General features: G+C 40.6%; 2 protein-coding genes across 2 annotated transcripts in view; one reads left to right on the top strand and one right to left on the bottom strand.

Moving 5' to 3' along the window:
• RNF11 (ring finger protein 11) overlaps nucleotides 1-27,125 on the top strand; it is a 31,911-nt gene extending 4,786 nt beyond the window's left edge. The window contains exons 2-3 of the mRNA XM_062581140.1: nucleotides 22,516-22,685; nucleotides 23,257-27,125. Coding sequence (XP_062437124.1) covers nucleotides 22,516-22,685; nucleotides 23,257-23,428 — 342 coding nt within the window. The 3' untranslated portion in view covers nucleotides 23,429-27,125. The remainder of the gene's footprint in view (nucleotides 1-22,515; nucleotides 22,686-23,256) is intronic.
• A 7,773-nt stretch (nucleotides 27,126-34,898) lies between these two features.
• On the bottom strand, nucleotides 34,899-71,313 carry TTC39A (tetratricopeptide repeat domain 39A). The gene is made up of 17 exons (XM_062581153.1): nucleotides 71,213-71,313; nucleotides 64,845-64,976; nucleotides 64,090-64,166; nucleotides 63,550-63,617; nucleotides 61,041-61,105; nucleotides 58,262-58,361; nucleotides 55,894-55,959; nucleotides 49,543-49,651; nucleotides 48,521-48,588; nucleotides 48,330-48,389; nucleotides 47,403-47,564; nucleotides 45,678-45,769; nucleotides 44,495-44,615; nucleotides 42,064-42,175; nucleotides 39,264-39,378; nucleotides 38,457-38,573; nucleotides 34,899-35,019 (listed from the first exon to the last, which is right to left on the bottom strand). Exons 1-17 carry the CDS (start codon nucleotides 71,293-71,295, stop codon nucleotides 34,899-34,901), a joined length of 1,668 nt encoding a protein of 555 aa, XP_062437137.1. The 5' UTR covers nucleotides 71,296-71,313.
• Between the last annotated feature and the right edge of the window lie 776 nt (nucleotides 71,314-72,089).

Raw genomic sequence — 72,089 nt, 5'->3', positions numbered from 1 at the left:
CATCACTGGTACGTGTTCTCTCACCCTCATCCCTCTGTCCTGTTGCGCTTGTTTCCATCTGTCCGCAGGTCAGGGAGTCGATGCAGGAGTCTGAGCCTGGCTGCACCCTCGTTGCCCTGGTGGGACATCTCGCTAGATCCTCTGAGTGCAGTGTAGTAGATTAGCCCTTGAGCATTGCTTCTCTGAGATGCTGAGAAACTCCTCGATTTAAACTGTCAGAATTTTTTTTCTGTTTGAAACTTGTCATCATGGATGTATATATTGGATTTATTTTGCTCAACATCAAAGCAGTTGTTATACACTCCTCATTACTTATGTTATGACTGAAGTAATACTGGTATTCTCATCTTGTCCTCTAGAAGGTGTGGTAATTAACATTATTAAAAATTGCATACCAAAGTAATGCTAATATAGAAGTTATGCTCATTTTTAGAAATAGGCATAGAGAAATCTATTGGGCTGTGAATGAGATGATTTGTCACTGGTGACTGCGTGCGTTGATAAAGAATGAATGCTGCAGTCCTGCGAGGTGTCGGAGGTGGCACTGAGTGGCTGTGCAAAGCCAAAGCTGTTAGTAGGTATTGGAACAGCCTAAGAGGAGGAAAGATGTGATGGAAAAACATTACATACAGACAACTAGCCATCATTTTGTTTTTAAAATGTCAAACCAACTAATAGTGTTAGGTAAGAGAAAGAAGTATATTAAAAATTGCATGTGCAAGCCTTTTCTCTCCTGGTCCTCCAGGCCTTGCTGATGGTCATGAACTGCAGTTCCATTTATGGACCTGAACTGGAATACTGTTTCAGTGCCCCGTTCCTTATCCAAGTGGAAACTTTGAAGGGGCGCAAAGGAGAGCATCTCTCTGGACGTCGCTACCTAGTGCGGTCGGGCAATATTGGCACAGGTGGAGATTAGCATCGATGAGAAGAGAAGGTGACAGAGGAGCTGGAGGTTAGCACTTGTGGCATAGATGAGAAACGGTAGAGTAAGACAGTGTTGTTTTGGTGTTTACTTCTCAAGAATCTGATTGCTTAAGCTACTTTACGTAACTTGTTTTCAAAAATGAACAGTGCTATAATAAGGTCCCCTAATATATCTCTAAGTGTGAAAGACCAAGTGCTATGTGCTAAAGTCACTCCTCGTAAATTGTTAGGATACGATCTGAACAGCTGTATTTAGAAAATGTGTAAGTCCTCGGTGTCTGTGTACGTATAGGCATGCATATGTATGTACATAAATGGTGCTGTTACAGTAAATTCTGTGTGTGTGCAGAGCATTATTAAACTGACATTTTTGTGATTTAATACCTATATAGGGATATAGATTTTATTTATCCCAACCGTAGTAAAACATACGTATTATGAATTCATTGTAAGAGCACTCAAGGATATTTGGCTAGTGAACAGTATGCCCTGCCCTGACGTTTCTTATTCCTGCCGTGTCCAAAGAACTTGGAGAGCTGTCGAGAGAACTTGGTTGCTGCTAATCAATGCTAAACAGAAGGTTTCCTGAGGGTGCTGAGTATGACTTCCTTTCCAGATAACAGTGATTAAAAGTTGTGCACCTGTATTTCTGGTCTTAATACATACTGGTTTTAGCATAGGTTGTCAGGCTGACTGGTGCCTGCTTCCATTTTGCTAATGAAACGTCTGATTGAGAAGGAAGGGAATAGACGAAGCAAAGTGTATTGGGAAACTTGCAAATAAAGAATACCATATGGTATCACAAAGTTAGGTAACTTTTTTGACATAGTAATATTGGGAAATACCCCTTCATAAACTGGCTTTAAAGAAATTTTTGAATATTGGCTGAATATTGTAATTGGTGTTTGCTATTTTAAAAGTAGATTTTAGCCTTACTTTCAATTGCTTTAATTAGGCTTAATCCATCTTTATAACCAAATGTGGTATGTTTGCTAAGGTTTGAGTTCTCTGTGTTATATTCTTTCTATTATGAACATTAGAGCTGGTTTCTAGACTCTCAGTTGTTGAGTCAGCAATCAGTAAAGATCTGTCCGTGTCCATGCTGGATGGAAGGTTTTGCAACAGGAATTTTGAAACGGAATAGGAATGTTTATAGTATTATTTGACAGAATGCTACTCCCTGTTTTGCATGCAATTCTGCAAGAAGTGTCCAAGTTGGATCAAGATACTACACAAGGTCCATTCCTGTGTGCCTGTGTCACTCTTCACCACCTTAATAAAAGGAAGAAGCAAGGTTTAGTGAACGCTTCTGTAGGGCCTGTTAATGTTGCCAGTCCAACTGATTGTAGAATGTAAGGTCGAGAAACTAAAAGTAGTGGTACTGACTTATAACAGACAGGTATCTTGTGATTTTTATGCATATCCTTACTATTTTCTCCTTGTAGACACAAACAGAAATATATTTTGAACAGTTAATGGTACCAGGGTAAGGCAAATCAGCTGTTGCTTTTCAATGAACTAATGAAAGAGGTCCTAAGAGACTGAAGAATTTTTAGGAAAAAAAAAAAAAAAAAAAAAGAAAAAGCAGGTTTTTAGGTGTGTCATGGATGAATTAGAATAAAACCTCTTTGGGGGAGAAAGCTGGAGAGTCACCACTCTGTGGCTCTGCAAAAAGCAAAGCAGGCTTCAGTCTAGTTCTAGACTGCAAGAAAAACTTGCCCTGATGTTGTCAAAGTCTCGGATGTGGAAGACGTCTCCCGCTTCCTGAAGGTAGGATGCAGCTTCGTGGAGGATCCTGTATTTCTTACCGTTGTGCCAGCCCTTGGGGAGCGGCTGCAGCCGGCTGTCGTAGGCAGAACGTGGCAGCTACCTGGCCCAGCGCAGCTAGCGGCAGCGCGTAACTGCTTGCTGGGTATAACTGCGCTGTGGGCTTCAAAAAGGTTGCTGGATTAGCCCTAGTGGAAGCTATGGTAGTTTTTAGTTCGGTCTTTGGTATAGTTTATAACTTTTGGCAAATCACTTAACTGTGCTTTGGTTTCCTCATTTGCAAAATGAGGAGCAATAAAGCTTATCTTTACTGCAGACATGCTTAGTAATTTAATTTGTGTTTGTAAAGTGTTCTGTGACAATTTGATTTTTAATAAAATAATATTCTTCTGCTATAAAATGAATCTCTGGAGGAATTTATGACAAATCTGCTGCCATAGACAAGGAGCTTTATCGTAAGAATCTGTTCAGGACAATAGATAAGTCTCCTAAAATCTATCTGGAATCAGATAATTTGTTTTTTTTTTTTTTTTTTTTTGGCAGCCTGTGTTCAAGATGCTGGATTAGTAGGAGGAAAAAAAAAGAGGCTGTAGAGATGCAGTAAGAAATCCTTCCTAATCAGGATAATGAATCTTCATTATCATGGGAGATATTAGGAGTCTTTCAAGCAAGCCAGTCAAAACAAGCAGTCCTGCCAGCCTCAAAAATCTAGGGTCACCTGGTTTTCAGGAAGCCTTTATATTTTTCCTGTATTTACCACCCTCATTTATATGCTCGGCAGATGTTCCTGGCCCTTCTTCTGGGCTTAGGTTTCGGAAGCCATGGACAATAAGCGAGTTTTATATTTTGAAAAGATAATGGTCTGTGGAATGTGGAACAATTTCTAGGAGACCAAAGAGTTGCAAACTCTTGTTTCATTTACCGGTCCTCCATAAGAAGGTTTCTCAACAACGAAGAAGGTTGCAATGCCGGCAGCACGAAAGCCGCTCGGCCGCAAGCCCTGAGCCGTGACGTGGACAAACAGCAGATGCATGCAGCAACTGGAGGAGGAGATGAAAGAGCCTCCCTTTCAACCGCGGTTGTGTCAGCCAAATCACGGCCGGCTGGGTTACTATGCTGGACGTTTCTGCTGATCCGTCAAACGCTTACGCGTGCTCTCCGCTTCGCGCACGCGAAGTCATACCAGAGACGAGTCTGATTTTGAACGTTCTCATCCCGTCTCTGTTTTTAGTCACTGGTTTAGTCTAGGAATGATGTAGACCTGAAACGCCTGGGGGAGGAGTGAAACTGTGACTCAGGAAATTCAGTTTCTCCCTTTGCCGCAGCGTGCAGTGGTGAATTTGCAGACTACTACCCCTGCAACGGTGCAGCCCGTTTCCCTTGATGCTATTTTTTTGAACACTGAAGAGGCCTTTGTCTCCTCTCTTCTGTTTCCCCCCCCCTTTTTTTTTTCCACCCACTTGGAGCAATTTGAGTTTCTAGAGGCGTAGGTCAGGAACAGCCCTTGTGTTTAGTTCAGTGAACTCAAAGGCCAAATATTCACGCAGAGACAACCTCGTCCTCAGTCAAAAGATGAATCTCAGCTGGCCGACAGTGCCGAGTTTTCCAGACCTTGGGATTGTAGTTAACCCATATGCCATTAGAGCTTGGGCAGCTAATAAAAGTCTTGGAAGCATCAAGGAAATGCCTGTTTTATGACTAGTAAAGCTCAATAAAGCCACATGAGCATTCGGTGGTAAGAGGAAAAAGTACTCAGCGCTGTTTTGCGCAAGAGCAAGGAATTGGCTATCCTGTGGCCATGATTAAAACCACTGAATTTGCTTGATACTGTCAGGTTCCAATTTTTGTCATGGCAAAACTGACTGAAAAAGAACAGACTCGGGTATGACCCAGAAATAGCTATATATGAAATAGCCATATACTCCCGGAGAGCAGTTTTATAGATCCTCTAACATTTCACTGTAGTTTTCACCACTATAATTTTATATGTCTCTCCTGATGATTTATATGTGCAATCTAGCCAGAAGGAAATGGAGCAATATTTATCTGGCTTTATTTATTCACATAAGATGCATCTCGCGGGTTAAGGACACAGATCTCTCGCGAGTCGCTGTGCGAAGGCTGTGGAATTGGACGAGGCTGGGTGCTCTTGCCCTTTCTCTTTTAGAGCTGCAGGAGGCTTATCCGAGGGACCAAAGTGCATCCGATTCCATTATCCCAATATCCACGGGACAGCATAGCGCACGACTGCTCCGGGAGGATGCCTCCGCAGCTGACTTTCATTCATCGTTGTAATTAAACCCAGACACAGAGTTTGTTCTGTGCGCTGAATGTTAATCACTGCATTTTATTAACTCACTTGTTGAAGTCTGTATTTCAGGCATAGTAAAACTTTGCAGGATAGGTTAAGAGCAATATTTATTTTGCCTGAATTCATTTTCTTTAAAGTTCAGAAAGGGAAGTGATTGCTCTCCGTCTTTGAGCAAACAGGTGTAAAATTTGCTTGACTACGTAGGTCCAAAATTTTGAACTGTTTTGGCCTGTACTGTTACTTAACAGAAGACTGTCTACAGTTGAAACTTCATTTAAAAGGCTCAGATTGGCGGAGTAATGATCTAAATTCAGATTTAGTTAAGACACTGTAACTAAGATCTTAAATGTAAACTTTAGTTTGTGCTCTAAAATAGTACTTGCATAGTAATTGCCATTGCCAGTTCCTGATATTCTGCAGTTAAAAAAAAAAAAAAAAAAAAAAAAAGTAGTTACCGAGTTCGTGTTAGTCTAAGGTGCGTCTTGAGCAGCTGAGCAGCCACCAACTGCTGGATTTGGACTTTTGCCTGAACCCGTGCGAGATGCTCGGTTGCTTGGCCACCGAGCCTTTCTCTGGAAATGGTATTGGGGCAATTAATCCCCTGGAAGGGAGTCGTGCGATAGCTGGACTTCTGCTGCTTTTTACTTACGATGCTGCCTTTCGGCAAATCCGGCCGGCCATCTATAGGAACCAAAAATAAGACACACAGCATTTTTTTTGTTGTTTTTTAAATTTTATGTCTGAATTTAGACAAACCTGCTGGACTTTCTGAGATATTAAGCTGCACTTCTTTGTTTGACTATGCGGCTAAACTATTGAAAATAAGTCTAACAAAGAATGCCTGTTCTTTTGTGTGTGTATATAGAGAATAGTCAGCTCTGTAGAGAAAGTGCTACATGTGTAATTAGTTTTATTAAAAAAAAATCTCTTAAAAGAAAGAAAATACCCACTTGCACACAAAACAGCTTCATGCTCCAAGTCATCTCTGTTTTCCTTTTTTTATAGACTTGTGTTTTTTCCTTTCGTTCAGTGAGTAACCTGCCTTTTCGCACCTCCCAGAAGCAGCAAGATGGCCTAGATTTAGAGCTTCCTGGGGAAAAGTTCACTTCACCCTATATATAGCTTCTCTTGAAGCATCTTTGTGTTAAAATTGTCACCTAGTCTGAGCTGATAAACTAAGGAGGAAGGCGCTGTAGTTTTATGCTGGGATAGGGATGGAGGGTGGGGTTATCTTTTTTGGGCTGTTAGGAATTTCTTGTGCACGTGCCGTTATCCAGGTTCTGCTGTACTGGAGGAAAGAGTTTTGAACTCCCAGCTGTAATACAAAGAAATTACACCTATTTCTTCCAGCTTGGTATCTTCTTAGTGTGCTGCAGCTGAAAAATGACAAATTACCTCTTCATTAAAGAGAGAATTGGATGGAGCGCTCGTGCTGGCAGGAATTCCTGCAGTGGGCTGTGGCGGTGGCCTCGGTACCCTGCGGTCAATACGCACTTGAGTCAGATCGCTGAGGCCTTTCCTTTCTTTTTTGGAGGTTCCCCTAAGAACTGGTGCTGCTTTTTTAAAAAAATTACTATTATTTATTTTTATTTATTTTGTTTTTTTGATTGAAAAGCAAAAACTGGGAAAATGGTAGTAACAACTGTGTAACAGATGCTACCAAACAAGTTGCTGGTGTTGACAGGTCAGACAGACACCTTCATCTCGGAATAAACAGCCGCAGTGCTGTAGCGGGAGCGAAGTTTGTCCGTCCCTTTGTCAGCGTAAGGGTTTAGTTTGAATGTAGGGGCATTTGTCTGATTTGGTGCATCAGTAACTTGAGCTGTTTGGGTTTCTGCAGTGTTTCTAGGAAGAGAGGGATACTTTCCGTGTCGCTTAAGAAAGTGCTCCTGTCTAAGGAAACCAGATATGCCCATCTTGAGGCCCTTGCTGGGACTTTGCCAAGTAAAGACATCAGCGCCCCTGTGTTAGCACGTATACACCTCAAGCATGTAGGGAAATTATAGTTTGTATTTGTTTAAATTGATTTGATGCTGAATTCTGTTCTACCACTTAAAAAATAGAGCTCTGACAGACTATACTCAGGAGCGAATGCAGGGGAGGGCAAAGAAAAGACTCTAGAGCTGTCTCGGTATTCAGCGGGGCATGATTCTGCAGCCAGGCTGCACCACCGCACCTTGAGACCCCCCCTTCCAGCCTTCCTTACTTCTGACTCCAGGAGCTCTGACCCAAGTATTTGCTACTGCCAAAATGGATTGTTTCACCGCTTCTGTTTGCAGCCGTGTGCTCCACCATCGCTTCGTGCTGGCTTTTGTTCTCATCCGATCCCTCAGAGAGCCAGTTTGTACCATTAAGGTGTCTGAAATGGGCTCTCGCTCTGTCTTTCTCTCCTTTTCCTCCTGTCCACTTAGTGAACTGAACCAGCTTTGTGGCCAGGCAGAGCTGGCGTGGGCAGATGTCTGAGCACATTGCAGGAGCGCAGGAGAGGCAAGAGGGAAGAGCAAAGAGAGAAATACCTCTTTGGACAGCACTGAATCCTTAAGAGCTGATCGGATTTAGCTGCGCTCTTTGCCATGTGTATATTCTGTTTCAGCCAGAGGTCTCTAGAAAAGTCTAGTGATGCCAGACTCTAGACAGGCAGTGTTGTCACAAAGCATTACAGGATTTCTGACTTCTCTATGTTGTGGTCAAGAATATACTTGGACTTAAGTACACACCAGAGCATGCACAGAATTAATGGCTAATATTAGCTTGGATGATAAGTGCATTTGGGAATGGTCTGCATGAGAAATGCAATCTAAATTTGCTGTTTCTGGCTTCAGTGGGGCAGTGATTGCAATTTAAGGGATCAGGCCACTTCAAGACAAATGGCCAATATAGATTTTTTTTTTTTTTTTTTAATAGCGGAGAGAGAGAAAGAATAAAGGATCTCCCCAAAACATAATGAAAGAAAATAAATCTGTCTACTACAGCTGTCATTAAAGAAGCTTCAGTGTTTTTGCTCACTTTTTTTCCTAAGGAAATACACGAGCCTAACAGTTACCTAGCAGTCCGTACGCGTGTTCGGTAAGTGCAGGAGTCGGCGAAGGCTCGCCCAGCCTGCTCGTGCTGCGCGGCAGACCGCGCCGCCCCGCGGGACGTAGCTGACCGCAGAAACGCCGTTCGCCCGCGTCGCGGGCTGCTGCTGCGCCCCTGCCCGCGCACAGGCCTGCCCGTTACTGCTCTGGGGACCGTTCCCAAAGTCTGAACGTAGCTTGGCGAGCTTTGTCGGTCCCGTTAAGAGTTTGATTACCCTTGTCCGTACGTATGTGAGGGCCGCCAGTGTGCGTGGCTTGTGACAGAATAACCTCCTTGACGTCTACAACTTCCAGCCTTTGCTGTTGCTTAAGTTCCTAATTTTAAGCTAGTCAATTTAGTCACCTAGTTTTATATGTTATGGCTCTTCCTTCTAGTTTGGCGTTTCTCAGGAGAGTCCACTGGTTTCGTGGTGACGCCAGTCTTAGTTGATGCAAATTGAGGAATGAAATCCTGTTTCAGGAAACGAACTCGAGAAAGAAATCATGCTGCTTTCTCATGCCTGCGCTTGCGCAGTGCTACCGGCTCGTGGAAGTTTGGCAGTAATGCCGCTCTCTTACATAGATCAACACTCCTTCCTCCGTATCTTTCTGTTTAGTTTTTCTGAGTTCAAAATTAGTAACACTGAACACAGGCAGCAAATACCATCTTTATGGCTTTTTTGTATCTCATGAGCTAAGTCAGGGCAGGCTTAATTTTTGGCTTAGAGACCTGCAAAAAAAAAAAGCCCCCAAGCCGCAGGAGCAAATAGCTTGGCAACTTCTTGGGGCTGGGGAACCCTGCAACGCTACAGAAATTGTTTTCTAAATGAGCCTGTTCGCTGCCACAAAGATTTCCTTGCTTTATTTCACAAAACATGCTGGCCACATTGTAGTTTGAATATAGTAACACATTTCAGCTGGGTAGAATATAACTATTTTAATTAGACCAGAAGCTATTACGCTTTCTCCCTTAAAAAGACTTAAATAACACACCAAACTAAAATAAAAAAAAAATTGTTTTTAATTCTAGATGCAGAATGATTACCGTGTTCCAGCAGTACAGTGGCTGCACACCAGCGTAGGCTGTAATAATCCCCCGTGCACTTTTTCACCGAAGTCCGTACGTTTCGCTTGCCATAGGCCAAATCCTTGCCTGTGGTGCAGTTGCCTGATGCTACTCAAGCACCATAAACGCTTTACATAAATTGGACATTTCTGTATGTGGTAAAATTTCTAGCTAGCATGCAGGCAGCGGAATAAGCTTTATAACAAAGGTCTCTCCTCAGCTCTGCCTTCGCTCTTGGCTCTACTCACGAGGTGCCCTGCAGGGAAAGGGCGTTCGGCCAGAAGCCAGCGTGCTGCAGCCGTGGGCGTGTTGTACCTGCGGGCAGAGATCAGACCGGGTTACCTCTACGATCCCGCTGCCTTCTTGCCGCTGGGAGACGCGGAGGTGCAATGACTTCCGTGTCCTCTCAGGGTCCAGGCTTGTGCAATGCTGAGCACGAACGTTATCAAAAGCATAAAAAGCTTATCGAGCTTGTCATTTTGTGTGACAGCTGAAATATAATCCTTCAAAAATATCTTTGTGTTAACTTCTTGTGGCAGAAAAGTCATCAATGAGTTTCAATATGAAATATTAATTATAGAACCAGTAAAGGAGAATAACTAGAGTTGATGTAATGAGAAACTGTAAGAACTCAGTGATGAACAAAACATAGTGATAGTCGTAAAACGGACGACCCAAATGTGCGCTGGGAGTCTGTGCCTGAGACTAGATCATAAAGTCTCTTCCTCAGCAGTTGTCCTGATCTGTGAATCCGTATATTTCCAGAATCGTTAGTGCAAAAAGGTTTCATCCAGGAACTTTTTTCTTCTTTTAAATGTATGAACGTCGTCTGAACTGTTTCCTGGTGGATGTGCAGATGGTTAAATGTGTTCAGTGACACTATTTTCTGCAAATAGTATATAATTTTTACCAGAAGTTGATGAAGTTCTGCCCTTACTACTCATACTAGGGGTTTATTTAGGTCATCAGAGAACCTAGGCTCACTAAGCTTTCTTAAATTTCTAGATTATGGCCAGTTTACACCTGTTATTCTTGTACCAAACAGATCTTCAGTTATTTTTCCCATTCTGATGTTTACTCTCTTGATTTATTTAGAGATCAGTCCTACACCCCTTTCAGCCTTTGTTTTTCTAGGCTAATGCTTCTATTTTTATTTTGTTTGTTAGTGGAGATAATAGTCAAGAAACTTGATTTTCCTGAAAAATGAAGTCTTAGCCATAGTCAGTGAATCTTAAATTTAAAAAGCAAAATATATTTTAAGTGATTGAGGAATCATTTACTGACTGCTCAGCATCTTGCAGCATTAAGCCCTGGTGAATTTTGCCATGATGACTGATAATGGAAGTCACAAACAATATTTACTGTAAATCTGCAGCACATGCAGCAGAGCGGGGTCAGGAGGCAAACACCTTTCCGTAAGCTGGTTGTCATTATCCCCTCGTATTCGAGTAAACTGTGCAATAATATGCTGAAGACCTAATCAGGAGCACAGCGTTACATGAACTGATAGGGAGTAAATAAAGGCATGACCAGGTCTGTAAGTTATTTTAAGGCTATTTTCTATACAAAGTGTTGGCTGAGCAAAGAAATTTTCTTCAATCTGATATGCCGGTCTGAAATTGCTCCATGGGGTAACCCAGGCCAAAGCAATGCTTAGCCTTTTTCTGAAAGAATTCAGACTGATGTTATTTATAACCTTGCCTATTGGTTTAGGGGTTACTTGGCAAATCTTTTAATGCACCTTTGCTGCCTTCGCTTAACTGTACCATCCTGGTGCAGATGGAGGTGGATGCGAGTGCTGGCGTGGAGCTTCAAGGCTCGGAGGAGAGGCTCTCGGTGCAGAGCCCTTCCTAGCCTGCTCCCCGGCCTCCGAGTTGTTATTAAAAAAAAAAAAAACAAAAACAAAACCAAACACCAGCCACAGACTTCTCCCTCCGTAGTGTCAGAAACTGAATATGCCCAACACCAGTAGGAATGACTGATGTTTGGAAGGAAAGCTTTTAGGCTCAGCTTCAAATTAAAGCAAGCATTGGTTGCGCAAGGTCTGTGACAATGCTGAAAGGGATTTGGGGCTGGAAACGTTTCAGGAAAGCATTACTGACGGGATTCAGCCTGGCAAATGAGCTTGAAAAAAGCCGGAGAGAGAACTAGAATATTTCTGTAGTAATCAACCGATGGTATTTCTGCTGAAGAGCTTGTGTCCAAGCAAGAGATTCCCCATTCTTTCTTCCTCCTCCTTCAGCCTCGTTTACAAGGGAGAATTATCTCGCATTACTGTCACCTCTGTAGCTGTACCGTTATGACTCCCAATGTAAACAGATGTATTCTAGACTAAATGCCGTCAACTAAACCTTGAAAAAGAGGGTTTTCTTTAACTGTTTTGCTGAGGCTGTGTATATTTTTCTGACACCATAGCATACTGAATACCTCCGTATTTACTATCTCGGAGCTTTCCGTCTGTGGCTTGCTGTTGCTCCATTACAGTATTTCATCGTGACTGGGGTTTATTTGTGTTTGTATAAACCCGACAAATTTATTCTAGTGACAGCGTGGATTGTAGCAGGACATGGTTATTCTGTGCCAAACCTTAAGACTAGTATAAAATAATTTCATCACGTCTTCATGATGCCTTAAGGAATACCAGTAGCATAATGTCATAAGATTTGCCGCTTCTGTCTGAGCGGCACCAAAAGCAGTATATACCTGGCCTGCCTCGGAGCTGCCCTTCCACGCAGAACCCGAGCGGTTTCCTCGTACGCACTTGTGCAGATCACAGTATTTGATGGTCGCGGTCCCAAGTCTTGAGAAATCAGCGCTTTTGAACTTAAATTTCCCTTTTTATTTTGCTTTCCTTTAATTCTTAACTGCAACCATAAAGCTGCATCATACCTAGCAGCGTAGTGGGAGTCCTGGATTTCTGGCGCGCTGTCGCGTAACACGGAGTCCCGCGCTGCGCGCGTACGAGCTCGGGCAGCGTCGGGCATCCGCAGGTTTCGCAGCCGTCGGCGTACGGGTATTTCGGAGTAAAACAGTCCTTTGTGCTCAAACCATTCGGTCCGTAGTCGGAAAAACGACCTCTCTGTGTTCCTCTTCAGCAGTTTCCTATTCTTCTGAGGTTTTGTAGCAGTATAAGCCCCAATTCAGGCAAGCACTTAAGCGCTTGCTTCAGTCCCACTGAGGTCGATGGGCCTCCGGCACGTGCGCCGCTGGGGGCCGCGACGGGTTATTTTCGAGGCGTCCCTGTGCATTCAAAACTCCAAAATAAACAGGAACAATACGTTCGGGGAGTAGCCCGCTCGCGTAACCAAGTCCTGCGAGAGCTGTTTATGGTTTTCCTACCTGTCCTTGGCGCAGGGCTTTGGCGCGTTACAAGCGGTTTGACAGTCGGGTGAGATCACGCTTGGATTCGTGCCCTGGAAGCCGAAAATGCAGAGTCACCGCTCGTGAGGACGCGGCTCGGCTGGAGGAAAACACAAACGTTGCCCTTGTGTTCGCTGATAATACTGCACTGAAAAGTAGAAGTTTTTATATAATGCTTTAGGATGCCTTAACGTTTACGTAATCATTCCTTGCTTTTAGATGCAGCATTTTTTTTTCTTTTTTAACACATTTAGCAATAATCATGACCCCATAGGACATTCCTGTAAGATTAAGAAATGATGATCTGAGATGAGCTGAAGGCCTGAAACTCTGCCTGTGGCTGTTTGTGCCTGTTGCTTGTTAATTCGGAAAAAATAATTGAAATGATTGAAGTTATTCTTCAATGACACTAAACAAGTAGCCGAATCACCTTTCCGGGGCGTGTTAACGCTTACGGAGGCGCGACCTGGCCACCTCTCGCAGGCGCCCGTTCGCTTCCGTACGCTCGCGCGCGATGCTCTGGGCTGGGCACGGGTGTCGCGGATAAATGCAAACCAGCAGTCCGCGGGGCTGCCGGCGCTGCCCGGTTCGAGCCCAGCTAGCGGTGGAGTTCACGGAGAGCACCGGCGCCAAAGGAGAGCGCGGAGCAGATCGCGCTTGCGCCGTGGGTTGCCCGGTGCCGAGCCGAGCCCGGGCCGACGGCAGCGCGGTCACAGCAAAGCCGGCGCGGCGCCGCGCAGCCGCTCGCCGGGGCCTGGGCCGCGTTTCCGGGGCCTCGTGCGTGGCAGGCGTGTGGGGGCGGCTTCCCCTGGCTGCGGCTTTCCGACACGGCAACGCGGAAACGCGCTCGAAAAGGCTGCGGTCAGGCAGTCGCAAAACCCAGCGTTGAAAATATCCTTTTATCAGCCTCGGAAGGCTGCTGGCTGCCTCCGCGCGATCCCAGCCCCTGCCGCGTCGCCTGGGTCGAGCTTTAACTGGGTTGCCGCAGGGAAGCGTTTCATACCATTGCATCGGATAACCGCCCGCCGGCGTTATCAACAGATAATCGACCGCCGCTGGCGATCGGCCCGTTTTCGTTATCTGCGTTACTGATCTCAGACTAAGCTGACGCACCCCCGAAGGCCTTACGCAGCGGCGACGTTCTTCTAGATACACGTATGTTTTTTATTTTTATTTTTTTGTTTTCAGCCAGCTACTGGAAGAAGGACGGAGGTGGCGTCTAGGAAGGCCGGAGGGGCCGGCCGGCCCTGTGCCAGCCGCTCCGAAAGCAGAGCGGGAGCGGGCGGGATTCTGCCCGACAGCCCTCGGGCTCACTGAAGGCAGCAGCAATTTCCTTGCTGAAGTTGGAAGGAAGTAGGTTTATTTATCAGTAAAGCCGGGCACTTAGGCCAGTAGTTCAGACCGGCGTTCAAGATGAAATACTTGCCAAAGCAACAGCGCGCGCTGCTCGCAGAGACGGGGCCCGTGCGCGCGCTTTCCCCGATGCGTTGGTGCCCCGCTCGCTGTCCGCTCTGCCGGAAGCGCACCCCTGCCCCTGTAACGCGCGTCCGTAACGCGCCTTTTCTGCTATACGTTCCTATCGGCTCAGACCGGCGCTTTTGTACGCGCGCCCGCTGCGTAGTTACGCGTTTAAGGACAGCCTGTATTTATACGTTGCCAGGTCCATTACTTGGGCCTTTAGCTTATGCCCATCTTCACGTTTCTTCTCTGTTTTGGCCTTTTGTCCGCAACCTTGCCTCTCCTTTCCGAATTAGGGCCCGTTGCTATAATTTTGCTGCCTCGTTCCTGAAGTACCCAGAAAAGCTGAATTTCCTTCGAGCCGACCTGGTTTGAACCTGGTTCGAACTTATTTTTTTGCGAGCCTCTTCACTTGATGTCGCGGCGTGTTTTTTTTGCCAAGCCAGCAGCTGGCAACGCAGAAGGTTTTACTCAGTTGTAGCCTCGGCCCCTAGCAGAGGAGCCCATCTCACCGAGATGGATTTGTTTCTGGCTCCTCCCGCTGCTGACTAGGACCAAGTGCCTTTGTTTTATTTATTTCTTCTTCTTCTCAAAACTTCAGGCTTTTATTTGCTGTTAAGTCTGCTCTTCCTTTCTCTAACTGCCTTATGTGGTAGCTTGAACCCTGCGTGGTGTGTTTAATATAGCTACAGCGTTATAATAACTGCCTCCGCTTGCCAGGGCCACGGAGGGATTGCTGCGAAGATAACCGCGCGGTGCAGGCAGAGAGAAGACGCGCCAGCGGCGCAGATGTTGTGGTTTGCGTATGGGTCGGATGGTTTGTGTACGCGTGCGGCTGGGCTGCGCCGCCGCCACCAGCCTCGCGAATGAGCGCTCGCCCCCTCCGCTGCGTCTTCTCCTTGCCCAGCCGGCCGCTTGGCTGCTTCGCGGTCTTTGGGGTGGCCGAGTCCCGCGGGCCGCCCTTAATTTAACACCCGGGGAGGGCAACCGTTGCCTGTTGGCTTCGCTCACTGCAGCAGCTGGAGAGAAGAGCAGGAGTTTTTGTAAACTGTTTACAGATCCTTCCCCTCCCTGTATAAAAATAGCCCGTTGAGGTAAACACCGTGCGAGGCCGTGCGGCAGACGGGCCCTGTTATCCCACAGAAACCGGGGCCTGATGCGGGAAGTTGCCGTGTCCGCGGAGTCGGCTCCCTGCTGAGCAGCGCCGCCGTCCAGGGCTGGCTTTGGTGCCAGAGCTGTCCGTCGAGGTTTGCCTCTCTCCAGAAGAAGGGCTCATCCCGACGGGTGAGGAAGCAACAAGGAGAGCCAAAACTGCCACGCTGGTGAATGAAAATTCGTTCAGTTGAAATGTGCCCAAGGATAAGGTCCCGGAGCCAGAGAAACCTGCTGTGCCATCTGGAAATGCAGAAATTGCCCGGTTGCGTCAGGAAATTGTGCTTCTAGGGGTCAATTACTACTTCTTAATTACTACCGTCTCCCCCCAACTCCTCGGGGATCTTCCGCGCGCGTTTGCGCTGAGGGTTAGTCAGGTTTTGGACCCGCAGGTAGGTCACCCCTGCGGGTAAGGCCAGGCGCTTGCCCTGGCCAGAAGGGAAGGGGCAGAGTCGGCTCTTAGTCTTGGCAGCGCAAAGCCTCTTCGGTTTCGTGCGACAGCACCCGTAAGAAGCTGGGAACCGGAGTCTCTTCTTGAAGTAACTGCTGTCCCCGCTCGGGTCGACCCCGAACCTGCCCTGTCCGAGCCGCGTCTTGGGTAGCAGAGCTCTGCTCTGCAGACAGGTACCGTTTTGGGGTCGGCAGCCAGCGTTCCCTTTTCTTCTCGGGCCTTTCCCTTTGTAACGCGGGGGCGTTTCTCCACGGTCTCAGTGGATCAACTGTAAAAAGGACTATTTCACAGTTTTAGCTTAAATAAGGCTACTCCATCGGTGCAGAACCACTGTGGCTTTGACCAAAAAATAGCACCCCGTGAAACTGCAGGGCTCAGACCAGTTGTTGCTTCTTAATTGGTGCAGGCAGCTGGAGGGACATGCCGGTTCCTTTCCTCCATTGCAAACGGTTTCCTCGATCCGTTGTTATATTAATTACCTACCATATTTACGGGTCCAATTCAGAATTTTTATTAAACCTTACATAAGAGCGCGTTGGTAGGAAGCACGTTCAAAACTGAACACGCCTGAAGTGGAGTTTTACTGTTTTTTAGAGGGCTGTTTGGCTGTGTAACTAAGCCAGTAAGATGCTAGTGCACACATTTACTTCTGCATGGAAACTTTTTTTTTATTTTAATTAATTGTGATACTAATTAAAAGGGAAAACTGAGATGTGGAATGTTTTATGTGTTATCCCACAGAAACTGGGGCCTGATGCAAGAAGTTGCCATGTCCGCGGAGTCGGTGTTTTGTCCTTCAGTGCTCTCAGACATGGCAACGAATACTTCAGAGGAAAATAAAAGCAAGGTGGATTTGTTTAACATCATCACAAACAGTTCAAATGAGCTTTCTCTAGCAAGCAGCAGTAGCAGAGCAATCCCTTAATAAATCTTAAAAATGAAATACACATATATTGCCTTAAAGTTCCAGATAAATCAAATACGTCTTCACAATTTATATTGTATAATCAGTTGTCATAGGGAGAAATGCGAGAATCCTGAGAAATGCAAAGAATCGGAGCCATGCTGAACATTCATTGCACCACTCCACTAAATATGTATCTGCTTTGAAAAGCGTTACTATCATTTGTGCACTTCTTGGGAGAGGACTACTTGCGTCTTCACACCTTTTACGTAAGCAAAGGACAACAAAGTCTTTGGCATGTTTGAAAAGCTGGTAAAGAACAAGTTAGTGTTATGTGTATGGTGCTAACTGAACAATCTCTAGAGGGGAGAGGAAGGTGTTTTCCTTTCGGAAGGCCTCTTCCGCACCGGTGCTCAGCTATCGCGGTTATTTAGACTGACCGCCTACCTGGGAGCAGCGATATAAAAGGTTGTTACTGGTTTCATTGCATCATGTTTTATAGCAACTGGTATTCAGCTTTACAAATGAACTGTTCTCAACTGTGTGACAAGAGGTTTTTATAGTTAGCAGACTGCTTGTAATACTGTAAATATTATTAAAGTAAGCGATAGTTGTAGCATAAAGCACAGTATAATGGTGAGTGGTTTTAATGTGCCTTGGGAGAGGAGGGTATTACAGAATGTGATTAACATACAGATGGGGTTGAGACTTTCCACCAAAATCAAAAAGGCGTTTCCAGAAAAGGCCTCTGGACCCTCATCCCAGTTAGTCGCGTATGTGTAACGAAGTAAGAAGAGAAAATTTTGTAAAATGCAGTGGGAATTTTGCAAAAAAAAAAACACAGAAGAAGCCAGATTCTTTCCTTTAATTTTACCGCCTCTTGACTTCACGTGTGTCAGCAGGAACTGGGAGGCGTCAGGGCTGAATGCTTCTGGAGCGGCAGCGAGCTCCGAGCCGCGCCGCTGCGGCACGCGAGAGGGCCGGGCCGTGCGAGACGCGCGGCCGCTGCGCGTGTCCGCGAAGCGGCGCGGCTGCTTTCCGGCAGCGCGGATCGAGCCGCTGGCGCGGGGAGGGAATTCCGGAGCCGAGCCGCGGAAGCAGCTGGGGCCGTTCGCGTTAACGGGGCAGCGGGCGGCCGCGCGCTGCGCGAGCTCTGCACCCGCCGGTGGCTGAAAGGGGCGCTGGGGAGGAGCCCGTCTGGGGTCGGGGCGCGGGACGGGAAGGTTTGGGAGTCCCGCGGCGGCGGCGGCAGCGCGGGGAGGGCGCCCGGCCCCCCGCGATCTCGTTGCTTCGTGCGCAACCCGCCGCTTGCTTCCGCCCGGCTTGCAGTCAGGGCAGCGGCGAGGACGATGTTGCCTTGCTTCCCGGCAGAAAAGTCAACGTCCGGTTAGATCTTAAGTCACTGTGCAAAATGGTTTAAAATAAATACAAATATTAAAAATGTGCCTGCCCTTCTGAACCCTTAATTCTCCCGTACTGCTCTTCTGTCTTGTCTTCAGTCCGTTCATACCTCAATTTACAACAGAAATTACCTGGCCAATTTTTAAGCTTACAGAAGCAGCTATTTTCATTTGTCTACATTCTCGTTTTGCTTTTTATGAATTCAGTGGGGAAAAGGCTTATTTTTATGCAGTCAGGCAAAAAAATTGTTTTTTTTGTTTTGTTTTGTTTTGTTTTTTTTTAGTTTAGGAAAAAGACAGAAACAAACCACGCTTCAGAACTGTAACACCTGTATATATATATGTGTGTGTGTGGTTTTTTTTTTTAAGTTCCTTTAAGATTAAAATTCACTTTACATTTTAAATAATATTTATCCCCCAAAATATGTTTGTTCCTCACAGCAACCACTAGTAATTTGGTCTTTGGAAGGGCAGGCGGATAGATCGCTGGACGTGTTACGAGTTATTTGTCTCACCTTTTACCTTCCCATAACCTTTTTGAAAGGATTTGTGTGCACAGTGGTGTTTTTAAATGACTGCATCAAACAAACAACCCTCTGATAACATGATGCTGATATATGGAGTTAGAGGGATCTTAAAATAATCTTTATCCAAGGATTAAGAGTTTCTGATCTACCACTGACCTGTTTTCAGAGCATTAGAAATTCATTACACTTGCAAGAACAAGATGAAAATGTTATAAAACAAAAGAAAAGCAGTTTTACAGCAGCTTAAGTAACCGAGATGAGTTGCACCGATAACAAACTTCAAACGAACCACGATGCCTGATGAAACCTTTTCCCAGGAGAGCCCTTGCAAAAGGTGCTCGGCAGCCCCCAGGCGAGCACGGTGCCTGGGCCTTTTAAGCAATGTGCAGAATGGCTGAATTTTTCACTTCTAATCTAAATAAACATCCAGATCCCCTGTATGATGTTTTTTTCCCCAAAAGGAGGAGGAGTCGGGGTGAGATGGAGACACAAACCCAGCTGTAGTCCTCGAGTCTGTTATTTAAGGACTGGATAAACATGAGGAATGAGTTATTTCTGTGCACAGAAAGCCAGGGAAACGTGTACTGACGCCACCCCCCTTCTGGATGAGAAAAAGGCTGTGTATCTCCCGGACTGGCTGGCTGAGATGTTTCATCGTTATTAAATTCATATGGGGGAAAAATAATTAATTGATAACAACAAATTGAGTGCCAGGGAGTGATTTTTATTTCACTGGCTGACATTAGTATGTGGTTTTGCTTATTTGTCTTGGCCTCTCTCAGTTTTTTTGCATGGAGGAACAGAGCTAACATGAAATTCTTCTTAGCTTGAATTGTCTGACTTCTTTATCAAATGATAAATAACACAGACTTTGGCTGGAAATTCAGTATTTCGTAATTATGTCTGTAAAAACATTTTCCATGGTAGAGGAGTGAAAAGTGAGACAAAAGCGCAGTAAATGCTCCTCTTTCTTTGCAGTTTAACAGCAATTACTTGGCAAATGTGATCTTTTTGCATGTATAGAGATGGCAAAGGGCCCCTAGCTGCAGATGTGACGTGGCGGCGCCCAGGGCCCCCGAGCCGCCAGCAGCCCTGCTGCGCGCAGGGCGATCGCCCGCGTTCCCAGCGGGACGTGCGATAAAAATCAGCCTTTATAAACAGTGAAAGATTTGCCGGGGGGGAGGGGGGTGACGAACCCATACCCTGTCCTTACAGGCTGCCTGAAACTGCTGGCGTACGGGGCTGGAATAAAGAGTTTGAAATATTTTTCAGAATAATACAGATAGGAACAGGCCTTTTCTTAGCATCTGTTGGAGGAAAGCACTGATTTGAAAAGAGCGTTGTTGGAGTAACCTATAATTTGACTCACTGCAACATGTGTGGTTGTGTTTTTTTCTGTTTTTTGTAGCATGTTTTCATACGATGGACAAGTAGCTCAGTTGGGCAGGCTTTTAATAGTAACTGGAGACGAGATTAACAGTACCATCAGGCGCTGTGCGTTCAGGAAGCGCACCGGCTCATGCCTTGCGAGCAGTTTCATTTACAATAACACAATTTATGTGTTTTTCACAATTGCTTTGCAGCCCACCCCCGCCCCTGGCCCACACACCCTTATTTTTATATTCACAGGTATGAAGCCATCTAGCACCATTTGCAGAGTTACTCACTTGGGAAGAGACTCTGGTGCAGTACGTGAGAGTCCACAAACTCAGAGCGGGCAGCTCTAACCCCTGCCCGAACAGGGTACGTCCGAGGCGGAGCGGCTCTGCCTGAAGAGCCCCTGCGGCAGGGAGCAAAGCAGACGAGGGTTTCCGTAACGCCCCGGCGCGCGGAGGGGCATCGTCAGGCCACGTTCGCCCGCTCCCGGCGGGGAAGAGGGGCCTGGAGCGGTGTAGCAACAGGCTGACGTGGCAGTGAGCAGCAAGCAGCTGTAAAAGACCAAAACAAGGGAGAGTGAGTTCTCCTTATTTGGCCTTCAGATGCTTTAAAGGTTCGTTAATTTACTGTCCAAAACTTAAGTGACGCAGTCATCAGTTAGACATTGTGCTTAATTTCACATTTTGGAGTTGTCCAAAATGTATAGTTTTAACTCACAACATTCTCACTGTAACTCCCTTTGGCTATGAGATTTATACTGCTCTGCTAGACTTCTCAGTTAGCCATTCACTGTCAGTTCAGTTTGATTGTTGCTTTTATACATTTTAAGAGAGTTTCATCTTCTTTTTTTCCTGTTTTTTGCCTTTCCCAAGTGATCCTTATGTTTCTGTGCAATCACTTGCAGGCACAGGTCTACCAACGGGCAAGGTTTTACCTTCACACCAATCTGTGCAACGCGTGTAGGTGTTTTTACCTGCTCCCCCTCCTTTTTTGTGCCGCGAGGAGGGTGCGTCTATGTCCAAATGCTGTGTGTTAAGTGCCTCTTTCTTCGTGCTCAAGAAGGGAGCTAGCACTAATGTCTTCTCCAATGGCAGCGTGACTATTCCATTAATTGAAGTATAGCAAAGTATTTAGTGTAAAACATTACTGATGGATAGTTTGTGGTGGTAACTAACTTCTTGAAATATTAAAACAAGATGGGGCTGATGTGTTTAGTGTAGAAGGTCTTCAGCATGTAGGAAGGGGGGGAATTACTTACTTACCTGGCCCCACAGGTTACATGAAGCAGGTCACCCTCAGCTTCAGTGGCAACTCTCCTTACCCAAAGAATGACTACAGAATACTTCTGCGAATTTAAACTACTAAAAGGCAGCTGATCGCTGCCACTTGCTGCATCAGGAGATTCCCACGCAGCTGTGGCGAGTGCAAGGGCACCCTTGAGAGGCGGAAGGGCGCCGGGCCAGCACACAGCTCAGCAGCCCCAGGCGCTCCGTACGGACACGCGCGTTGCAGCAAGCAGTGGCGGCTCCGGCGGGCGGCCAAAGCCGGTGTCTCTCCCATCGGGAACAGCAGAGCGGGGCGCGGAGAGGGCAGCTTTGCTGAAAGTACCCGGCACCACGTCAGCGCTGCCCACGGTACAGCCTCACGCTCGGGTGAGCTGCTTATCTTGTAACAACCACCTCTGAAACAAACTGCTGCTTTTTCCAAACAGGTTTGTCAGTGTTACTGTGCCGCTGAAACACCAGATTCAGTTTCAAAACATTCCAAAAAGTAGAAATTTTCAGTTTAAGAGGTACAACAGGCTTATTGCAAGAACTTTTCCTCCCATTAGCAGTAGATTTATGGTTATTAACCAATACTATCCTAATATCGCCTGTTCAAATTAGTGTTTATTCCCCAAAAGGTGCTTTAAATGTATGTAAAGTAAGTACCATATTAATATAAATGTTAGCCTGAATAGCTGATCTGAAGTTCATTAATGCTCAAAAGAAGTCTCAAGAGTGTGGCAGAGGAAAGAGCGCACAACATCTAAAAGTTGCATACTTTTGCTTTGGGAAATATGTATTCTAAACATATGGCAGTTGAGATCCAGCTTGGGAGAACTTGTAAAATCATATTAAGGTATGATAACAAGTGTACCACTAGAAATAGTAATTTAAGCAAATCTTTGCATTGTCCAAGTTACATTTTTAAGCATGCATGAATTAAATCCCCAATTCTGGATCATTGCTTGGGTGGCCTAGAATAGTTATATATACATACACACACATATATAGTTATTATAGAACCAACAAAACCTTCTTCTCTAAAGCTCTAAGAATATATGCTGTCTTTATCTTTGCAAATAACTGCTCCTACGTGTAAAAACAGAACTTGCTTGTTACAAGTACTTGGGCCTCTTCCTTAGTCATTACATTGTTCAATTCAGTATATACCAGCTGGCCAAGTGCCTCTGAGGTTTATTATTTGCCTGTTCTCATGTGCCGTTTGTGCACGCGCTGAACCTGTGAATGACTCCTAGAGACAAAAAGCCTTTGCAGAGAATAGCCAACAAGAGATACCTGCCAGTCTTCCAAAGATAGTGGCCTTGCTCTTTTATCCCTTTCGCCATATGATTATAATCCACAATTTGCAAAGCAGGACTGGAAATTCATACAAACATCTGTAGGATTAAGAGAGGAACGAGTTAAATATATTGCCTATATTGTGCGAGGAAACATTAGGAAAGCAGGTTTTTTTCAACTGAAATATTTTAATTTTAGGAACAGGTCCCTGTTCCTGTTTATCATCCAACTCCTAGCCAGACTCGGCTAGCAACACAGCTGACAGAAGAGGAACAAATCAGAATAGCGCAGAGGATAGGCCTTATTCAGCACCTACCTAAAGGAGTCTACGATCCTGGAAGAGACGGCTCTGAGAAGAAGATCAGAGAGTAAGTTACAGAAATTTAACTGAACTAATTTGGGTGATATGACATTGCCATGGGGAAGCAGATCGTGTGAAATAACCTGTTCTTTTCTGTTGTTCTCCTGTTCTTGGCTTATTTTCAGAGAGTTACGATGGCTCTTTCTGATAAAACGGGCACGCAGAAGTCACTTTCCTTTATCCTTCTTTGCTTTCATGTTACAAATTAAACTTACTTTCCTCACCCACGTAATCCGTATCCTTTCCGGGTTAAACTTCTTTGTTGCCTATTCATGGGGGGAGTGATTTCAAGCCGCAGCAACTTCCTCACCCGTAGAGCTCCCCTTTCCACTGCGTGGAGCTGCCCCCTGCGTGCCGAGAGACGGCTCCCTAACGTGGGAACGTGGGCGCAGTAGTGCAGCGGGAGCACCAAGCAAGCCAGTGCGGGAGGCAGCACCAATGGAGCTAAGAAATCCTTGCAGTATCTGCAAGTAATACAAGTTTGACACAAAGATAATCAGGGTAGATGTCATTCCTCCTTTACGTTCCCAGTGTGGTAACGGCATTTGAACTGCTTTACATTTTTTTTCTCCCCCTAGATGTGTCATTTGTATGATGGACTTTGTTTATGGGGACCCCATCCGATTTCTGCCGTGCATGCACATTTACCACCTGGACTGTATAGATGACTGGTTGATGAGATCCTTTACCTGCCCTTCCTGCATGGAGCCAGTGGATGCAGCACTGCTTTCATCATACGAGACTAACTGAGCCAGGGTTTCTCCACTGAACCTTCAAGGACACCATCCACTTTTCTGGGTTTGATCCTGTTGTCATTCAGCCCAAAGAGCCAGGAATTAGGAATTAAGATCATGCACAAAATATACATTTCCTAAATAAATAAATAAAAACTATTCCTGAACGGCTGCAAATATTGGAAAAAAACATAATATTTTAGAGACTATAGAAAAAGTAGGTTGTTATTTTTAATGTAAAGCCTTGACCCACCATTGTCCTTTAATGTTTGTCCTTAGACCCATATATAGGAATTGTGTAAAGTGTTACAGCAACTGTAAATGTTTAAACTGCGTGTATCCAATTTTATTAGCAGCAAGATAAGAGTATTTTTTCCTAAATAAAGTAACCAGTTTTGTTCTGATTCTTTTCACAAGTCCTGGCATTTGGGTCAAGGCTTTATTAAAATCTACATTTTATAACACTGGCACAAAGAAATAGTTTTAAGCTTGTTTGCACAGGTTTTTTTTCTTTTTTTCATTGGAGATGGATTCATTGCCTTAGGTCTTTTTAATAGTGTGTTGTTATTGTTGGGCTGGCTCTGTGCTTGAAAAACAGTTTATTTATAACCTGTTAAAAGTGCTATATTTTGTTTGCAGATAGGAATATGCAGAATTCAAAGTGATCTCCTAGCTTGTAAGCAAACTGAGATGCATTATCCCTTTTCTACGAGTGATGCTAAATATGGCAATATGAAACAAGTCCTACACCAAAATTATGGTTTCATGGTTTTTATAACTTGCTTCGATTTCGATGAAACAACAATCCTCAAACTTTAGCATGTCATCTTTAACTTGATCAAGTTAAAAGTGGGCCAGATGGACAATAAATGCTATCATGATTGGAAAAAAAGTTTTTGGAACAAATACAGTATTAGTGTTGATAACTTATTCAACTTTTTTGCTGCCTAAAATTGGTTGGTTTTGATCACAGCAAAAGGATACTGCATCTCTTGTTCCTGTAGTTCTTAGGTTATCAGACATTAAGAATAAACATACTGTATCTCCGTCTCCTGTATTAAATGTATCTGTTAAGCCTTGCTGGCTGACACATCAGTCCACCAAGCAGCTGTGAAATCAGATATGAAAAAAAAATGTATTTTATGTTCTGCACATAAAGGCAAAGTTTATATAAACACAGAATTTCATAATAGCAATCAAGTGGGGAATAGTACTGCTAAAACCAGAATGACACAGTTATCTAATTTCTGCAGCAAAAAAGTGTGTGCTTGTTAAGAGATGGTCGAGCAAAGACTGTAGTTGTAAAGTCCTCTCATCCACTTACCATGCTTTTTTTTTTTTTTTCTTAATGTACCCTCCTGTGACTTTTATACCTTCAGTGACCAATACATTGAGGCAGTCTTGGTCTTGCAGAGTGAGATGCAATCTCAAGTTAACCACAACAAATCAGGGATCATTCTTGATTGTTTTGCATATATAGTTTGAGTACCTGGTATAACAAGTTGCGTTTAAAGAATGCTTTGAAGTACGTTGAAGACTCTGTGTACTTACAGTGTAGAGGAATTACGCAGGTCATGGATCACTTTTGGAGGGTTGGTCAGCAGAACGGAGAATCAACATGTTGATTTATTTATTACTCCTGCTGCTGACAGCAACCTGCTCTCTTAGAGAAGAGCTCCAAGTAGCCTTCAGAAGCAAGTTAAAGCAGTTAACGGTTCTAGATTCACTGATTTGCTACACATTTATCTGGACACAAGTTTTTGTTTAATTCATACCTACTTAATTACATTAAGCAAAATCTGAGAAGGCAGAACTAAAGTTGTGCAATATTTTTCCATGGGAAATCATTGTTCTTCTTCATCATTCCATGTGTGTTCTTTTGTGTCCTTCTTTTTTGTCTGTTTTAGGGTTTGTTTTTTGTTTTCACATAAAACATAATGTCCACATAAAATATTAGTTTCTTTTCTCTTGTTAAAACTGGCAAATGAACAATTTTAAAAAACACTTTTGTCATGGTAGTATTGGTCTTTATTTATTACAAGACTTGATTAAGAAAGATCTGAAAAGAAATACTCAGTGGCTGGTTACAGAGCTGAATGCTTTTCTGGGCACTTTGTACAGTTGAACTATTAACACTGATCTCATGGTAAGAGGAGAAAAATTACTTTTACTAAAACACTTGTTAAATAACAAAAAGGTGTGAAGGGCTAAAACTAGAGCTGATTACAGAAGAACATTCCAAAAAAGAAAACAAATTTTAGCTTATAAACAGATGTGTAAATATAATGAATAAATCAATTGATTTTTCAAGTTTTTAGGTGCAGTGCTGTTCTGGATGATTTCTCAATCAGAAAAGTAATTTATCTGAACTTAATGCAAAATAATGTGTAACCTGAGCTTTCCTGTCACCTGAGTTTTAGCTTCAGCTGTGAAATCGTATCTGTCTCTCAATTCCACCATCTGTAAAATGAGGATAATATTTGCCTGCTGTCTCAGAGGTGTCTAATAAATTACTTACACTTCCAGTGCATTAGACAGTCCATTTACAGCACAGCTGTTTCCTAACCAACATCTTCGAGAGCTCAGCGAATAGCTTACCTCTTGCTCATCTGGACCTGCTTGACCATAGCCAGTCTTACAATACAGCTGTGTGCTTCAAGGCAGGCAGGCCCGTAGTTAAGTGTCTGCACAGTATTTTGAAGAAAAAAAAAAAAAACTCTCATAGCTACTGTGCATAAGTAACCAAGATTGTAAATGCCGAATCTGCAAACGTGTGGCTGCATCAGGCTTGGCAATAGTCATCAAGTGAAGCAAAAAATGTTGCTTTAAAGCATTTCATAGGTGGTATGCTCCGTCCTCAAAACGTTCAGTGCAACACTCTTCGTGTTTTAGAAACTGCAACTGGCAAAACAAGTGCACGGCGCAGACCCCCAAAAGGAGCCGAGCGGATTCTCGAGCGCAGTCCCCTGGGATTTCACACTGCAATCCAAGAGACATCGAGTTTGAAAGGCCACACGCACCCCTCCGCCCTGCCAACACCACGCTTCCTAATAGCAACCTGCAGTCACACTTCAAAAAACTGAACTCCTAAATAACACAGGCAAGATGCTTCCAGCAGCAGGGAAATCATTAGGTTATAGTCTCAAGATTACAGGGGGAAGCAGATTTTGTCTCACACAGCAGAAGAAAACAAAATTCCCACAAACCTGAAGCAAAAAAAAAAGAAGCAATAATAAGTAGTGAATACTCATTTCCGTAATGACCTGTATGTTTAAAAATGATTGCATGCTACTGGGATTATCATTTAAATAATTTTACTTCTAAAGACATTACTCCTTATTACTTACTGTCATCTCATTATGTAAATCTGACAGATAAATACTAAATTTCTCCATAAACAAAAAAGTCCAGAGAATTTTAAGGTCTGTGAAGGGCTACAGTTGTAAAAAGGCTTTAACTGAGTAATATTTTAAAAGCTCCTACTATCTTGCCGCTTCCCAAGGTTGAAAGCGATTACGTGCTTGGAAAGCTTACAGTCCTCTTTTCTTGCAGTGGCAGAAATTGTACACTTCTAGGCTAAGGGATTACGAAATACCTGAACTTAAACTTGTCACAGATTCAAGCCTTGCTATTTCCTGTCCTTGTGCAATCTTGGTAAAGATGAAAATTCTTCTGCGTCAGTCAGTTAAATAAATAGATGGCTGAAACCTAAACTACAGCGCCTCTCGTCAGTTAAATCTTGGATTAAAATGGCCTTACAAAGTAGGTGTTAGTTAATTGAAACTACACGTAATTACAGACACCTTAGGAGTGCACACACCTCTCAGACACCATTATAGATGGCATATTTTTATTTAAAACATAAGTACTAGTTGATGACCTATCAAACCTGGACAAAAAGTATCTGTCCAGAAGAACATTTCTTGATTTGTTACCCAGACTAAAGATTAGCTTTACGGATTAAGTTTTCCTTTTATATAGAATTGCAGCTTTGAGGAATATAGTTTATGCTAAGCATCCTTTGGTAATTATCTTGCATTTAAACCTATTCTCAGATAAGAATTTGGGGCTTTGGAATTCATTGTATACAACATAGTTGATGCCTTTTGATAAAAGGCATCGTCTGCAAAAGGGTTATTTTGATTTAAATAGAACTAACAGTATTTGCATTCTGCCAACAAATTTCTCACAATATCCACTCTGCATATATACTCAGAACAGCTAGGGAAGAACTGCAGAGATTAACTAATATGTAATGGAAAAAAATATTAGTGAAAATGCCTGTATGTTCTAGCAGTGCAAAGGTATGTATGTGCATTACTCTGCCAAGGGTTCAACCATATTACAAACAAACTAAGCAGCCCCCAAACCTTCTCTGCCTTCTCAGGTGAAAAAATAGAAATGCCTTCACAAATCTGTTCTTTGCAGCCTCAAACCCTAGAGTTTTATTTACTTTCATTAATAAAGCATTCCAAAGAGAACTGGGCACACAATAGTAAAGCTGCTACACATACTAGGTGTACTCTGGCTGTCTACATTGAGTATTTTTTCTGGACACAACAGGCTGTACCTTGCTCACCAGACGTGTGTTTGCCATGGCTCCTGCTGCAGAAGGACAGTGCTTGGAGCTTCTTAGCATCTTTTCCCTATCCTTCTTCACACAGCCAGCAGCAGTAGCTGCATGGTTGCGCTTGCAGAGCTCTGCTGTGTGTTGCAGATGCTATTCCTCCTTTGTATCTTCAGGTGGGATCAGCAGAAGGCAGCCTTTGGGCAGTGCCGGTCACAAATGAAAAATCTACATATTGCATCCATGCACTCCCACTCCCAACTTGAGCACCAAGTAGTTCCTTACCTCCACACCCCACACTGCGCTGCAGATTAAATGAAGCACGGTGAGCGATGAGAACTGTCCAGAATGCTGCAGTTTCTACTCCTCTTTCTCAACAGAAGAAAGGCTCAGATCCGAGTTACGTGCCTCAGCAGAGGAACTGAAGTCCTATAGGACCTACTTGTGTCCAGGATACAAACACTGCATATCCTGCTCAGAATCATTTGGGAGAAAGAGTCAAAGAACTGGAAACTCAGCAAGCTGCTTGTCTGGAAGAACTGAAAGAAGAAAAGTAAATGTTTGAGCATAGGCAAATCATAAGATACTAACCCAGATTCCATGAAACTCTCAGTTGTATTTTCTTAGTAGTGTTGTTTTAAAATACAAATCAAAGCCCTTTCTGGATCTTACAGTTTTTATCTTGCATTCTGGTAACTACCTTTTCCATTTCTGGACAGTTTGATAAGAATTAGATAAGATTAGATTAGAAAGTTCTCCAACAAAAAGGGTCTGCAAAAGCGGGAAACTTCTCTGGGCAGAAAGGACACGTTTCGCCTGTGCAGCAGCATCCTCTCTCAGGCTGCGGCAAGGATTCCCACGCCAAACGATGCAGAGCGCCTGTCTGAGCACTGAGCTGTTCATCTCCCTGTTGACTTCTGGACTGAACGGAAACCTTGGCCCTGCAAGGACTGTTCGCTCCTCGCACGAGTGCAGCACCCACCTCGGGTCCACACAAGCAAAACCGGGCTCTTCGTCAGCAAGCAGCTGAACAAGAGCAGGCTGCTGCTCTGCAGCACCCGCAGGTGCTGAAGCTGTCCTCTCTGCGCAGTTCCCAAACTGCCTCTCCAACGTGTATGATCGTGCTGTTAACAGGCCCAGAGACGCCTAATTTTCTGGCTTCTTTAACTGCTCCCCTGCCGAAAGCACAGGGTGCATGAAATGCAGGCAGGCAACGCCAGCGGAGACACAAAAGTGGCACCTATGTAAACTACGGACTCCAAACAGCCACAACTACTGTATCGTAAGCAATCCTTAATCCAAAAGCCCTCTACCATCTGTATTCTAGCAGCTTGCCTATGCAAAAGTATAAGGGACAAGTAGCATTTTTGGTAAGTATTTAAACAAAATACTTACCCAAAAAATGCTACCCACATCAGCATTTTTATAATAATCTTAGTTATATTTTCTTAATTCATTGGCATCTAGTAGTTATCATATTTCAAACTCACAATCTATGAGGTCATGAAAAAGTGAAAAATGTGAAGATATCTTATACACGCAATTTACTTGATTATATTGCTTTTCTCAGTAATAAAAAATAAGTCAAACATACAAAAGAGAGAAAAAGTGTTGCTTTTTTCCTTACAGTTACGATTTACTTTCAGCATAATTACAAACAACTGCATTTAGTCCTAGTTGCCAACTGCAATATAATTAGAAGAGAAAAACCAGAGTACAGGAATAGGTCTTTCTGCAAATTTTTTTTGCATCTGGCACAGCAATTTTGATTCACTGTTAATAGAGAAGTTCAGAGAGTTAAAAAAAATAAATTTACCTAATTCTACAGAACAGCATTTTCCACTGTCAAAGTAAAATCCACAGGACCTAGATGCTTTACTTATACATAAGTAATAACCTTTAACTATCATCGGCACCCTCACTAATACTGAATGTCAAGTTAATAGATTCGAACACCAAATATTTCTTCTAAACCAGCTGGACATTATGGCTTCTTCACGAGGCTCATTACTAATTGGATTAATAGGTCAGAAACACAATTAATGTAAAAGCTAGAGGTAAAAAAAAGAGACTACTAGACTACCATTCATCTGCAGACCTGAAATAGCTGTTACAGTATTTGACTGACATGGGATAAATTGGTTTTTTGGCTTTTTTTTTTTTTTTTTTTTTAATTGAAGTAGTCAATAAAGGCAGCATGCTGAGGGGGCTTAGGAATGCTTTGTTTTTTATTCATTCTGTAAAATAACCAAGGACAGCAAAAGCAATTGGAATTTACCATAATCCATATATTTAAATAAGCATTTTGCCTATGTCTAGCCAGCAATGAAAGTAAGTAGGTTCAGAGATTTTTTTAAAAAAACAATATAATAGAACATAGCCTAATCCTAAAAAAAATACCGGTCAATCTGCAAAAAAACACCATGCAAATTTTTACCACAGTGCAAAGCTGATGTTTATTAGCCCTGTTCATAAATCTTTGACATAGGCATTTGCTTGGATTTTTTCTTTCCTTCTTTCTTACTTTCTTAAAGAAAATACTTATAGTTTGACTTTTTGGTGCATTTGAAGCAAACCTAAAGCAAACCAAACATCTTAAGTTTACAGCATCTTTTAAAAAGATTTTATGATGACAAATCATTCAGTTAAAATACTTAACCAACACACATTGCATATTATCACAAAAGGGTATTGGCAGAGCATAACTTGCGAAGAAGCAAGTTCATTTCCAGTCTGTTCAGGTTTGCAGATCGTTTGTCAGTGACGTTTCCAGCCACTTTCCTGTGCAGCAGGAAACAATATGACTCACCTCTGTTTATCGTCTCCTCTTCCTCCCAGAGGGGGGACCGTGTGCAATGTATTGTTCTGGTCATTTCATATACGTGTGCATCGCTTCTGTGCTTTTAGGCTAGAGAAGGGAGAGAAATGTATCTTGCAGCTGGAACTGAGGGCTGTGAGGGTTGTATTTAAAGTCTTGGGGGTGCCTCCTGCATTCGGAGACTGACCCCTACGAAAGCTTTGTTTCACAGAGAGGAGCGTTACTCCTACTGCAGATGCTTCTGCTGGGCCAGTCATGCAAGGTGTCATAGCTACCAAGCCATTACCTTTTAGCTGTTTGGAGCCAGGTTTTAGATAATTAGCAGAGAAATAAAAAGGTATTGGACTTAATATAGAATTTAATGCTGAGAACAGTGAGAAAAGGGAGGAAAGGTTTTATATGATCCTGTTTTGCACTGCTATGTTTTATAAAAGGCAGAGTTTCCTAAGAAAAGTTTCGAATGCCATATCACTGCAGTGTAAATAACCTGCGGCTAGGACAGCGTCTGTCCGAATGGGACAGTCTTTAAACCAACAATTCATGCCAGAAGGCATTAGCTGTAGATCATAGAACAATAGAACTGTGTATCTGTAATAAATCAAAATGTGCTCCTATGTTACTGTTTTAGTCAAGCAATCGTAAGTGGGTGCTTCCAAATAATAGAAACCGCATCATGCTTCTGAATTCATCAAAATACTCTCCTCTGACCAAGAAAACCTGTCTCCAGGTTCAGTTTTGCCTCTCTTCTTCACCCAGCAGGTTATTTATAGTGTTAGTTAGAGCAGCTAGGAGCCAATGCATACCTAGCACTCAGTATAAGGTGCTCACTGATGACTTTTCTACCCATACCTCCCTTCGCTCTAATGAGACCACACGTACATGAATTCCACATATCAGATCTAACAATGACGGTGATCTTCATTTTACTGCTTTTCCCTTCCTTGCCACTACCACTTTCAGATGATACAGCGATATCACATGGTGAGTCATGGTAACAGCTGCAGAGATCCAGGAAATCAATTACAAATTTCTTCTCCTCAGCTACTGACAGGAAATCACTCATCAGTGCTACTAAACAAAATACATTAAAAAAATAAAAAAAAAGAAATACAATATATAACGTTTACGATCAAGGTCCTGCCAAGTGCAGAATACTACTTTCTGCTACGAGCTATTAGCTTGCCTTTAGTTAATTTCTTTGGCTATACTGAGGACAGAGAGAGTTGATAGCAGCAGTTGTTGACTAAAACCTAGTACATGGAGGGAGTTTCTCAAGTATTAGCCAGACTATAAAATATTTGAAAGTGGAATTAATCACTCCTGCAAATGAGCTATTGGCTATTTCTACCTGAAGAAGTATTTACTTTTTGAGAATCTTAGGACACACTGAAAATCCTTTATTTGATTCCAGTAGCATATCTCCTATTTTTTGGTAGGTGAATATACTGAACTCTAAAGCTGTTTTAGAACCTCTCCCACCAGTTCTGCTTTCCTTAATTCATTGTACTTGGTAATCCAGACTGATGAAGCAATTCTGGAGAGGTCCTCTGGGAGGAATGCAGTAGCTTCAGTAAAAGGAACAGGAAAATTCTCCAGCCTGAGAGATGATCTTAGGACAGACCTTCCAGATATTGTTACATTATTCGCAGGCCAGACTGACATCTGAATTTTTGCTTACTAGCCTTAGAGCATCAAAATGAAGCACACTCATGGACAAGTATTACGGATGGGCTAGTCAAAAGATAACTTATCTAAAATCAAGGCTAACAAACAGTTATCACATACCAGATCCTCCATTCCTCCTTCCACAAGTAAGGTGTTGCTTTTCTTTAGTGAGTTCATAACGTTACAGTCCGTAAGTCACCAGGGAAGGTGACTCTTTCCTATTGTCTGGGAGCTGATAAGTCAGAGTGAGAGGACAGACTACTCGGTAATGGCTAACAACAAGGTCCTCAAAGGAGATATCAAAGCTGGTGATCAGGTCCACGATATGACTGGTGTTTGTGCCAGACCAAAGATTACTAGAAAAGTCTTCGGATTTTCACCTCTGCAAAGAATCAGGGAAGTTGATTGCATATTGCACAGTATTTGTCCTTTGTGCAGTGTAGTTGACAGCGTAAGCGAAACTCAGATGTGGGCGAAATTTCAAAGAGCATTTCAGCGGCCTTTTCAGATGAATCTACAGTCACAAGGATTGTTCACTTTCTGCAAAGTACAAGATATGCTAATTTTCATGGCACTGCTTGCTCCGAAGATGCTTAGACTGCTTAGATGCCAAAGCTTTTGAAAAGGACACAACTGGAAGAAGAGGCGTTATATGCATGAAGTAGAACAAGAATCTTTTTTATTATATACAAAGAATGACTGAATTTTTACACTTAAATTTTGATGCATAATATGTAAATAGTGTAATTGTTTCTACTGAATTTTATTTATGATCATCTGAACTGAGGAAGTCACTTCTTTAAAAAAAATTGAATTCTTCACCTGTCATTTTAACTTGGGAAGACTTTTACGAAGGGTGTGTACTTTTAAGGCAATGCAAGTTCTCAGTGTTGAGGAACAGGTGGTTCTGTCTCCCTGCACATGAATTTGCATTATAAAACAATGTCATTTTCCTAGAGGAAGTAAAAGCAAAGTTATACTGTCAATTTTGTCTTCTGCTGGGAACAGTCACCTGAGAAAGAATATCCTCTGTGAGATACATAGACAGGAATCTTCCTGACAAACATCTCCATTGGAGAAAAAGGGTTGTCAGAAGATCTCCCATCTCCATATATCAGAAGAGGTCATGGGGAATAATCTCTTTCAAAAGGGAGGTAGAAATCTGTCCCAAAGAAATACAGGAGTAAAAGCATGGAGCTAGCCTTGAGAAAAATAAACAGTACAAATCTGTGTTACTGCTCACTTTACCGGTTTTGCAGAAAAGCAGCAATTCTATGGCAGATAGGATTGGAAACAGGAGCTAGCCTTCTGCTCTACCATCAATCCCCCTCAAAGCACCTTCCTCACAGATTCCTCCCAAAAAATCAATAAAGACCAAAAAGAGCAAGTGTCCTCTTTGGCAAAAGGCAGAGCTTGCTCCAATCTGAACTTCCTAACAAGGAAACATTGCCATATGATTTCTTTAAACACGACTATCTCAGCTAGCTAAGCCCAAGAACAATCACTTTAAGGAGTTGACTGGTTGACTGCCTCAGTAACTTTGTGTTGTTGTACAGCCAGTAGCATATTGTTATTTTTTAAGTGACCTTCGAGGACTTGTGCTTTAAATATGATATAAATTCCAAATCATGCTCAGTCTAATGACAGAACTGGTTCCTAAGGTCCTCCCTTAGGACCTTAGAAGAAGTCATACAGTTTTATACTGTCATCTTCATTTTTTTTCCTCTGAACTCCTTGGTAGACCATAAACTATTCAGTCACTACAAATGACAGGCTTGACATGAAAGACCAAATTAAAGAAAAAGCCGAGACACCTGCACAAGAGAGACCATTTTCTTCACCAGCAAGCTTCTTACAGCAGCAAAATAAATGACTAGTAAAAGCTAGTAAAGAGAAGCTTTCTATGCACAACTGGAAAGGCCCAAGATTCAAATCCACCCCCTGCTATGTTTCTTGTGCATTGACATTTTCTCACACCATTTCAACTAAATAGGTACCTGGAAAAAGTGATGCTTCATTTTCAACTTCTAGCAAAATGAATTCAAATGAACATTTGTAGCTAACAGAGACTAAATCTGTGAACCTTAAAAGTTTTTTTTTCCATTGTTCTGCTTTATGTTTTAGCTTGTGTAGTAGACATTGTGGACACCAGAAAAAAAGCCATATATGAACGAAAACTGAATTACACAGATGTAAAGAGGTATTCAAAAAACCAGTTGCTAAAAACAACTTTTTTTTTTTTTTTAAGGGTTATGGTTGGTCTGAGAGAGTTTTTTTGCCATGTTCTTACATCAGATTAATGTTTTATGCATCACCTTTAAAATTCTAAGTGATCTGGTTTCTCACTGAGTTGAAAGAGAAGGAAAATTATTCTGAAGTGTCAGTAATTTTCTGCACCAAAGTTTGCAAACAAACAGGACATCAAAGAAGAAAAAGTTACGACACTGCTGAGGCTCCAGAGTGCATTCCATTTTCTGGGATGGATTTGGCTTGGTGCAGGGCAGCTTGAATTCTGAAATGTGTTCTTGTTTCCATGGAGTAATTCTTGTAGTTTTGTCTAAAACAAAAGCAGATCCACTATGATGAATATATATATTTTAAACATTTTCAAGTTATCTCTAAGTTATTGCTCTAAGCAAAACAACTGTAGGGAGCAAAAAGCCTTCCTTCACTAGCTCCTTTGTTGCCTACCCTAAAATACAGGCACGTGTTCCTAGACAAACAATGCAGCTCTTTATTCTTTATTTGCAGTCCCATGTCTGGCAGTTACCAGGGAAGATATAGTTTAATAAGGAATTGAATTTGTTCCACTCAGTCAAAATATTGAGTCCGTATTAAATATCTCTAACATCCGCTTAGTTTACATTCAGAAATTAGATATATTTCTGTCTCCCAAGATATTACTGACAAATCTGAAAACAAACATTTTCAGGATTTTTTCCTCATTTTAGTAAGATGGTTAGTGTGTGCTAAGGGCAAGGATTTAACCATTTGGGAGCAATGATATGAACCTTTGTTAGCTAGAGTATGGATAGGAATGAGACTGACAGCCACTGCTAACTGTTAAGCAACACAGAATGAAAATTACAACGATTTAAGAATTTATTCACTTTTTAAATATAGTAAAAAAGGGATGAAGACTTTAACTGCCTATATTTGGTACAGTGGTAAAGAGAAAGGAGTATGTTTCAGTGAAATATTTTCTTCTGGATGCTTTGAACCATCTACCACTTATTTTCCACCTACCCAATACTTGCACCCTTCCCTGTACTACCTACAAGGATGCATATGAGGCTCCACACAGACTTCCAAGGAGCAGTTCACCAGCCCAGGAAAAGACTAGCAGGAAGGAACGGAATTTCTTCCCTCCCCTACAAACAAATAGTGGCTGGATCAGTGGTGTCATCTGCCTGAGTTCTCCAGTAGCTAAGTTATGTTCAAAGAGCCTTTGAAGAGAGTGTAGATCCTACTTTCTAGGAATTAATATTTCAACTCTTGTAGTACAGATACAGAATCTAGACACCAATGGCTGTAAGACTTCCCTAATTTTCTTTTAGAAGGCATTTACCATTTTTACCCCACAGAAACATAACATCAAACACTAAGCAATCTGTATATTTAAAAAGCATTTCAGTTCAAAGTTCGTAATTTAAATCAAGGATGAAAGCGTGGTATCAGCCCCTATGGCCGTAGCAGTCTCTTTGTAGAAAAGGAGGTATTCTACAGCCATCTTTCATCATTTTATAATACTACGTATGCAGCACTAAAGAAGCTGGCTGAATAAAGGAAGTGAACAGATTACCCTCCTCATTGATCTGAAACTCTTTGGAGTTCTGCTTTAAATTAAATAGACCTTGTCATAAAGAAATTAAAAACATTGTTCATTTTTCTCATCAGTAGGCTGACATTCTTTCTTGTAGCTTACAGCGATACAAATAGAAATGATTCTGTGCATGATCAAATAAAACTGTTTATCATCTCATTGCACTCTTTCTCCTAGAGTTGAAACATTCAAGCTAGCAGCAGTATATGGATTCAGGTCAAGCAAATCAAGCGTCATCCACAAGCAAAGTGCTCATCTCCACTCTGGCCAATCACAAGCCTAATTATGCAATCCCCAAAGCCATCGCAGACAACACGTCCTCCCTCTAGTGGCTAAAAGCAAAATCAGTATTTGAAGCTGAATGCTTGCTTGGAAAACCTGTGCATTCGGAGTTAAAACTTCGCTAACCACAGTACTGCTTCTGCGGTTGTGCCTATTCATTCGTAGAAGGCAAAAGTGCCCTCTACTGACAGACATAATATATTCTGACTCACTGATACTACTTGTGAGCTGAGCAGCTTTAGTCTGGAATAAAAGAATGAGTTGCACAGCACATGAAGGACAGCTAAGGATACCGTGGTACACAAAGGTCTAGTTGGAAATGAAGGTTGAAGTTAGAGTCCCACCACAGATGCCCACACTGGAGAAGAGCTAAATGGATCCATGTTGGTACTGTGAAGTACTGGTACTTCTAATCAAGTATAACAGCCACAAGTGATCATTTAAGGACTGCTTCTTTTTAAGGACTGTTTCTTTTTATAACTGATTGAAACAAGACTTTATGTTTTGTATATCATTTCAGTTTCCATGGGTTCTTTGAGCATGGCAAGCCTGGGTATTAGCTCTTCATACAATGGGTAACAATATACTTAAAGCAGCTCTCTGTTTTAAGCTTGACTTAAGGGAAAACCCTTGAAGGGGTCTGCATGCTGAGCTACACAGAGTGCCGAATGCAGAATGGCTCTGCAGGAAGTGATAAAAGGACTAGACAGAATGAGAAATTCTGAATTATTAATTTCTAGGCCTCTTTTTAAGATAAGATTTGAACAAAGAAAATGAGGACAGAAGGAAACGTGTGCTTTGAGGAATGTAAGACTGACTGAAACACTTCCCATCGCATTTTCCGATTAAATTTTTGCTATTGTTACTATCTTCCATCAGTCTACACAGTCCAGGCTCACAAGCACAGAAGATTAAGAATTGTAACATCCCAATTTTTGTGTTGACTGGCTTTTGGTATAATCTTTAGTAGACTGATTTACTACTCTTCCTTGCATAGTGGACTGATGTGGACAAAAACTCAATACAAAAACACTGTCTGACTTCTCTGAAGCTGAGGACCAGATACTAATTTTGCAGCCACTCACCCTTGCAACAGTGGTGGGCCTGACTCTATGCAGTTGGAAATGTACAGATATCGGAAATCATTCAGTATCCAGACAGAGAAATGGAGAACCCTGCTTGGACAGAATGCTTGAAAGGTTGTTTGGTTTCAATGGGGCCCCTCATCCCCATCCCCAAAAGAAATTTTTGCTCACTAGAGATATGAAGAGTGAGATTGAGGTACAAATATATTTTGTTAGTTCTACAATAAAGGACATACATGATAAAGTCCAACTATTCCTGATAAACCTACTCTGACGGAAAAATCAATCACACAACAAGAATACTGAGAGTGGGTGTTTCAGCTGTATTCCAGATGCAGATGAAACAATGCAAGCAAAGATACTAATAAATGCAACCTGAAGAGTTATCTTTAAATGTATTTCATCAAATAGAATTAAACAGCACTGCTAGCAATCAATTTGAGTAATGCTATTTCAACCATAATATGGAGCTTTGATTTCATTTAATACATCTTTTGCAAAAAAATAAGGAGCCTACAAAGATCATTTAATTTTGTCACACGTGGATTATTTCTCATGGAAGCCCCAGACAGTTGTATTAAGATCTTCAAAATTACTTTTTCTCCTACCAGAATGGATGGATAGTCATAGACGAATAACTGGATAGTGTCTACCATTAGAAAGGCCCTAACAAAAACTAGGGCTTCCATTGAATAAACAAACAATAAGTTCCCATGGTATTAATCAAATGGTTTTCCTTCCTGCTTTTCAGCAAAATACCATATTGACTCATTAGACATCAGTACAGGTTTTTCACTTGCTTACTTTGCTCTTTCCAGTAGTTTTATTGCTTCTTCTCTTCTTCCCTGGTCCAGGTATAGTATCGCAAGCTCCAGCAAAGCATTTGGAATTAGATAATGGTCATATTTTATCTTCTTCTCACTGCATTGGAAAAGAAATAGCATCAAGATCTTGAAATGATGTACATCATTTCCTTTTTTAACAGCTCCAAACATAAATAAACAGGAGATTAGCCAAGATCTGAAGGAGTAATCAATCTCTATTACAACACTCATCATGTTCTCTATCCAAAACTACCTTCCAGGTTATTAAAGGTGTATTTTGCATAACCATGCTGCATACTATGTTATTTCTCAGGATTATAAAACATTGTCCTTATTATCAGGGAGGAATTAGAAAAGGTGACAATATTATGAGCTCTATCCATGTGAACTGACAGAAAGAGATGCCTTTCACTGCATGAAGTAGAGAAGTTCCAAGTATAATTGTGCTGCCATCTGTCTCTGCAGACTGCATTTGGCTCTTTGGGCATAGCTTCTTCAGGACTGATGGGGAGTGGGGGATGAAAGGGGGAAGCAGTGGTATCTCACAGATTTTAGGCACATATAGTCCCCCCAAAATGAGAACATATCCCAGTAAAGACTGCAGATTTGCAATCCTTCTTTCTTACACGGCTAACAGCACTGGCAATTAAAACAGTGATCCCTTGACATCATAGGAGGTGAAATAAATAGTAAAGATTCTGTAGTTTTCTCCCTTCTGTTCCTAACAACATTTAATCTGCCCTTGCTTAATCCGAAGTTCCCCTATATACTAGGTATGAAAACTTACTTTAAATAGATGTAAGTAAAATGGTCTTCTGCCTCTGAGATCTTGCCCAAATGTTTGAGGCATAAACCCTTTAAAAGTTTTATCACGCACTGGTCATCTGCTAGTAACTCTGTAGCTGCAAGACAAAATAAATAATGAGATGGCACATTTTAGAAAATCGTTCAAAGCACTGGAGATTTTCCTACCTGCAGGAAAACTTTTACACACGTAGATATGAGTATGATATATTTACCAGAACACAGGACAGAAGGAACTAACTGGTTCATTTAGTTCACATAGTGCAGTCTCCTGCTATCACAAAGGCACATCATCCTTTTCATAAACTGATCAAACTTTGTCTAAAAATTGTTGAGCTGTTCTGTCCCCACTGCCCCAACTGCACGGCGATTCCACAATCTTATTCTAACACCTAAAAATTCTTAAACTTTGGAAATACTGAGGTCCAATTTATAATCTTTCAACCTTATGTCTTCACTGTTCTTTAGTAAATACATCTCTTCTCGCTCCTTGACTTTTAGCCACATGATCTGTTCATAGGGAATAATTTTATCAATTCTCCACCTTTCGCTAAAGAAAACATGCCTAACTTTGCTGGCTACTATTGCCCTTCCCTCACCTTCCTACCTTCCCCTTCTTTTCACCCGTTCAGAATTATATATACTCAGTCTTAACAGTGCCTAGCCCAAAATCATCACTAATACCCCTTCTCCACCAGGAAAGCTTTGCCGCTACATTTTGAAAGCATCTGTGTAATAACTTTTTCACATTGGTAGTTTAGTTTTAAATTTATAAGCAAAGCTCATTTCCAACTCATGAAATACTAACTAATAAGAATTTCTGCAAAATGTGTAATACCACATTTTGGCCTATTAAATTACATCCTATTTCTATTACTGCATTCCTCAAGGTCACACAATTCTTTCTCTATCACTCCAGCTGATTAAACACTGACACACACACAGCATGAAAGAGTTGCTCCCCTCTGGAGCTGGCAGTTAGCGGCCTTGATCCTGCAGTTGGATACACACTGAAAAACTCTTGCATCTACAGCAATACATGCAGGCACTTCTATTGCTAAGTCCTACAGAGAAATCTACCATACCATCTATGTGTATCTCCAAAGCAAAACCCAGGGAAGATGACCAATGACTATTCAAATAAAAGCAATGGAGAAGAGGACAAAAGTTGACACACAAGGTATGTCCACAGTCAGATGGTTCAGGTCCACAGAAAAGTTTTACTGATTTCATTAGAAGAATAAAAAGCAGATCAATTGTCCCTTCTGGCCAACTTTTCTATGAGCACAATCACATGCATGTATTTTCTCTACTTTTAACACATCCTGGATTATATAAACAAATATTTAGGGATCTATCCTAGATATAATTACATATATCAGATTTATATTTCTAGATATGTTTCCAATAATTGGCTTCCTTTGATTCCTTATACTGTATAACACTCCTTATACTGTATAACACTAGTCACATGCATGTTTTCTGGCTCGTAATTTTATAGCATTAGATTCTTGCATTAAGAATCTAACAATAAGACAGAGAAAATATTTGAAAATACAGGAAAATACAACAGTAAAATTTCACACACTGTCAGGAAAGCTCAAGGAAAGCACGGTACCTGAAAACAGCAAGTTATTATTTGAAACTGGTAATACTTCAAATTGTTGATGTCTTTAAAAGGTCCTCACAGTGTTTTACAAAAAAGAATCAACTTCAAAAAATCCCTGCAAAATGTTACCCAGCCTTATTCACAAAATAGAAAAAGAAGAAACAGAGTAATAAATCACTCATCTAAAATAACGTAGCCAAATGAGAAGGTGAAAGAAGGCTTTGTCAAAATCCTTCTAAGATGTCACCTTCACTGCAAATACTCATCTCCTGTCTTTTTCAAGGAATTAAAAGGAGACAATTTTAGCCCCTCTTTCAAGCAACACCAAGTCTAAAAGAATACCTGTGTAACACACAGAACATGCACAGGAGGAGTGCAGTGCAGTGATTTAACCTATATTCCTTTGTCAAGATGGGCTTGATGCTTTTGCAGGAAGGTAGTACATAAGAAAATCACATCTTCAGTAGGAGGAAACATTGTGAGGAAGGCTGTGCACTCCCTTTGGGAGTGTGGTTGCACTCCCATAGGAGCTGGGAATGATTGTCAAGAAATTAACAGCAGCTAGCTCTCTCATGGATGGCTAATTACCAGACTGACAGAAGATGTGGCAGCAGAGCCTGTTCTAGTTCCATACAAATCCCTTTCTTGTGATAGGGCTTATTCACAGTACAAAGAAAGCCCATCTCTGATGTCCTAGCTTTCTACAGCATAACGTCAACATACAAATACCATCCAGCCCTCCAAGGTCTCATCATAAGTTGACAGCATTTTTAAAACAAGACCGATACTCTGTCTCCTTTCATTTATCCTTCAGAACTAAAATATAGTATCTGAGAACAACAAAATTTTCTCGTCCAAGTAATCAAGTCAATGCACATACTAATTTTGATCTTTAAAAATTAATAGATATAGCAAAATAAACAGGCCTTTAATACATGTCACAGATTATTCTTCTCACATAGCTGCAGATGTAAAATAGCTTGTTATCATTATAAGTTATTGCTATACTAAAAGAGGAAAATTATTCCTATCTGCATTAACAGTTTATTGTTCCATAATTTGCCTTCTGCCTACAATCAGATTAACTTCACTAATGAGACTTTCTCTTTACGCACAGATAGTATCTTTAGCTATCTCATTGTAAAATACCTGCCTAAACCATATCACTGGTTACCTGAACTTCTTGCCAATGTTGTTTCTGCTTCAATTAAAGTCTCTAACATTCCTTCTGTTAAGTCAGGGCATTTTCCAATTACAGCATAGCCATTCCAGATATACATCATTTCCTAGGGTCAGGGAGAGAAGACAGCATCATTGATTATGCTACTGGATAAATGTAGTTATTGAGTACTTCAGCTTATCTTTATCCATGGTGAGAAAGTTATAAATTCCTTAACTAGAAACTCAGTTTCTCAATACATATTTTCATTGCAAATGAAAACTAGTTACATTCATTTTCAGAGCAAGTTAGTTCTGGAAAACACTTAAAGGGCCACTTATTTCACACAACACCAAAGAGGATTGCTTGAATAGAACACTAACTCACTTATAAACAAAGGCCAATACTAACATGACAAACAGACTTAAAACCTGGACACCTCATGGATAACTGCCCCTTGATCAAGGTAGCCTCTTGATTTTCAGTTCTAACCTAATTAGGTCTGTAATAAATACAAATAATTATAATATAGTGCTTCCATAGAAAATATGAAATTTCATATTTCAAAACCAACCAAAACCCCCAATCTTTAAGCCAATCTTTAAACCAAACTACAGAATTCTAGAGCAGAATTGTAAACCTCTATTAAAATTTTCAGATTTGTTTGAAGTTCCCTCTGAAAATAACTTCTTTCATATTCAACTGTAAATGTTTTTCAGAGTAAATTCTATTAAAAGCTATTGGTTTAATTTCTATTTGTTTTTCAGTGTTCTCCTTTAGAACGCCTCACCAGACCAAAATGCATTAAAGTGCCCATTGCTGCCAGCAGTCACAAATTTAAAGATGGAAACAATATAGAGTCCTATTATAGGTCCTCATGACATGTTTTTTTTTTGTTGTTGTTGTTCTTTGTCTGTCTTATAAGACCTGGTCTGTATTTGAAAACATAAAGCTTTTCTATAAAGTTCCTGTACAGGATAACTGAGTTCAGGAGCTATAAGACTGAAAGCTGTCAGGATAGAAGAAACAAAACAGTATCTTATCTCCAGTCATATTTGCCTTCACAAGTTGATCTGGAAAATCTGTCATATCTAATTTAGATTTGGTAATATGGCTTAGACATAAAAGTACTCAAACTACCCTTACTCTAGGCTAAATATTTGAGTTGAGACCCATCTCCTCTCATCAAGTCCATTCACAGTGAAAAGAAAACACTGAGAAATAATAGGTCAATTAAGACTCTGAACCCCAATTCCACACACCCTCAGTGATCTTTTTTTAAAAAAAAAAAAAAAAAAAAAGTTCAGCTGCGGCATCTGCTGCCTCTGCAACGCAACTGCAGCAGAAACAAAGACCATGCAGTGCCCCCAGCACACCACAGAAAGCCTTTAGTAGAGAAAGCTAAGCTGTTCTGCCAATAATCCCATTAGAACAACCCAACCAAAATGCAGGTGTGTACATTTCTCACTCTTCATAATTTCTGAAACCTGAAAGGCAAATCAAAATAACCTAATTATTTCTCTTATTTCAGTCTTAAGAACTTAGTGGAAAGTGTCCCCTAGTGAATACCCATGATATACTGTAATTCAACCACAAGAGACTAAATTTTTATATGAAGCGTTTTGTCACATATCCAGCTTATAGGCTGAGAATTCACTACTGAATGGCATCTCCAAGAAGGTCTCTTTATTGTAGCATTTCCTTAAAGAGTATACATTATTATCCATCTGTTTCTCAAACGCAACAGCTCAAAGCACTGCAAACGCCAACTCCACTGCACTTGGAATACCTGCGGAGCCGAAATCTTTTCACGTTCTTTTTACTCATTCTTTGCAGATAAAGTTTTGTAAATCCACTACGTACTAGGCAATTGGCATCTTATGAAGTGTTTTTTTACCTGGCCATAGGGAATAGCTTTCTGGACCAGCCAGAAAAGTATTGGCTGTGTTTTATTCCGCCACCCACGTGATGCTCTGGAGAGCACCAAATTGCAAACATACAGGGGCAGGTAAGCAGATGCTTACATGCGGTCCTCCAGTTCTTGCACTGTTTCTTTGATACTTTTTTGTTACTTATACCTTGAGGTCTTCATTTAGCAGTCTCAGTAAATGACATATATGATAGAAGAGAGTCATGGCAATGTTCCTCAAAAGGTAATCAGTGAAAGCTGTTAAAGGCATTTTAGTCTAAAGCTAGAATAATGGGTTACACATGCAACATATTCATGTGTGACAAACAGCTGGCTTAGCTCCCAGGGGCTGGTGTATGCCCTAGTTTTACAACATTCCTTGCATTCATTTGGCTTTGTTTTGGGAACATTCCAGTCTCTTGCAGAGGTTTACCTTAGAAACATGTAAAGATACTATTACAATAATCTCATTTTCATTTCCATTTTAGAAATTAAAGAAAAATTATAATAAGGTAGGGGGGAATATTTCTAACTTACCAAAGGTGGAACTGGCAAAGGAACAGGGTTTGAAGAAAGATATCGTCGAGCTTTACGAATTGCAAACTTTTCCGTAGGCAGTGATTTCCCTGCAATTTTCAGTTTCAAACTGGGAACACTTCTGAAGGTTAAAAAGAAAATGAAAATAATTTTTTAATCTATGAACCTCTGGGGAAAAAAATATTCAAATTAAAAATCAAATTGAAGGGAGCTTATAAAAGCTGTTACACACTGAGTTATTGCTATGTCTGGGGAAGCAGGGCAATGCATATTCATCAAAGCTGCCTTTATGCAGGGGATGCATATCACTTTAGGCTTCCTCTCTAATCAAGGAGGAGAAAGAGCAATGCTTCCTCCCTGCAATGAATAAATTAGATGATGAGCCTAAATTATTATAGCTCTGCACTGACATGCAACAAGGCCCTTGTCTTTCATAGACTGAAGAAGAGACAAGGTAGATTTTATTATTCTTACTCCTATTCTACCAAAGACCAAAATAATTCACTTCATAACGGACCCTAAATCCAATGAAATCTGCTCATGATGATTAGACAAAATATGAAAAACTTGAAAAGTATCTATATATTGTAAGTACATAAAAAACTGTATTTAAGTCTTACAGAAAATTTTTCAAGAAAACAAATTAATTGGTGTTCTTCAGCCCAATAAAATTCAGGTATTTTTGAGCTTATATATTACAACTAGATTCAGTTTATGGAGTCAATAGTGCATATATTCACTTGCACTTCTAACTAATTCATATTCCTCTCAAATCCAAAACACAAGAACCAAATTGTATTGATGTTGTCTCCAACAGTTGTTATAGGAGGCACACATTTTGTAGCATAATCTGTTTAAGGCTTTGAGAACTTACACCACGCTGATTAAAGGAAACAACTGAAAAGCACGTGAACGTGCCATACAGCAGCAGCAGCCACTGTATGGCTGATATAATGAATATCCTGCCTCCAAAGTATTTCTAGGTCACTAGAAAACTGCTGTCTCAATTCAGAGTCCACATAAATCTAATGGCAATGTTTCACTCCCCAATTGCTTGCCACTTCAAATGCTATTTGTATAGACTTTCCTAACTGCACAATGAGTAATTTTCCTTCTCTTCCCTCAATATTGTGGCTTGAAAAGAAATTTATTCCTGTTGTAAATGGAAATTGGCAAATTTTACCTAAATAATTCAACTTCATTGTCTCCAAAAGGACTGCAGTCATCTGGTCCAAACATACTGAGGTAGGCAGCTTTCATGTAAATGTAGGTAGCCTGAAAACACAATCAAGAATACCTGTACAGTAAAATGAATTTACATCATCACCATTATTAATGTAAAGAACAAAACAGCAACAAAGAGCAAAAGCACAAAAAAGTTGCTCCTTTTGCTTACCAGCAGAAATAATTCTATAATTCTAAAAAGTTTTAAGCAGAAAATCTGCTTTCAAACACTAGTTCCAGTATTTCAAAAAGGGGAGAAGAGTAAACGATTTTTTTTTAAACCATGTATGTCTTTGTTTTCTTTGTACCAGTTTCTGTTCACATTCCAAGAACAACTGTAGAATTGTGTACTTGTGTAAAGTGAATTTTTTATTACCCTCAAAAATACACACTAGAAAACTTATGAAAAGGTCGTTCTCAGGGAAGAAAATAATGTCATATGGTCTGTGTGTCCAGTCACAACATCAAGTCCTAGAGAACATCAAACATTTTTTAAAGGGCTTCAAGACTCCAAATTATGAAACGTACTATCTCATAGGGACTCCTGAGCAATCATATATTCAAAATAAGAAAGAAAAGCAGCAGAGGACATGACAATATTTCAATAGTTAAGAATAAGACTTGGTGAATTCCTGAGTACTGATCTAAGGAGTATACAGTATCTGTAAGTTTCAAGAGCTTTCAAGAGCATATTTTAAGATGTTGTTGTTTATTTACAACAGAATCCATTAGTTCATATGTGTGGTCATCATTCACTTGTTTGTTAATATTTTGCCCCTAAGATATTGCACTGTAGGTTACCTATTAATATAGAAACAGAGACGCTTCCTAAAATCCCTGAAATATACTATAAAACTCTACATGCAATTTAAAAGGACATGCATGTTAATATTAATACTATGCTGTTTCAGGATATTAAAGCTTTTATACAGCTCCCCTCCTAAACAACAGTTCGGTAGAACTACTCAGATGAATGCACCTGGGTATCCCGTGGCCTATGCAATGCTGGAATCTTCTGGGTTATAAGGAGTTCATACTGCAGTTTTTAATCTACACGGAAGCACTGAGTTTCTCTCACCTGGCTGTTCGGAGCTTTTGTCAGTTATGCTTGCACTTGGCCAATACATTCAATATGTAACAGAATAACCAGACAGAGATACCTCTCCCTCCACCACACACAGTGTGATCACATTAAGAAGAAATGAATCAATCAACCCCCCCCCCCGCCCCCAAGATCCTTCTGACAGATTTTCTTGGAGCTCTGTTGAAGATAACAGGATTCTGGATAAGAGAATGTCTCCCCTCCAGATGCACAAGGCCAGGTACCTCTTCTAATTTCATTTATTACCTTAGAGGCACCATCGTGGCTAGCCTTACTCATCACCAGAAGAGCTCATATCCATAAATGGCAACTTGCCACTAATAGCAAAGTGTTGACTAAAGGACCAATCAATCTGCAACAGAGCTGCTCTTCAAGTACCAGTCAGGCCCCAAACATATCTATTTTCTCAGAAACTGTTCAGATTTGAATGTCTGCACTTAACATTGCTTTTTAAGAGCTACAACAGACCAGGTTTTGTTTTACACTCTTCACTCAGTTCAAAGTTATCAGTCTGATGGAATGTTAATAGATACTACAGGGCCTTCTACCCTTTGTTAAATATTTTGTTACTGTTCCACTTACCTTTGACCAAGTGTTTTCTTTGCTTAGCAGGTCTGCATAAAAGAAGGCCATCTTCCACTGGCGCTTGTAGGTGAAGCACCACATGAGCTCCCAGTAACACATGTGATGAAACTGCTTCCAGTACTGCTGAGCCTCGCAACATTCTTCATATCTATTAACTGCCTGAACAAAGAGAATTCCAAACACAACCCTAATCACCTGTAAATGCACATACACTAGCACTGTGACAGACACTGGGTCTCCATGATCTGTCTCCACGGCTCCTGTAACTTCCAAATTAATCAGAGCCTAATATTCCCCCAAATCATTTCTGTTGACTTCACATAATAGGATGAGATCCATGGCTCCACAGTCATCCTGGTGCTATCAAGTTTACCCTTACCACAGAGCTCCCCATTTTTGGAAGTTACATCCAATCCTAAGTGCAGGAAAAAAGACTGTTTGTTCCTAGAGGAATTAGGAATCTGAAGACAGAGGAAAACTACTCAGCTGACCTTTACTGTCATAGCTTCAAAGACTTCAAGAGAGCTACAGCACTGTACACCAGCTGGTTCCCTGTCTCAAATTATTTTGGACATGAATTCTTCACCTCTCTAAGTCTTATGTGACTCCATCCAAACTGGAGGCAAGGAATACCACCAGATGTTATTAAAGGCATCACTCACTCCAGGATAGAGAAGACAATGAAAAAAATGTGCCATTAATATTGGAAGATTTAGTCACCACCAGAAACTGAGAAGGGTAGCAAAAGAAGCTGTTCAAACTGTTCAAAATTGTTTTCAGAATTCCTATTTGTAATTCATAAATGATAAATTACAGACAAGCCAAAGCCACAAGAAGCACTAAACAAAAAGGAAGGATTTTTCTTGGAGGAGTTTTTCTAAAGCTTTCAAGACTTATTTTTCCAACAGCAAAAGGATTACTTACCGCATCAATATTACCCTTTAGTGTTTCTATCCTGCCTGCAAAAAACAGGAATATGGCTCCCTGCAATAAATAATATTAAAAAATACAAGCATTTTATAACAATTTTCAGGCTGATCATACAGTCTAGATCTTTGTTATTTGGCAGGAAAACACTAGACAATCATATCAAACTAAATTATGATTCATTTTACCTTTGGAAAGCGAGCCAAGTAAGGCTTAAGTAGTCTTTCTGCCTCTTCAACATTTCCTTTTCCTGTCCCTAGATTGCATAAAAAATGCAAGTGATAGAAATAGTCAGCAAAAAAAAAAGTACAGGAAGGAACAGTACTGATTAGCCATCCTCACCTGGCCAACACACAAATTCCTCTCTCTAACAGCAGTGAGGCAAAAATACAGGTTGGTGCTGCACTAGTCAGGCATAAAGGAAAGAAACACAAGGGGGCTTCCACAGGTGCACTTCCAAAATGTTGACAGTAGTTCTGAGTTGCCAGAAACAACCCTTTTCCCTGCATTACATCCTTAGGTCTTTTCCAATTCTAAATCTTGTGCTAGAGAGAGAAGAAAATGGAGATCAGGTAGGATTTTGGCCTGACAGTGTTGCTCAGCTAACAAGGAGACACAGGTATCTATCTACCTTGTGCCATGGCAACTCTGTTAAAATACAGAGAACATGAGGACCAGCATGGGATGGAGTAAAGATTGCTGGGCAACAGTGAATGACTTCTGCTGCTATTAAGAGCCAACATTCAGGAAGATCCTGACAATACTGTACTTGGGAACTTGGAAATTCGCCGTATGTAGACCAACAGATTTTGTAGAACGCTCTAAGAGTAGATGACAAGGAAGAGTATTCCTTCCCTAGGAAGCTATCATCTCTCCAAAAAGATAGGTATGGAAAATAAACATGAGTAAAGTATTCATTTATAACCATTATTTTTAACATCGCAAATAACGCACCTGACTAGAGATAGATTTAGTTCTCATGACTTGTTTAGCTATCCCCAACTTCTTCTGTATAAAGCCAAACTTCATCTTGAAGATTAAGACATTCTCTTCACTTATAATCATTGTTGTAAAATCATCCACAAATGAGTTATATTTAATCTGATCCTGAATAAACAATTCACCAACAGATAGGTGATGGAATCACCCTTTTTTCCCTTCTGTGTCCTACAACAACTAATCAAATCAAGAGTTGTTATAACAATCTTACCTAAGACAAACGTCATGAAAGTATGATAGCAAAGCAACAGCATGGTACACAGCACCGACCTAAAGCTGTATGACGATGCTCCTTCTTGAAGTTGCAGCAGACCATGCTCCTGTGCAAACAGACACGAAGACGACAATGTATTGGAAAACCAGAGCTGTATTTTGCTAGTTTGGTAACTTCTGTAGTATCACCTATAGACTGCTCACTCGCCAAATGCCAAAAAAGAACTGACATAAATTGCTTATATAGCAATCAAAGATAAAACCACATTAATGAAATTATTTCAGAGTTTTTCATGGAGTTACTACTTGGCTTCTGAAAGACAGCTGTAACAGAGCAGTGATCTGGGGTTTATTACCTGGTTAATGTAAGAGAATGTGAGATAACTTATTACCATCATCCAAATACTGTTAATTATTCTAGAAATAAAAAAATATAAAGTTTTGAAATGCCTGACAAGTAGCATGTATCACAATTGTACACTGTATCCATGTTTGTTGTTATTCACTGCGTAAGAAAGTTAAAGACCTGGAGAAAAAAAAGTGTTACTAGCAGAGCAAAGGATAATAGGGCGAAAGGATGCTTGTAAGTATACTAAGAACAAAAGGAGCCTTAGTAATGAGGTAGACCCACTACCACAAATGGAAAAATGTGACGGAAAGAAGAATATTTCTGGGAAGAAGTAGCGCAATCGAGTATAACACTGCGTTCATGTTCAGTGAGAGCAAGACAGCTAAGCAGTTCTTGAGATTCAAAGCTCCTGAGGCGACAGCATTTAGCAGTGCAGTCTAGGCCTGGTTCCACAGTATAAATACGAATGTGCATACAAATGCGAAGATGTGAACGCATGAAACACAAGATCTGCCTAACAGTGAATACGCACAGTAAGACATCCAGCGGGTGCAAGGACAAATTCTGTTTAAATTACAGGACGACTGTAGTGGAAAATTATTCGAACACAATGTATGTGCCTATAAGGATATCCACTTGCACCAGCTACACTATAAATAGTGACCCCGAGGAATGTTTATTGGAGCCACTGTGAAAGGTATCACAGAGAGTTATCAGAGCATGATGTGAACATAGATTTCCATCTTTTGTGTGCCCTTGTTGACGGAAGGGTGGTACACTACATGACTTTTACCACTTACTTTGTAAAACCTGAAGCCTGTAGTCATATTCTAACTTTGGTCATACATGTATATTTTCACATACTAGTATAGTTAATTGTTTTCACATGAATGTCATTATTTTGTGTTTTAATAGAACTTAATTTATTGGATTAATTATTGTTACGGGGAAAGGGACCATTAACACGCACACCTGCAGATTATTTAGTCTGACGTTTGGACAAAATAATGAAAATACTGACTTGCATTTAATTTCAGAAGAACTCAAAAATAGGAAAATCATTACTGAAATTCAATACGATTCTAGGAGAATCAAGTTCTAGCAAATAAATCCAGCTTAATTTTCTGCTGTTAGTAAAGGTTTGACTGATACAGGTAACCAACAGACTATGATATATTCACCTTCTTTAAAGTGCCCAGATTAATTCCACAAACATATGTGTTTTTTTTTTAAAAAAAAAAAAAAAAAAGAAAAAAAAAGCATTCTGTGGAATAAACAAACTCCGGCAGAAAAAAATCCAAAGTATATTTTTAAAGTAAAAAGTCTGAATGTTTCAATAAGCCATTAAGGACAACAGTACTAGGTCTTACAATGTTTCACATCTTCCATAAAACTGCATAGAAGATGGCTGCTGACCACATTTGTGAATAGCATAAAGAATGAAAGAGAAGCAAGTGATATTAGTCATATACAGCAATTTGTCAAGCTGATCCCAATTGCGTATTTTAATTCCAGAAATGTATTTTAATACTGCCGAACTCAAAGTTATTGCCCCTATGAACAACGAATGAAGACCATACCCACCCCTTGCAGGACTGTGTCCTGGAAAGCAGTAACTGTGATCTCAAGCTGAGTAGCTGCACAGCTTTGGGAAGCCCACTGAGCAAGTTAGGTCACTCTGTGCTACAGTTATAATCCTATTTTGTCCTCTACAGTTATTACTGAATGCTTATTTTTCACTCTGTTACTCAAACACAATAGAATTTCTTTATTAAGAGTAACAATGCAATCATAGACACAGTCTGAAAAAATAAATCTAGAAGTAATTATTATTGTTGTGTTTGCTTGTAGAAAAGGCTGCCACAAAATTTCTCCCCAAAACCCCTTGCAAACTGCTACTGTTATGATGAGATCACCAGCAAAGCAGCATCATGAAGGGTATAGCTGGGAAATATGTTCTAGATACCAATTTTAGTCTGCCAGTCTCCCTGGGCTCCCTCCGTAGCTGGTGGAGATAAATGTATTCCTCCAAGGAACAATTCAGCACAGAAGCCTAAGTCAGACATCATGAATAATCTTTTCAAGCACCTACTGTTTCTTCACAAGGAGGCTACAGAGATTTGTCAGCTAACCTAAGCTAAGTGAGGTGTCATAAGGCAACACTATTACACCTATATAATTTTCAGTTGGGATCAAACTGAGCATCTTGGTACCAAATGCACAAGCAGTTATTACTAGAGCTTATGAAGTAACTCTGTAAACAAACTACACTCACCGGTGCCAGTCACTAAGGGAATATTTTATATGTAATTGTTAGGACACACCTTCTAATGCACAAAAATACCTCTGACAACCATGCCACAGATGATGTGAGTGATCCAAAACACCAAAAATGTCCTTTCAAACAAAATCTATTACAAGGCATATTGCTACTATATAAAACAGATGTCAAGGCAACAAGTGTTAGTAATTTCTCCAAAATACTTACATGACGCATTAATACATATTTAGTTTTTGTATTGACACAAGATTTAGATAACTCTAAAGAGCATCAAGTCTAACACAGAACTGGAAGCAATGATGCACTTCTCTCACAAATGTTGTGATCCCATATGACAAACCTTATCGTTCTGTTAAGGTTACTCACAGCATCCCATGCTCTTTTAATTCTCATTACATAAAAGTAAAAGCAATATCCCAGTGGTTTGAATCCTGTTCCAACACCCCCAAAGTTTTGTTATCCAAGACCCCCAGAGTGGGGATTCACACAGTGAGTGCAGGAAGAATGACAACAATGTTAATAATTATTATTAGAAAACATACCGACTGGTTCATACCTATTTCAGCTATGACTGACTAAAATCCATCTGCTTTCCTGAAGCAAAAGTATCACTGAAGAGTTCTTAAGTCATTATTTTTAATTAGAAATTCTTACAAAAAAAGCAAAACAACATCAGCATTCATATGCCATGACTTGATCATATTACTTCAGACTTAGTGAACACAATGGATGTTACTGCTGGCTTCTACGAAGACCTGGCTAACTAAATTGGTAGACAGAGCATTTGAATACAGTGAAATCATTTTAGATTTAACTTTCGTTTAAAATTTACAGAAAAGACCAAAATGCAAATCAAAAAGATGCTTAGTGGGAAACTGGAATTCAATTTACTACAAACTGAGACATCAAAAATATTCTCCAACTCAACTGCTTTCGGCAAAATGCACTCCCACATCAAACAATATAATTTAAAAGAAACTGGTTCTCTCTGAAAAATCTCCTGCCTTCTCCTGAAATCATGCTGCCAGTTGACCCTCTACCAAACTGCATTTAACATATGGAAGATTCATGTCAAATTTTTTCATGGTTTAGAAACACAGTATTTGTAGTATACTATAAAATAAGAACAACAGTAAATATTAGCCTGAGACCTGCCAGAGGGTCGGTAAGAAGGGCTGGCTGTTTGGGGAGCACGTGGAAGTGATGGATTCTCGAGATCTCACACCAAAGGGTAGTCGCTGTTAAACACAAAGCATGGCTGGCACACATCCTCCATCAGCATCCTTCCACAGGGAAGGCAAGTCTCCCCAGTCAGAGCACCGGGTAGCTGCCTCTGTGCAACATATATCTCAGTTCGCAACGGATTTCTCCTGAAATCAGACAAAACTACATTCCTGTGCCTTGAACCTCAATAACCAAACGCATGGCTATGCCACTAAACACAAACAAGCCCTTAGTTTAACTAATGATGTAGGGGGGAAAGGACCTTGAATAGTAAGAATGGCACAACTGGCACATTTGTAATGGAAGGTAACAACAGCGGCTTTGGGTTACTTTTATATTTTCTTGATCTATCTTATCTACTGTTTCAGATTCCAGACTGCTGTTGATGGTGTTGTCCACAGTGACCACAAATGGCTTAGGAAGTAATCAAGCTCTGGGCATGTCCTCATTTACTAGCAGACATGACATGTCTGAGAAACACGAGAGTCCCTAGGGGCAAGTCTGCTGGCTTCAAGATGGATTAGTGCTGTGGAAGACATCCCGATGCAATTTTATATCCAGTTTTAGCAAGCACATAACCCACATCAAAGGCAAGCTGTCTTCCAGTGCACTAGAGCTCCCTCTGGTAAACTATAAACTGCTCAAGGTGCTAACCATGGTGCTCTCAGGTTTCATGCAGCCTGATGCTCACCATGAGCATTTAATTGAAAAGATCAAATAATCAAACACAGACATTCAAAATTCCTTTCTTCCGGATGCAGCACGTACCACACACACTTTCCCATACACACTTTCCCTCTCTTCTTCTGTTACTGTTTCTTTCATCTTCAAGCCCCTTGTCTGTACTGCAGGGGACAGCTTCCTCTTGCAAGCTTTGTACAACCACCACTAGAAAGGATTACTAACATAGTTGCAATTTTGGTTCTGGCTTGGGGCATCTGACTGACGAATGTTAAATGCAAAAAGACTCTTTTAGGATGATTAAATAAATGACTATCAGCAAACTTTGATCAGTGTTGTCTAAAATATTCCTTTATTACGGCGTGAAGAAAGGATGTTTTTGCTTGTATTTATGGTAGTTTAGGTCATGCTTCAGTCAGTTACCAAAAAACTGGAACAGAATCTGACTCATCAATACATATACTAGCCCACTCACAGCAACATAATTGAAGAAATTCAAATAGAAGGGAAAATTTTTATCAGCAGTAAAAAGAAGGTGAGTGTTCAAAGTAGTCTCAAAACTCTCTGGTATGTGGACTACCCTTAGGTATTCTAGGTGAATATTTTGCTCTTTGTTTTCACAGTTAACATGTATGAACTATTAGACTTTTACCTCTACTGCCTGTAAAACTGGCAGGTAAAGCTGGTTAACTTCCGGGAATTTCCAGGTTCTAATCTACACTCTGCCAAAAGCTCCTTGCTTTTAAAGCAGATATTTTATTTTCAGATCTAACATCTTTCCTGTAAACTAATATAATGGTGATGACACTCACAACTCGCTTGCCACTTAAAGCTGCAACTCTTGATTAAGGAAACACACATTTCTCCTTGAAACAGGCTTTGTAAATAGAAAGCTTTATAAGAGAGTTAAGTTCAAAATGTTTGTATAGCTTTTGCCATGTTTGCAGGACATTAAACATTTATCTTACTCAACATTTATGAGATAATGGTTAGGTTAAATTTATCATGTTTTCCTACAACCCAGGAACCCAACTTTGAGTGGATCTCATGTTTTGCTGTTAAAATGAGAGACAAGGGTAGGTATGAGGCATCGAGGTCAAGATGTAAATAATTTCCTTTAATTTTAGTATCCAATTTTGAAACAACAAATCCGCAAAAACCTAGCACAGCAGGAGTATCTCTTTCTGTGCATTCGTCTTGCATTATAACTGAAGTTCATTTGAGGTTCTATCCTCTACTGTATGCACAGACAACATAGGTCAGACCAATTACTCTTTATGCACAGTTTCTGCGTAAGTTAGCTGCCACATTCAAGTTATCAGCTGCTATTAAAGATATGCAGAAAAAAGAAAACAGAAATGAAATTGAAAACTTTCCCCTCCACCCCAACTGGATGTCATACAGAAATATGTCAGGGATATTCAACTAACATGATGACTGTATAATTTACTGAAGGCTAATATATACTTTTGGCTATGGCTTGCTAACGCAAGCATATATCAAAGACCACTAAGGAAAAATAAATAAAAAAATTAAAAGTGTGTCAACATTTTTGTATCAGCCACTGCATTCTATCACATTTCATTCTTCCTCACTGAACAATGGTATCACCATCTTTGAAGTGTAGCAGTTTGGAAGAAATGTAAAAGAAAATTGAGCTGCAAAAAGCATCAATGCCAACAATGAGCACACTGCAATACCAATCAGAGTATCTCTGACTATTAGAGGTAAAGTGAGTAAGAAGAGAGAAATCCCCATCTCCATTTTTTTAATGAGTGAGGGAAATGTATCAGTAATATTTATTTCATATTTACCTTGTTTCCAGAAAATCCAACAAACTCCAGTAATTTCAAAATTCGTGCAGGAAACATGGACAATGTCTACAGAAGGAAATGCAACAGTTACACAGTAATAGTTTCCACCTCCCAGCTGCAGGTTGTCTGATACAACTTTTCCAAATGCAAGAAATAGTCACTAAAAATCACTAAAAATCTCTTTATATATATGAGGATTTCCTGGTAAATATATACAACTGCTATATTTTACACATGATTTAAGCAGAAGTTTCAGTTTCCCAAAGAGGTTTTGCATCTCTCTTCAGGAGTCCTTACACAGAAATATGTTCTACACAGCACATGCTCCGTAACTCCAGTACTTCTGGGGAGTTTCAGAAATACTGGGTGCATAGCACACAGTAGATGTTTGTTCCATGTGTGCAGTAAATCCAACATTTGGGTACGTGCCAAACTTTCACATACAGTAAGTATTGCAAGCACTTCCTGAAAGCACCAGTTCTACTGTATATGAATATATGTGCAGTACCTGAGCTCGACAGGTGCAATCAGACTGTAGGATCCTCAGACTTCCAACACAAGTATACCATCGTACTCTGCAGTCATGCCTGTGATTCATGTATAAAGACCTGTCAGACCCTACAGACCTGCGAGAGCCTCCCTCATTGCTTTGTTCCACACACACCTTCACTTTGTACCTGTGTCTTTGCTTACCTCCAGGCTTTGGACACCACCCCCCATTAAAGCAAATTTAAAGTCTTAGTCACTAAGTTAGTCAGCCTACAGGCAAAGATGTCCTTGTTCCTTTTTGTAAGTCAATCTCATCTCTCCTCAGTATTCCAGAGTCTTCACAGAGCACCCTATAGAAGCCAAAATCCTGCCAGTGAAACCAGCCACACAGCAGGGTGCAGATCTACATGGTATGTCTGTTCCTGACTGCACCCTCTCTTTGACCAGCAGGAACGTGTTAAAAAACAGCCTAAGCACTTGTCCTCTTGACTTTGGGGTCCAGATCTCTGTAGTCCTGCTTAATCTTTTCCAGGTCAAGTTTTGTAGTGTCACTGGTGTTCACACAGAAGGGGAAAAGGCACAGTAGTCTGCACACTTGAAAAACCTTGGCAGTCTTTCCATAGTACCCTGGATCTTGGCTCCAGGCAAGCAGCAAACTTGCTGAGACTCAATGGCAGGTCAGCATAAGGGAGTCACCCATTAACACCAGATGCTGCTGTTTCTCCCTGCTGGTTTTACCTGGTTGAGGAGGAATTGTTTGCCCAGTTGCCTTTTCCAGCAGAATCGGAATTCTTTGGTCCTTCTCTTTTATTGCCAGAATGCTGTGTACATTTTTATCTGAGTTTTGCCAGACACAGGCTATTTTCTTGCTGAGATGAGTCACAAGTTTCCAGATTCCTTGTTCCATGAGTTGCTGTCCACCTCCTGTTTGACCTTGCTTCCGGTCGTCCTATAAGTTTCCTCCTCACCTTCCTGATGAACCATAATCTGATGACCTCCTTGCTATGGTTCCTTCCTTCAGCCACCTGCTCAATGATAGCTCTGGACTATCCCACAGGCAAGGTTCCTATCCCTCTCAGCCCCAGGGAAGGGCACTAGACACTTTCTGGCCCCTCACCTGAACAGCCTTGTCTCCTCTCAGGAACTTTAGGTCACTGCCTCCAATATGCTAAGAACTGTCCTTTTAGTTGCTAAAACAACTGTGTCCTGTCTCATGCCACCACCATTTGACCACCAGCTTCCCTATTAGAATACAAGCAACAACAGCAAACAGCAGCCAGAACAGCATCTCACGCCCTGCACCTGCACCCTGCCCTGCCAACTGCCAAGTTCCCATTTGCAGCCCTCAGTTTCTCCCTAAGTGGCAGTTAAAAGGCAAACAGAAGCCAGGCACAGGCACCTGCTGCTCCTGACAGAGGCTTCTTCCAGGCCAGCAGTCCCTTCCTGCAAGCCTACACCCCCACCCCACCTAACACTGGTAACTTGGCTACCAAATACCATTGCTGTTCTTACAGCAAACGGAAGCCGGGCAGTCACTCAGCTATATTGTCAAAGAACGTGCCCTTAGCCCATGCCGTGTGAGATTTCTCAGTTTTTCAATGTTCCATGAAGATGTGCAAGTGGGGCTGCACACACACAGAGCTGCATTGCCCAGGTTATGGGTAGTAGACTTATGCATTATTTCTAAAGTATTTTTGTAAATGAACTATGACGTTGTTAGACCAGACACTTGGATCCTGCAAGTATCAGCACACACAGCTCATTTTAACACCATGATTAGTTTTCACCAACATCAGTAGAACTTCTCAGGTATTTAAGTTAACAGTGTTTTCAGGAGTTTGCAGCACTTCATCTCAAGCGAAGAACTGTTGGTACATACCAGATTAAATGCTCCAACTCCAAGCTTTACACCTCCCTCAAAATGAAGATGGTTCTCGCCTTTGACATAATGCGGAGATTGTATAAGACTGTCCAGCTCCCTGAGAAGGCAGAAGACTGTGTTACAATGTAAAGGAATAAAATGGTTAATATTAATTACAATTTAGTAAGAAAGTAACCCATCTACGTTGAACTATATAATAGTTCAAAAAAGGTCCCTTTTTTTTTTAATCTCACCTAGGTCAACAACACCTACAACCTACAATCAAACTATTTCATTATCATCAATTAAAAAATACGGAGTTCTGGAGGTGAATTCCTGTCAAATGCACACAGCCATTTTACAACCACATTTCTGCCTGAAAATGTCTTAAGAATGGCAGTTGAGGTGCAACACCAACCTTTAGTATCACAAATGGAGATGATGGGCAGTTCAGGAGGGAGGAGGGGATTTTGTAACTTAAATTACTAAATTTGATTTGAGTCTCACTAATTCACCTGGATGAATTGTTCCCTTTTATGAGTGTTCATTCAAAAGAACATTTTGTTACAGATAGGAAAATACGATCGTAAGAAATATTTTTAAACAGGGCAGATGTGATAACTGAAAAATACTTTTCACTTACTTTTCTAACTTTCCTAGATTCCAAGTTTGTAGCATCCCTTTACTTCCCTATATATTCAGACTGGACTTGAAGCTGTCTTATCTCTCAGCTTGCAGTAGCTATGTGTCTTTTAACACTAATGTTTTAGCTTATTTCATCAATTAGTAGATTAAAAAAAAAGTTGTTTTAAGAGCAGCCATGTGTTTGTGTTTAGGCTGTCATTTTTATCTTCTGGTTGATGCCAACAGATACAAGATTATTTATTGTAATAGCAGTCTTAATGGTAGATCTGCATTTGGAGCAACCTTCACCCCAGACAAACATGGACACTGTCATCTTTCTTTCGGTACATTTCTGGAGAAACTAGTCTAGATGCTGTTCTATGTATGGTATACATACGACTTTTTGTGGCTGTTCCAAATATAAAGCCTAAACAAAAAGAAATAAGATGACTTAAAATGAAACAAAGTATGACGCATATTTAACTTTCACCTTTTTAAATTATTCATACAGTTTGTACAGCTGTACAAGTTTCCTCATACTTTTTAATGCACTGACAACAAGCAAATGTTTCATTCTGAATTACCTGATTTGATTCCATCTTTTTATAGTGTACAGTATCTTTCTCTCCCTGCAAAACAGTTTTAAAAACTGTTTCTTTGCAACTTTTACCCCTGCTGTCTTTGCCAAATAGGCTATTACTGCAGATTACCAAACTCTGTTGGAGGCTGTGGGGGATGAAAAGATGGCTTTTTATGTCAGAAACTATAGCGTGAAAAATACTTAAAGCAAATAAAGTCCCTGTTCTGTATTTCATTAAATTTTCCCTGTAACCTGCTGTATCACTCGCTCACCAAAACTACAAACAATATTTCCTGATGCACCAAACATACGGTACAAAAATCCTAACTACCAATCTCACATATGAACTTTCCCTTGGTCAAGTATACGTTTTAGTACCACGCAAATTGATATTTACACTTCTTCAAAAGGAGGCCACATAATAGCTACTAGATTGATAAGACTTTTTCTTTACAAATACTAGAGTTGCTGTTAATTTTCTGAAGCACAATCAAGCACATTTCCTATGGTTTACTTTGCAGTGTACCTTTTTACAATTTACTGCTGTACTTCAAAATGTTTTGCACATGTTCAGAGTAGCTTCTGAATGAAAAGAGATCTGCTTAAGCAGGTGCTTTAGGCTTCTGGACTCTAAGGGACAGGCATAGCATGAGTTCAGATAAGCAGCCTTGCTTATCATCTTAAGTGGCATGCACCTTCTCTTTAGATCTGCCATACTTAACCAGGTTAAAGGCCCAGCTAACCCACTGTTTCACTCAGACAGTGGCAGATGCTTGGGAAAGCATCCTCTAGGAATTGACTATTCAGAATCTTCATGATGTGAAAAGACTGCATTCTGTTCTACTATGGTAACTAGTCCCAGTAAACCTATTTCATAGTTCATAGAGTTTATAGCATTGGTAAGGTTGGAAGGGACCTCTGGAGATCATCTAGTCCAACCCTCAAGCAAGCGGCCCATATGGGGATCAAACTCGCGACCTTGCTATTATTTGCACCACACTCTAACAAACTGAACTAAATTTAGAAATAAGACTTCCTCTGAGTTTGTCCAGTCACTGTTTGATGTCATTTACACTTTTTAATTACAAGTTTTTCACTTAATTGTCTCTTAATTTTATGTTAGTTTCATGCATTTATTATTGAGTTATTTGTGCTTCTGGTTTTGAAGGTTCCAAAGGCAAAGTTGCAGCCAGAACTACGCAGAAATGCCATTTCAAATGTCTGATGACCTAAGAATCATCCAAATTCTGCTGTGAGACAAGATGAACACTACACCATTTAGAATACTTTCATTTGTTGACATAATGTAAATGATACTGTATTTAAAGTAGGCAAATCTTAGGAGTGAACAGGAATAGGGTCCACTATCTTTTTTTTCCACTCACTGTATATCTAACACAAATTTACAGTCTGAACCAAACACAGTATCACTGTCCTTTCTTATGCAAAGAAGAAAGTTGCATGGGTTGAGATTGGTTCTAAGTGTGAGGCCATAACAAATACAACAGTAATTAACTGTTGAATTACAGAATTCCATCAGCAGCACTTTTTTACTGAAAGAGTATGTTTAACCATACCATCAGTCTAACTTACCTGTACGTTTGGTAACTGTTTCTGACTTTGATGCCTCCTTTTATGAAGCTAACCATATTCTCATCCTATTAGAAATGAAACACATTACCAATAAGAATTTTTGAGCATTATATTCATCTCTAGAAGACAAAAGCCCTTCATATCTTGAACACAACCATCATGAGATAGATAGTAGAAGTATCTAAGAAATAATACACGGATTTAGGATTTCCTTTCTAATCAAAATATTTTTAGTGTCTTTAGATATATTCACTTTATTTTGATGCCTTCTGTGATTAGTTTATCCTCTATGGGCCTCTGATGGCATCCTCCAATGATGTCTGGGCCATCAGAATTTGCATTAACGGCCACAGGAACAAAGCTAACGAATGAGATCTAGGGTATATGCACTTGTGGCTGTTTCAAAAAACAGCTTTCTGTCATTTGAACTTCAGTACAGTTTAATTCTGAATGTTTCCTGGCTCAGCACCAGACACAAATAACTACCTGCCCTAAGGAATATAGTTCTAGCAATATAGTTTCACATACTAAAAAGAAAGTAGAGTAAGCAAAATTACGCAGGCCATGCTCTTTCTGATCCAAATATTCAAGCATATACGAGATCCATGCTAGTATAGTAACACAACACATTACAAGCTATAACAATCTAAGAACTTGCAGGAAAATATATCTGCAGGACATTCAGTTTATAGCTATATCTCAGAGGCTGTCAGCCTCGTAACTTTGTGGTAACAGTTTCTCGCCTCATTCATCACATGTAATCCATCGTTCTGGTTGGTTCTGATATACCTGATGTAACTTTAGGATAGAAAGACTACATGCGTTTTAACAGACGATTTTTCTGTGACTTTTTGAGAGGCTCTATCAAACATATCTAGCACAGATAAGATGAGCATTTGGCTGTTACACTGTTATCATTAAGAAAACGGAGTCCAATTGTTCTCATCAATATGTAAACAAAGAGATAGAAACTACCCAAAGAGCCTTGTCTTCCCTTAAATCAGGAAGATAATTCAATCCCGTCAAAGTTACAGATAAGGAAGTTTAGAAGGAACTGAACTGAGAACTAGCGCAGGAAGCCTACTGGCCCAAACTGAAGGGCAGCAGTTTATCCCTGAGGCCTGCAGCACCACCACTGACCTCATCCTTTGAAGGTCATCCATAACCATCCCATACATAATCCCAATCACATCTAAGCAAAACAGTCACAGAAAGATGTGACCCTGTTTTCCTTTGTTCAAGAGAAAAAAAAAATCAGTTTCTTGTTAGCAAACGCAGGTGTGGCTGTGGGGAGGGGCTCTGGCATACCTAACCATATCTAAAGGCCTGGTTATATTTTTCCTTCAAACAAGAAATATATTTGCATTTGAATAGAAAATGGAGAGAGGAAAGATGTTGTTTTTTAAAAAAATGTAGTATTTACTTCAGTTTCAGACTAAAAATTCAGAATATTCATTGTTACCAAAAACAGGGATAACCCATATGAGAATACTCCAGTTCCTAAAAAAACTTGAGACTAACTTCAGCATGTGTTTTTAACAGGCTTTGGTCATTTACATTAAGCATCAAAACTGACCCACTTCAGTAGCTGTTGGAACCAAGTGCCTTTGTTTAATTTTTAAAACCTGTTCATGAAAAATTAAACACTGAAGAGCAGAGGAAGCACATACACAGGCATCCTGTATGCAGAAGAGTACAAGAAATTATTCTCTTACTCTTAAATGCCTCATGTATCTATAAATGCTTTTAAAAAGTAAAGGTGAGAAAATAGCATTTAAAATCAAAAGACTTTGCAATAAATAATCCCTTCTTAGAGCCACAATGGACAAGTTCTGAGAAACATTGCTGCCATAGCTTAAGATATCACCCCAACTATCCCCAATGCCAGAGGTTACTAATCATAGTAAGGATCAGTAAGGTTGCAAGGGACCTCTGCAGATCATCTAGTCCAACATCCCTGCTCAAGCAGGGTCACCTATAGTATTGCTGATGTTAATTCCTGAAGCAAATCAAACTTTCATATTCCAGACAGACAAAATACACAGAAGAAGCAGCATTTCCCTTCTTTTAAAGGCAGGCAGCACTGTCTAGCAAAATTCATGTGTGGAGCCTAATGGCGAGGCAGACTATAATACATACGTTCAGGACAAAGAATTGAGCAAGCAGTCTGGGGAATGCAAGTATCAGTCTGACTGAAACAGATCTCCTTTGCATTCCAGCAGCTACAATGACCATCTCTTTTTTTTAATCTGATATTCCAACACACAAAATCTATGGTGATATTTCTCATATCCGAAGGAACTGGAAAAGGACATCATGAGGTATTCAGTGCTATGTATATTGAGATAAGCATTTTTAGATAATCCAGAGGCACAACAAGACATGCTACTATCTCCTCAGCAGATAATTCAGAAAAAAAATCCAGATTCAATTCAGATGAAAGAGTCAAAATACATTACACTAAACTAGGGTCTACTTATTTTCCAAAGAATCACATAGGAACCTGTACCTGGAGGAATGTGAGTGCTGCTCTCTGAAGTAAACATTCAGCATAGCAAATTTCTGCATGGATTTCCTCTAGTATCACACAGAGAGAGAAAGAAAAAACAAATTCAATCAGACAAAAACTAATTAAAAATATATTTTGACCATTTATATAGGAATAAGCTCTCAAGTGAAAGACTGAGAAAGTTCTTTTCCAAACTGGCTGCAGTGCTCAGTTCTAGGCCACTGAAGTACTCCAAAATAAGAGTTCCAGGAATTCTTGCATGTAGAACCTTTCTAGAGATTTCCCCACTTCTTTCTAGAGATTTCCTCACCTAGCTATTTTTGGAAATATCAAGTCAACAATGAGCAAAAACTCTCATTTTCAAAGTGGCAATATAGGAATTTGTCAAAACAGTAATCCAGCCATGTTGGCAACACCAAGTCAGCAGTTTCATCAGTGACCTGGCAATTTGCAAAAACATGCTGGGTCAGCAATTCTATACAACTCCAATTCCAGGGCAAAAAGAGGAAAGTATTAAAAGCATGTCAGAGATAGTGTTACCTTCAGTAAAATGTTCGAGGCTTTGTCTATGCACAAGGTTGCTGAAGGAATCAGCTACTGTAGATTTCTTCCTAAACCTACAGGAAAAGTCAGTTTGGTCAATCTGACAAGAGGCACAAGCAACAGAAAACCGTACCTTTCAGCTGGCCATCCATACCGGCATTAACATCCCCCTAGTGTTAACAAATCCTCTGTCATCCACCATCTATGCAAGCTTGAGCATCTTCCATACAGAATTTTGCCAACATGGATATCCTGGGATATCCTGTTCCCCCCCCCCCCACACACACACACAGAAAAATGTCTTGATAGTGGAAGGAAATAAGCTGGCTTTTTGATTCATTTTGTGTATGTGCGCAGAGAAGCAGGAACATGGCCAGTTCAGAAAGACAGCTGGCTACAGCACAATCATCACCAAATGGGAAGATTTTACACTGTTTATAAACAGTAAATGGCCTCCAGGCACTGCAGAACTGGGAGCAGGGAGAGGACTAAAATCTAATTGACAAGAAAAATCAGATATTGCAGTAAATTGAGGTTTTCAAGACCAGACTGGTGAAAACCCTGGGTAACATCATCCAGCCTCACAGCTGACACTCCTTTTAGCAGGAGGCTGGACTAGAAGACCTCAAGACGTTCCTTCCAACCTAAATTTTCCTACAGTTACTATGAAATGACCTGTCCCCTTTTAATCTACACATTATTCAGAACTTTTCCCTGAAGGGACTATGTCAATTGAATTCCCCCACACTTACTTCTGACAGGTGGCTTGAGCTTCTTTCATCGTGTTTCCTGCATTCAGTATGTCCTGAGGATCAAATGTCATCATGGCTTGCATTTCCAATATGGTGGCATAAGTGAGTGCATGATACATACTGTCTTTCGTTCTGCAGGAAGACACAAGATGCTGAAACACAGCTGACTTGATTTTATTATTACTTGTAAAAAAACCCATAAAAATACAAAGTCAGAACCATATTAGTCTGATGGGAATTAGGTCTAAATGAACTAGAAATCAAACACAAAGGACATGCAAGAGGTTAACGTAATCAAGAAACGCTAACAGATTCCCATTGTACAGCAAATCATGTCTACAGCTGAAGAGTCAATAACTGCTAAAATATTCCAATTCTGAGCTGAAGATAGGTATTTATCACACATAACAAAAAGCACAGTAATTAACCACACAGATAACCATTCAGGGACAAAAGAATTATTGTTTTGTTAATGAATTATCTAATGAACACTATACTACGTGATAAGAATTCAGACATTCTTCTATTTGGGGACAGTTACTCAGGACAGAATCAAGGAGATAATACTACAGTACAATACTATAGTAACAATACTACAACAGTGGCCAAAGTAGAACCCTCATCATACAGATCTTCTTATCAAAATTGTTCCAGCCTTAGCCAAAGGCTACAGCTTTTTCTTCCTCTTCCCTTCTGCCAGTCTCCCATCACAATTTGTCCAACTTAAATATTCTTTTGCAGAATTTCAGATGATGTCTCTTAAATAAAGCCAAAAATTTTGGCAAGAATTCAGGGAAAACAGTAACTCCTATTTGCAGCCATTGCAAGACCTCTCTTCCATCAGGAAGAGGGTTTATAAATAGCACACATTGACAGCATTCTCCAAGCACTCGTTTAAGTTTTAATCCCCTACAAATGAATCAAAATACCTTCTAGCCTTGGAGACCCAGTAAGACAGACTTGGGAAACAAGCTAAAGGGAAATGTGGGATGAATTCCTGCCACGGAAACTCTCTGTGGACCTTGCATTTAATTCACCCCGACCAACAGCATGATTTAGAGAAATATTGCTAAAGAGCAACAATTTTTATTTTAATTGTTTACACTTCAGAAGGGATCAGTTAGTTCTATATAGCATGGACTAGTCAAACATGTTTGCAATAAAACAAGGATATCTTTTCAACAAAATCTCCACCCTCAATATACTCATTTTTAACATATGTACTTCACATTTGTTTTTCAAGATGAGCTACTTCCTTTTCTTTTTCTCTCAAGGAGAACATGCCTTTGTTTAAAGGGTAAGAAGCCAAACTTTAAAGACACTTCAGTCCATTTACTTTTTCTCCCTGGGAATACATGTGACTCCCCAGATTTTGATACTTTGACTGAATTGAAAGATAATTTCAAGGCTAACTTCTAAGATAGTCCTAAATTAAACACGGATCCAGTAACTTGCTATGATGATCTGAATCCTTTTAAGTTTTCCAAGCACTCAGACACTGTTATACATTAATTCCTTTGGTCAATGGAGTGAGGGAAATGTCCCTAAGTATCCCCAGGAGCCTCTGATGTTTGGTTAATGTTTTTCAGAGCCAAAAAATAACCTTTGCTACACCTAAAATAATCCCCTATCAGTGATACTAAACAACTAAATCACCAAAGGGAAAAAAAGTGATGATATGATCCGAACTTACTTTGTATATACATATTTCTTGAGATCTAGATATTAGATCTTCATTCTTTATCTCCATGTGCTTCCCCTTGCTCTTTTACTGCTCTCAATTTCACATTCACCCATCTTCTTGGTTAGAACAGTTCCAAGAGAAAGTCCCTCCACCCTACTGAATACCTCATTTTCGCTTTTGTTCTGCAAGGGCAAGCATATTTCGCCACACAATGAAGACGGTTACTATTTCAACTGAATATTTCCATTAAAACCTTAATAATCTCTTTAAACAACAACAACAAAAAATAAACAGAACACACACACTAGCATCTAATATTGTAATTTGGACTTATTAAAAAAAAAATCCAGTGGTGGTAAACTGGTTCCACAGCACTCCAGCACTCCAATAATGGTTCCATAAGTAACTAGCAGAGAGGTAATAAAACCTCCCCACACCTACCTGCAAAACTCACGCATAAATCCAAGGACTGAAATTACTTTTTCAGACATCTTGCTAGTAGAACTATCATTTCACCAACACCTCCAGGTACTTTGGGAAAATTATTCCCAGAGTAAAGTCAATTGCCCTGTGTTTGTCATTCTCAGACGTTATCAACCTGTAAGCAGCAACACAGATGTGTTGCATCTTAGCCAGTGATCCAGATTACTCACATGATTTTATCTTCATTACTTACCATGCTTCCAAATGGTTTGTCATCAGCAAACTATCAGGTAATTATTTCAAGCTTTCCTTCAGAATATTGATCAAATTAAACAGTATTTGTCTCCAGGAGGGGAAGAGGAAACCTCACCAAAAATTACTCTTTGAACGATGATGATATGTTTGTAATTACATGAGAGCTAAAAATCTATTCAGCTTTTAATTCCTTTACTGTATGCACCTTGGGGTTGAGGAAGATGATGAGATTTTCTCTGCCCCAGTAACCGGACAGTTTCATATTGTTATTCATTGTCACAGTTAACAGGATTCATATTGAAAATCACTGTTGTGTTTGCTGATTGAATTTAAAGAATTTATTAGAGTTCTTAGACTTAATATGAATATTCCATATAAGAGATTAAATTAATTAAATCTAATGCAGAAACCATGAGAGAGTTGGAAGCCACTGTTGTGTAATAAATATTAATAAGAAAGAAAACTGACTCTAAAACCTAAAAGACAGTTGCAGGAAAAAAAAAGTTATGTAACAAGAAGCAAAAATAGAAAGCCAGAATAAAATATTTATGAAACTACATCTCTTCTTTACAAAGGATACATTTTTCTAACAGGAAAAAAAAGAGCTTTACTTCAACACAAGTCTAGACATCATCCCTAGATATTTATTTTAAGCCGATAGGAAAGATCTGCTGGTTTTAACTCTCATACACTGCCAAAATCTGCTCTCAGTTACACATGGTACAAATCAGCTGGAGATTGAGAGTGGAAGCCAAATGTGAGCAATTTAGTGAATCTGCAATACTGTAACCCAAAGCAGAGTATGTTCTACAATCTAAGGGGAAAAGCTGCAAAATGTAAGATATAAAGAATTTCTCAAGAGTATAAAAACTGAAAAGTATTTTTTAAACAAAGACAGCATGTTTATGAACTGTGAAAACCAATTTCAAATCTCAGCGTGCTAAAAGGTAATAGTGAGGATTCCCAAAGAAAATACTCAATATTACCACACATGCCTACTTTACAACCCTTATCATTCCCTAAGGAGATGGAGTGTGTCTATAAAGGATATCATCTGTAGTGAAATTTAGCTTCCTGTTTCTGCATTACACTCAAAAAGATCAGAATTCTTTATTTCCCTCACTGCCAAAGGCCAACAGGAATAGGAGCCTCCTCTTAACAGCAGGCTAATACGAAAAATCAGTTTCAAAATGGTTTTGCAATGTGGAAGACATTCACATTCCAGGTGTAAAGACAGAATATTAGCCCACGTAATGAATTCTGCAGGGCCTAATAAAAGCAGAATGAGAACCATATGTAATAGAATAAAAATGGATTTTTATAAAAATAGAAAAAAAAAAACACACAGCCTCACTAGCTTTTGCAGCATTTTGGCAACTGCCTCCAACTCTGTATCTCCCTATTTTTTGCTAAGTCCTGACTAAGTGTTTCCAGATGGGCACACGGGCTTTACTATCAGAATTTAATGAGAACATAGTTATTCTTCTTACCATTTTTATGGATATATAAACACAAAACACAACACTGCTGTGAATAAAACCAGTGTTAGGAATACATCTGAGCCCACAATTTATCAAGAATAATTTTTACAGAGTACGCTTCAATGGGTAATCTACAGATTTCAACATCAAAGTGTGAGGTTGATACCTCAGAAAAGCAGATATGTAGTATTTACTATAGTCATCCCTGATGTATAACAAATATACACTAAACCCCTTCTGGTGGCTCCTGATAGCAGTCATATCTTGAGGAGGACATGGAAAGAGGAAGGGAAGGAGATGCAGAACACTGATGACTACTTGCATTTAATGTATCTAAGTCAGGTGAAAAAAGAATAATTGGGCAGAAAGGCAGCTGTTGCAACCTGCTGCTTTTGCTACTTTTCAGGATATCTGAGGCCTAATCCATGTATGTGTGAATGCAGACATTAAGAGCCATAATATTTATAGAAAAGCACGTGCATGGGCTTTCACTGAACTTTTACACATGAGAAACCAGATTACATGACCCATCAGAGCACTGATAACCCTAAACACTTCTGAACAAATGCAGTCAAGGATAAAGAAAATGGCAAACTGAAGTGGTAAAATATATTACCTGCACTACCTTATACTTGCTTTATACTCCAGTGACCTGAAAGACAGCACGATGTTATTTGCTGATGGCTCAAAAATCAGTGAAGCAAACTGGAGAAGAGACGGAAAATAATAACAGACTTGCAAGCTAAGAGCACAGGTAACTTTTGGACAAATAACAGAAACTAGAAAGAGCTAAAATTTTGTACCTTGACTTCAGCAAGGCTTTTGACACTGTCTCCCATAACATCCTCCTAGAGAAGCTCAGGAAGTGTGGGTTAGAGGAGTGGACAGTGAGGTGGATTGAGAACTGGCTGAAAGGCAGAGCTCAGAGGGTCGTCATCGGTGGGGTGGAGTCTAGTTGGAGGCCTGTGGCTAGTGGCATCCCCCAGGGCTCAGTACTGGGTCTCATCCTGTTCAACTTTTTCATCAATGACCTGGATGAGGGGACAGAGAGCCTCCTCAGCAAGTTTCCTGATGATACCAAGCTGGGAGGAGTGGCTGACACACCTGAGGGCTGTGCTGCCATTCAGAGACACCTGCACAGGCTGGAGAGCTGGGCAGAGAGGAACCTCCTGAGGTCCAACAAGGGCAAGTGCAGAGTCCTGCACCAGTACAAGCTGGGGGCTGACCTTCTGGAGAGCAGCTCTGCAGAGAAGGACCTGGGAGTGCTCGTGGACAAGTTGATCATGAGCCAGCAATGTGCCCTTGTGGCCAAGAAAGCCAATGGTCTCCTGGGGCGCATCAGGAAGAGTGTTGCCATCAGGTCGAGGGAGGAGATCCTGCCCCTCTACTCAGCGCTGGGGAGGCCTCATCTCGAGTACTGTGTCCAGTTCTGGGCTCCCCAGGACAAGAGAGACTTCGAGCTACTGTAGAGAGTCCAGCGTAGGGCTATGAAGATGATCAGAGGGCTGGAGCATCTGCCCTATGAGGAATGGCTGCGAGAGCTGGGCCTCTTCAGCCTGGGGAAGAGAAGACTGAGGGGGGATCTTATCAATGTGCATAAGTACTTGAAGAGGGTGTCAAGGGGACGGGGCTAAACTCTTTTCAGTTGTCCCGTGTGACAGAACAAGAGGCAGTGTGCAGAAACTGAAGCACAGGAAGCTCCACCTGACCGTGAGGGGGAATTTCTTCTCAGTGAGAGTGACAGAGCACTGGCACAGGTTGCCCAGAGAGGTTGTGGAGTCTCCTTCTCTGGAGATACTCAAGGCCCGCCTGGATGCAACCTTGTCTAACATGCTCTAGGTGACCCTGCTGGAGTAGGGAGGTTGGACTAGATGATCTCCAGAGGTCCCTTCCAACCTTACTGATTCTATGATTCTAAGTTATTTTACGATGTCACTACCTGCAATTGAGCCACTCATGTAATTTAATTATGAAACAGGTTACATGATCACAGCACTAAATCATAAGAAAAGTTATCTGAGTATTTCTGAAAGTAGGTATCTATCAAACAAACAGGCCACAAATCACACTTACAATATAAATTCAAACTTATAGTAACATGCCCCAAACCTAACACTCATGACCAGTTGCCAGTTTAGACACAATGCGACAAACTCTCCCTGTATGCAGGAAATACATGAAAAAAAAGAAAAGGAAAAGCCAGAAGATACTTTTTTTTTCTTCTTTTTATTTCAAGAGTAAGAATACCACATACCATTCTACAGTTGAAGAGTTATTTCTTTGGACAGCAATTCAGTACTTTCTACAGTTACATCTGATCAGTCATGTTATTTACTTACTCAAGTTTAAAGTCCTTTTTCTGTCTTCTCAAAACCTTAGCATATTATTTACTACTCCTTTCTGAACCAAAACTATTCAGTCTTATGACTACTGACAGAGTACTAGCTGTCTAGTCCATCCTCATGAAAGATAGGAGAAGCAAAGAAAAATAAATACAGGAAAGGTGGTAAAAATAGTCAACTTACTTTGCTTGTAAGGAAGCCAAAGCATCTGAGAACTTGTTGCTAAGGAATAAATCCAGAGCTGCCATACATTCATGCAATGCCATGTTGAGGTCTGATGTAGGTGACCTGCCAGGAGAGAGAATAAACTCAGCACATCTGTTCTCCTTCCACTGGTACAGTACTACTACATTTGAATTTGTCACCTTCAATGCTAGCCTTATTCTTATGTGAATGATCTGCTATTTCATTTCTAATACTTGTAGAAGAGGAAAGTGTCTTCCATTTCAGATACTGTGCTTTTTTAAACGAACCTTTACATTGCGGCACGTGGAAAGCAATTCCAGTTTTTTCTTTTCTGAAAGAGAAGCATGTGCTGTAAATAAGTACTTGCACATGTGGAAGTTACCATGTTGGAGCCTGGTAATTTGATGAGCTCATCTAGCAGGAACACAGAAGCACTGGGTGACAGCCCCACTCCTTGACTGTGTGCAAGTCTGACCCAGAAAACAGGCTAGTTGCATTATGATTATGTTGTTGCTTTCTTAAGGGTGAAATGTTTCCATGCTACATCAGGTTGCAGTAGCAATGGCTATAATAACAACTGCTTGAGTTTAGCTTATATTCAGTATGATTCCCAACCAGTAAAGTTTTTGTAAATCGGTTAAGATTTTGCATTGAGCATGCTCCTGGGAACACTTTTCCTTAAAAAGTGCTGCTGCATCTCCAGAGTCAGAAGATTATCTTGGTAGCTTACTCTGTATCTTTCTCCTGTACAACATTCAGATGTCAGCCTGACCTTTTCCGAGGGTTCTCAGATGGTCTCTGGGTTACGGGCAATGGGATAACACAGAACAGCTGAAAAAGTCTGGCCCAAGTTCATAACCATCACAACTACCTT

Source organism: Rhea pennata, chromosome 8, assembly GCF_028389875.1.
Source record: "Rhea pennata isolate bPtePen1 chromosome 8, bPtePen1.pri, whole genome shotgun sequence".
Taxonomy (NCBI): Eukaryota; Metazoa; Chordata; class Aves; order Rheiformes; family Rheidae; genus Rhea; species Rhea pennata.
The sequence above is the reverse complement of the archived record's forward strand: the minus strand, read 5'-3'. Positions and strand labels throughout refer to the sequence as shown.

Coding starts and splice junctions, on each gene's coding strand:
- TTC39A (XM_062581153.1), bottom strand. CDS start 71,295: ATGGCATTGCATGAATGTATGGCAGCTCTGGATTTATTCCTTAGCAAC. Junction 48,589..49,542: donor TTTCATGACGTTTGTCTTAG/GTAAGATTGTTA, acceptor TATGCAATCTAG/GGACAGGAAAAGGAAATGTT. Junction 48,390..48,520: donor ACTTGGCTCGCTTTCCAAAG/GTAAAATGAATC, acceptor TATTTATTGCAG/GGAGCCATATTCCTGTTTTT.